This window comes from Gymnogyps californianus, chromosome 13, assembly GCF_018139145.2.
Source record: "Gymnogyps californianus isolate 813 chromosome 13, ASM1813914v2, whole genome shotgun sequence".
Classification (NCBI taxonomy): domain Eukaryota; kingdom Metazoa; phylum Chordata; class Aves; order Accipitriformes; family Cathartidae; genus Gymnogyps; species Gymnogyps californianus.
The window spans coordinates 7247200-7304888 of record NC_059483.1 but is presented as its reverse complement, the minus strand read 5'-3'; the positions used below and the strand labels follow the sequence as shown (position 1 = coordinate 7304888).

At 45.1% G+C, this 57689-nt stretch overlaps 1 protein-coding gene across 1 annotated transcript; it reads left to right on the top strand.

The window, feature by feature from the left end:
- Positions 1–21636: 21636 nt before the first annotated feature.
- On the top strand, positions 21637–47362 carry LOC127021605 (monocarboxylate transporter 2-like). Its single transcript, XM_050904760.1, has 4 exons — positions 21637–21853; positions 38301–38444; positions 43320–44195; positions 47070–47362. Exons 1-4 carry the CDS (start codon positions 21637–21639, stop codon positions 47360–47362), a joined length of 1530 nt encoding a protein of 509 aa, XP_050760717.1.
- Positions 47363–57689: the final 10327 nt, after the last annotated feature.

The following is a 57689-nucleotide window of genomic DNA, read 5'->3' as shown; positions in this document are numbered from 1 at the left end:
CTTGCTGTTTAACTTATTTTAGTGGGCTGAATAAATCAACAACACACGCTAAACTATACGCGTTCTCTACTTGCTTCCACATCCGAGGACTCAGCTGGAGCTACGAAATACTAATGGCTGCTGTTAGGCAGACAGGTCTAACCAGATTTGGCTGTACTTTCATGCTGTCTCTGGAGTTTGCTAATAAAACAGTGACTGAGAGTCCAAATTGTCCATCCCCAGTATGCAGTTTGCAGTTGTAGTTACCAAATACTTGAATGGTAAAAGCATCCTAACCTGAGTCTCCCTGTCTGCTGTCTCCTTTGTTTGCAGCACTTTTTGCTCTGTCCAAAACTCTAAGAACTTATAAGGGAAGATCCTCTAGTGCCATGTGGTGGTTTTGCAACATGCTAGTAGGTAATGAACTTTTGGGCCTTAAATCAAGAAAGAGCTGAAGCTGACAAGGACAAAAAAAGAGAGACCTCCCTCTGTGATCCCTAAGGGAAAAAGTTATATCAAAGCAAAATAACAGGAGACTGCAAGAAAAAGATAACCAAATTGCATCAGCTTCCTGAGGACAAATCAAATTAACTCAGGGTCCACAGTTTGGACAAAGGTAAAGCCTCAGAAGCTAACTGGAATTATCTCATAATGATTTTTTTTTTTTTTAACCAGAGAGGAAAAGAAACTGAACTGAGCACTTGTAGTAGAAGGCTCAGTGAGTACCTCACTCTTCAGATACATCCGAATGGTTCTTGTGCTTCGCTGCAGTGCTCATGGCTCCTTCAAAAAGATGTCAGTGTATCTATGAGTTAAGCGGTAGCTGTTATCTGGTTTATAAAAGACGTCTATGGAGATGCCTGCAAACTTTCAGCTAAGTCGTCAAAGTCGTATCTGGAAGGCACTCTGGGTTTATAATGGCCAGGGAGAGGGACCAGAGCCAAAACTGGGACAGGAGTAGTTTGACCGTGTTCTTTGATTCTCTAATTTCTCTTTTGCTCTCATGGCAAAAAATAGACAAATGAATTGGCCCCCAGTGCCCCAAATTTCGTAGTAGCTCTTGTGAAATCCTCTTCACGCTTGGCATGCATTGTAATGTGAAATCATGCACAGTAACGGATGAGATTACTTTGCATGGTCAAGTTAACCTATTCAGGTATGAGGAGGGCTAACAGCTAACTGAGGGAGCGGTTTTGCAAATGATTATACCCTCTAAGCATCAAAAAGGATTTTCCTTCTTTGGACACTAAAGTAAATTCTGATGTATTTTTTGAAGAGAGAAATAGATGGGCACTTGAGAGACTGTTTCTGTCCTGGGCGGGGATGGAATTCTTTTCTGGCCACGTTGTTTTTCCTTTCAGACATCATTTGGGAAGCAAGGCATGTTATTTTGGAAGCATTTGCTGGAGGAATGGAACACACACACATCCCCCCCAAAACAAAGTAGCATTACCTAAATAAAATAATCCACCGGGTTTGTTCCATGGCAGTCCAGTTTCATGAATCCATGCTCTGGTTCTTCATAGCTATGAAGAAGTACACTCGCGTATGCTGCGTGCAGGGGAATATCTCGCAGCTGGGCACTCACGTGCTATCAATAGGTGGAGAAATAACCACCCAGCAGTTGCTTTCTCCTTATCTCTTTGCAACATGTGCTGCCCTCTCTGCCTCTCGAAGGGGGAAGAGTTAGACCAACAAAGCTTGAACCTCTCCCCTTTCTTAACATCTAGTTAAGGTCCCACGTGCCTCACTGCTGATTTACGTGTTTCTGTACTTTACACAAATAATAATGCAAATATCTACTGTAAGAGGCAGCTATTTATTAACTTTAGCTAAGTTTACGTGATCAAGCTATGGTTTAACAAGTTATTTCAGGAGCAGCAAACCTAACTGATTTCTAAGGTATCTCTCCATAGTGGATTTTCTGAAACATAACAAAGGTTGTGTTTGTCAGCTTTCCCTTACGGGAGGTGGCAGTGGGATCTCCTTCCTTTTTAGCCAACTAATTGCACACAAAACCTATACAGAGTCTACATGTTTGAAAGCTTTGGCTCTCCACAAAATGTAGTTTAAACCAGACACTATCTCAGAAGTTGAGGTGTGTGTGGTAGCAGATAGTGAGAGTGATCGAGCACATGTACAAAACCCTAAATACTGCATTTCCTTATGGAAAAAATGCTACAAATCTCCACTTGGAGAACATTTGGCTGGGTTTGACTGTTTTTTGAAGGGCTAGGCAGCTTCCTGCAGTCATAAGCTTTGAGTAAAGAAGGCATAGATCTGCCTGAAGAGGAACAAAAGGGAAATAGATAAAGCATGATGTCCTACTCTTTATAGTACCTGAGTGATGGTGAGGCCTTCCCAGCGTGGAAGGACCATTGCTACATGCAATTCTATAAAAGTGGGTCACAGGTTTCTCCTACATCCTACCGCTTTCTGCGGCTGTGGACCGGGACATAGCCTGGCACCACAGCCACAACCGGTTAACGGGGCAGGAGGCTGCGTGCCCCGACAGCCTCAGTTACCGTCTTTAAAGTGTGGAGTCTGACCTGTTAAAAGACAGTATGTGCTTATTTAGATCTTTAAGTGTCACTGAGTACTAGCAATGATAACATACCTGTAAAACATCAACCAAAATAGTACCAAATAAACCCATTTAAAGGAATGCTCTCTGTGTTCCCATGTCTTCTTAGACCTGCACGTGACCTCTGTTCTGCAGCTCTTACAGTCACAGAAAGCTGGCAACGTCCAGTCCAAATGTAAGAAGTATGAACTCTATGCTTGGTTTGTGCCAACTTTTGATTATTTTTTTTAATGATACATATATAGTTTTTGATTATCTGTAAACTCAATCCTAAATTTCATTAATTAATTTGAAGTCAAGATGGTATGTGATACCTCAGCTGCAGAAAAATATTTGCAGATAAATTTTGAATTACTTTATGCTCTTCCAGTTTGATTCTGTTCGTATTCCTTCAGTAACAGATTTCTTTAAACATTCTGAAAAATTCAGGGGCAGGAATATTTGGTGAACATCAAATTAACCTTCTCCCGCAGTCAATAAATGAAGTGCTTAAATTGTATTTACTCTGCAAATTTGCATTTTGTTTTTCTTAAACAAAAGAAATAAAATGTACCACATTTTACATCAAAACTAGTATATGGAGAGCAAGTGTGAAGAAGAAAGAGCCATCTGATTAGTCATTCAAATTTCAGTTTTTCGTAGGCCAGTGAAATAGTAAAGGAGAGTTTCTGCTGCTTTTGTCCATCTCAACCACCGATGGAGGTGACCAAGGTTTTCCAAAGTGATTTTGAAAAGCAGGCTCAGTAGTTTGAATTGCTGTTGCGTCTGAAGCACATACAAGTGGTCACAACCCAATAACTATCAGCAGAAAACCTGTATAATTTAGGCAACTGCTATTAACACAGAGGTGGAAGGAGGAACAATATAATTTAACAAAGGCAAATTCATGTTTTGCTGTGGTAAAGCACCAGCCTAAAAGGCTCAGAGCTAAGGGAACTATCAAGTGTCTGCAAGCAAAGGAGAAAGCACATTTTTGGAAGAAAAAGACTGGCAGTGTAGAAGCTACTTCATTCTAAAAGTCTAAAGAAATTTCACCTTTTGCAATGCCATTAAGTTTTTACAATAACATTATTCCTAAAGGTGTAGTGTTGAAAGAAATTAATCCCGTGAACTCTAGGTCTGGTGTGGTTGCAGCCTCTTCACTAGGCAGCTTCTGATGACCTCCTGCGGGACAGAGCACAGAGCACCACACGCATCTTGAACAATCTGTAATGAATTCTCATAGCACCTATAACTGCATTTAAGGATTTATTCCTTTTAGAAGACAGAAAAACACCAGATATGCTTGTTATATTTCTGGTTGTAAAACATTTTTAGAAAGAATAACTGGTAGAAGCCATGACCAGTGAGGTAGAAAGAGCTGGACCATAAGATCGATCAGACCAAGGTATGTCCAATTGTTATTCTCTCCCTGACAATGAATTAATGGTGGATACCTGGGGAGACAAGAACGGAGCTAGCTGTCAATACTCCTCAGGCTCCAGCAATTTGCAATCTGCAGTGCCAGAGGTGGCATCTTTGTATTTAATAGCCCTCCATGGATTTCTCCCAAGAATTTATCTTGCTGTCTTGTGACCCTTGGAGACTTTTTGAGCATGCTGTTACTATTGGCTGGTAGAAAATCCTTTTAAATGGGAAGTGTGCGTTGGGTGTCCTGTATTTGTGAGAAGAACATCTAAGCTGGCTGCGATAGCACTGGTAGCAGCCTTTCTTATTAATGTAAACTGGGAGCTAGTCCATGGTTTTAAGCATTCGTTGTGTCCTTGCAAGGAAGGTATTTTTGCTGGGGCAATATGAAATAGCATGGATGACTGCATGTGGCTACAAGGCAGGAAATATGGGCTACAGTAGATGCTGACTTGCAAAGTTAGCTTGGATGAATCATTTTTCTCTTTGTCTCTGTTTACCTTCCGGCTGAGTTTTCTACTCAGATTGGATGAGAACATTACCCTGGCCCGCCTACAGTCAGCTTTTTTTCCTGTTTTTTCTTGTGCTTAAGTAGTGCGTTGCAGCGTCTGGATTATAAACACAGCAGGGGAATGTTTTAAATCCCCCAAATGGGGATTTGCAACGTAAGTCTTGTGGAAACATTCCTACTGAAATTGGGTTATATAAACCTCCGCAAAGCACAGACTCATGTTGTGGACATTGCTCGCTCACTAGTCCAAGGCAACTACTCGGCTACTGGCAAGAAATTCAGGAAGTTTCTGTACCCCCTCCCTTCACTCCAGGGTGAAATTTACCCCTTGACAAGTGTTGCCGTGGCCTGTGAATCCCTTCATTTGTTCTTGAGTGACCAAAATAAGTCTGATGCAGGATTTTAGGTGACCCAGAGGTCATGCAAGAGAATTTCAGCCATAAGGTTAAAATTGTTATAGCACGATGGGCTAAGATAGGGGCTCTCCGTATGCACATTCCCCCGGAGGAGAGTGGGAGCAGAGTCTGCAGAAATGTGTCGTGAAGAAAGAATAAGTTAATATGTACAAGGAAGAGAGGGAGGAAGGAAAAGGGATATCTGACAAATAATTTATTAACATCCACAGAGATCTGACAGAGGCCAGCACTCCGAGCACTGCAAATGGGGAGTTTGTCCTGAATTTGTCCCTGATGGGCGAAGGGCCATCCCTGTTCATGAAAGGTTAGTTAATGTGGGATGCTGTTGCCTTCGGATGTAATGTGAGGGGTCGGGTGGCAGAGGGTGTTGCAAGTTACGGAAAGGTCTCGCATCTGAGGATACAGCCTCTGATCTCAACCTTTGATCTCAGCTGCATCTGGGATGGGGGAAGAGTTCAGCAGATGGCTTTAAAAGCTGAGCAGGTCGCTGCCAGGGGAGCCAGCAACCGGAGTGCCACAGGGAGGGGAGTCCGAGTGGTATCCACCTCTGCTGAAGAGAGAGCAGTCCCGCTGGATGGAGGTTAGTGAGTTCGTATGTCTGGTGCATGATGGCTTGCTTGGGTTGAGGGAAACTTGGCACCAGGGAGTGCCTGGATCAACAGGTGAAGCTGCATGAGACTTGGGTTTGATTTGTCATGGTGCTCTCATTTAACAACAAAAAAAACCCCCAATCGAATAAAACAAATGTTGTAGAAAATAATTGTAATGCAAGAATAGTCCCCAGTTGATTTGGCTTACAGAATGGAGGACTGTGATTGTATATGCTGGTTCCAAAAGACAGAGGTTCAATAAATTAAGGAAGAAAGATGGTAATATCAAGTGGATTGAGACGTAAGGGCCTTGATTGTGCAAGAGACCTGGAATTTCTTTATTTTGAAGTTGCTGATAGTAGCCTCAGCCAGTTTCCTAAAGAGGAGGGAAGAATAGTGGATAAAGAAGATCCAGATGTGACCAATGAATAACTCTAAAAAAGTAACAGGAATAAAGCAGGAAGCCTATACGGAATGGTGCATGGAGAAATGGGAAGTCCAGACATGTATAACTTCACAAAAAGGGAATCAGGGTAAAATGAGAGAGCGTACAAGTGAATTTGAGTCAGACCATGGCTATACAAAGGCAACTCTCAGGATTTTCCTCTGCTACAATAAAAGGGGAATACAGAGGTGGGGGTTTCAACGCTCTCTGAGTAAAGCAAAGATAAAACCTGTCAAGGATGGTGTGAGATGGGATGATCTCAAAGAGCTGACAAACGAAATTTCATGCACAATGCGACTGGAGAACAACAAGTGAAACGTAATGTCTCCATTCACTTAAATGTGACCTGCACAACTGCAGGTCTGTAGGTCTACTTCACTGGTGTGGCGGGGCCTGAACAATATTGAGGGGAACAACTAAGCATAGTCCTGGAGGTAAATGGGCATTGACATAAGAAAACAAGGGCTTCCCAGAAGACATCAAACAGTTTAGAGAACAGTTATTAAAAAGGAAAATCAAAATGTAAAAGATTTCCTTGAAGTGGATATTGGAGAAGGAGCTGCTGTGGTGCCACATGGAAATTAAGAGCAAACCAGCAGAAGATGGGGTCTGGTGCAGAGAAACTTCAAGGTGACAAAGACATGGCTAAGAAGGTGGTAATGGAAGGGGTAATGCCCCATGAGAGAACGGTCCTGGGCCCTTCTTTGTGCTGATGTCCCCACAAACCATGGGGGTGCCACAGGAGAAATGAGGGGAGAATGTGAATGTATCGCATCACTGTCTGTTCATTGCTCAGGCTATTAAACTCTGTTAAAATAATCCCTGAAGTTCGGTTCCTCCAAGTCAGCCTCTGGAAGCCTTGTTTTACAGTCAGGGAAGTAAGAGTCAACTGATGTGACTTTTATTTTTTAGTGTATGCTACATTTTCATTTAACTTTAGTTCCTCTCTTTGATTTTCTGTGTTATGTAAGAATTAGCCTTGATATAGAAAAGCTGGACAACGAAGCTGATACCATAATCTGATTTTATGCTAATGTCTTCTCAATAAATCTCCCATTAAACAGAAAATGAAATTAAATGAACAAATATATTCATAATGTGAGACTTTTAAAAGTGGTGTACAATTAGTCACAGTTTTACAAGCAGAATAAATTGGTGGTAATAAAAAATATCCTTTCTTGTTAATCCCTGAAAATATATTTGAAGTTCAGGCTCAACCTTTTTAAAGGACTGCCAAAAAAGATTTTAATTTGAGGGGCCTGAGAATTTTTGCGTATCCTAAACTCTGGTAGATTATGAATACCAAATATAATGTGAAATAAGGGCATGTGTCCTCACTATGCTCACCCCTTAATCAATTTTATGTTGTCTAATTTCAGTACCTCTAGGATATGTCAATATTTTTGGGAGCTTGGTATTCTCCATAACATTTGAATGGCCTAAATTGGGTAGAATAACCATAAATGGAAACAGTGCAATGAAATGCATATTTGATAAGTAATAAAAGCTCTTAAACATCTTGTCAATGGACAGTCATTTCAACATCACCGCTATTACTCTTTAACTTGGGTTTTCATTTAAAATCCCACCCTACGGTAATGAAGTATAGTTAATATAATTCTAAAAGGCAATTATTTTTTTCTATGGAAAAACTTAGAGGATGGGGGATAATAGATTCTGCGTCAGAATAACCTGTTCCATATATTCTGGATGCCTGTAATGGAAAAATAATGTTTCACGAATTTCTATCAGACCATTTTATTACTTAATATCAGAACAGGAGAAACTTTGCAAGTGCAATCTTCCTTGCTGCTGAAATTACAACATAGCATCCCTCATAGTGTAACAGGACATTTTCATTAGTATTTATTATTTTGTTTTTGTAAAAGACTTCTTAGTTGGTCTTCTCTTGATATAGCAATGAAATCTCAGAGAACCCAACAACTTGCCACCCTAGATGTTATCCAGGTAGAAATTAGAGTTCTTCAAGACTGGATTTATTAAATATTAGCATTTTGCACTAACCTTTCCTCCAGTTATAACTGGGTTTTGCTTATCTGCTTTGGACAGAGGTCTAGGGCTGTAGGTGTTTTTGTTAAGAGTTGAGTAGTTCTTACACGTGCGTTTGCCAGGTGGCCCTCGGAGCAACTGAGTGAAGAGTGCAGCAGCTCTTGGCCCATTTAAAGAGTGCTTTCAAGTGAGGGTACAGACTGACAGAGGTTTCTCTACCTGCCCATTTCTGTGCACACCAGACAGGCATGCTACCCGGAGCACAGCCCGGCTCTCATGTGGCTGCACAGCTCTTGCCCCAGACTTGTAGGCACGTGGCCACCTCAAAACATAAGCAGTAGTCGTGCCTGCTTGGACTTGCCTGTGCAGACATACCTGTGATGATCCCAGACAAGCAGTGGAATAACCTGGCTTTAATTTGAAGGGCAATTAGGCAAAAGGACTTCTTCCACACCTTCCTCTCATCTTCCAGTGAGGATCCTGGGCCATAAATGGTAATGAGTCTTCACGTGGGTCTCAGTGGAGCAAAGCTTGCATCCACATGTGCAATGCAATTTCTACGTGCTGTTAAACTGGATCTGACCGCAAGTCCTTCTCGCCCACGGTGGCTGGTAGTGGATGCCAAGGGATGAAGGTGAGAACGAGACTGACGTGTGGTGATCCTTCTCCAGCGCAAACTCTCGCCCTTTGAGGGCCTCCAGAACCAGCAGTGATGCCTTTGCAACACTGAGCATGGGCTTACATAAACTCCCTTAAATAAAATGTAAACGGAGCTGAACAGTCTCAGTCTCAGATAAAAAAGACAGTGAAGAAAGGTTACGATAGGAAAAAAGCAACAATTATCTTTGGGGGGAACTGAAAACTTTCAACGGAGGTCTGATGAGTATTTTGCAGAGGGCTTCCTAAGCTCATCCCTATATTTCCTGATGTATCTGGAAATCTCGTCCAAAAGCAATGTGGTATTCTCTTTGGTTGGGGCTGTTTTCTCTTTCACCACCTTTAGTTGCCACCAAAATGATGGGCAGTGTGGACACGGGTAACCAGAAGAAGGTAGGTTATCTGTTCCCATGGTCCTTGTTGAGGAGAGGGGAAAAATACAGCTTCTTTACCTAGGTGAAGTAAAAGCTAAAAAGGATATGATTGCTGTCAGTAAAACCATCAAGGGATAACACCAGGGAAGGGGAGAAAGCCTTTGGGCTGTATAACACCATCAGCACAAAAGCATTATAAAATAGAAGTGGATAAGCTGGAGCTAGACGGTAAGTGATTAACGAGAAGTGGGAGGCTCTGGGACAATGTCTTCATGGGAAGAGCAGGGAATAAATGCTTAAGGCAGTTTGCGAGTTTACAAACCAGATCTCATTATATTTATACAGTGTTCTTGAACTGTCTTTCAGCTCCTTGTCTTAACACTGTACGTTCAATTCACAATCTGGGGGTACCTCAGCATGCTGCTGAGGTTGGAGAGGAGATAACCTGTCTCTGTCTACTGCGCGTGCAACAGTTGGCCAGACATAGGGGGAGCTTGAAGCCTGTAGTGTAAGGGCCCCGTATTAGTGTTATCACTTAACAGCTGTAAAAGTATGAATTCAGGAGTATATCTGTAGGCACATCACTAGCTTAAAATAATGGTTTTTCCTCTACTGTTCCCAGTAGCGTCCTCCTACTTAGAGTTTGAATCCAAACTGCATCTCTGAAGAGGCAATGGACTCTGAAATAGATGCAAATTACACTATGCTTTTCCTAAGGTGGTTTTTTTCTTTTTTTTGCAAGATAAGCAAAGGGCCCTCTCTCCCCAGTTAGCTGACTACTGCCTCTGACATTCAGCAAAATGTGTCCAGCTGATATCTGGGCCTGCTCCTTCCCATTAGCTCTGATGATGCCCTTTCCTATCAGCTTCACTTGCTTCTGAGTTTGGAATATATAAAGGCAATAAACCACCTTTTATCCACAAAGATGCAGGTGCACTTACCTGGCACCCTTTGCTGTGGGACGTACTCCTCTCCCCTCTGGTTTAATGTCTTGACCTTGAGAGGAGACTTGTGGATTAACTCCTGAGAAGCACGTAGGTGGTTTTTTTGGTTTTTTTTTTTCTTTTTACCCTTATTTTATTTCAATGGCCAGGGAAAATGGGAAGAATGCAAATGAGTGAATGCCCTCTTTGATCTGCGTTGCTCCTGAGCATAATCTGCTAACCTGGCAGGCGCCAGGCACAAGAGGAATTGCTGCCCCTAAGTAGGGAGAAACTTCAGCCACTTTGCAAACTGTTGCTTGCAGTTTGCTCGTTGGCTCGGGGGAAGCGAGCGGCCAAAAGAGCCTCGTCCCCCTGTGGAACGGGGGAGCTGGACACACTGTGGGGCTGTTCGCCTGCTGCTTACGTAATGGGAATTATTCTTTTAAGCAGGGATAACCTGAAATCGTAAGGTTTTCCACCCACATCTGAAAAAGACACAATGAAGTGTTTACCCTAAAAACGGTACAACTGCAGCATCTGGTTCTCTCCGGAGGGAATGTGACAGGAGCAACCTCGAGAAGCCATCTCCCGAGGTGAGACACCGAGCTACCGGCTGGATGCGGGAGAGAAGAGAAAACGGAGGCGTTAACTTCAGTTGTGAATGAGGTCCGTTCCTGAACACGGAAGCCATGGGAGTATTTTGAGGGTGTGTATTTAAAATACAGGTGGAAGGGCTGGACAGGGTTATTGGAGAGGGAAGGGTGATTTTGGTTGTGTTCGAATTGAACAATAGAACTGTTAATAGCCAGCAAAACATCAAGGCTTCAAGAGTGGGTGATCCTCTGTACCTCTAAATTATTTTACTACACTTTAAAATGATGCCTGATTACATGATATGCATATTCTGTAAAACACACATATCCTTTGCTCTGCAGGACACTGGGAAGTGGTTTTTGCTCTGAAATCTGGATTGACCATGGCTCCTCCAGTCCCTTCAGACCTGGGCTATGTACCCCCTGACGGTGGATGGGGGTGGGCAGTGGTGTTTGGAGCCTCCATCTCAGTTGGGTTTGCGTATACCTTTCCTAAAGCTTTCACAATCTACTTTAAAGAGCTCCAGGCTGTTTACAGCATCTCCTACAGCCAGATTGCCTGGATAACATCCATCATGTGTGCTACCACCTACGGAGGAGGTAAGTGAAGCAAGACCGTATCTTTCTTTGGAAAAGAGGAGGTCTGATCTCCACACCAAAAGGGGAGGGGAGAATACATTTCTTTGAGAAAGTTCTTGGAAAGCTCTAACTGCAAGTTTCGTGCTCTGTTTTCTGATGATGTACATTGGCAAAACGGAGAAAACCAGTACTGCTGAGTATTTTATTGACGACATAGATGATGTCACCAATCCTTGTTATTTCATCAGAAATCTTGCTGTGTGTGGGTGGAGGCTTGGCCATGGTGGAATTGTTTGAGTCTTGGACAGTTATTTCAGCATATTTAGTATTGCATCTTTTGTTCTGTTCATATTCTTGGCTTTCTTTGTGAAACAAAAAATGTATTTCTTGTACTCGTGATTGTAGAGAAGATGCTGGAAACTCAAAACCTGAAGTTTTGCTGATGAACAGGCATGGCATACATGCATGTAAATCTTGAGATGGTATGTAAATATGTTTTTAAACATTCCTTAATTCTGTTGCTAAAGTCTTGCTGCAAGTCATTTATTAAGGGATGACGTTTTAGATTTCTCTCTGCAGAATCTTTCTGAAAGGACAAATGTGTCCACTGGTTACTTCAAGTTAAAACGTTCCCTGAGTACTTGCACCTCAGCTGCAAAAGTTGCTGTTGTGCAAAGGTTGTGGGAAGGTATTCCTTGTCCTCATAATGAAATCACCAAGTGGATACTCTCAGAGGGATGTTTGCCTCAGATACTGATGCCAGGTATCAGTCTGCCACTTTGATCTGAGTAGCTGGCGTGTATCTTGCTGTTAATGGTTAGCAGAGGACCATCTTGCTTTTAGGTTGCTGATGCCTGTGAGGCGCGGCTGCTGGAGGTTATTGCTGGGCTCTTAGCAGACTCTTGGTTGTTCTTAGCTTGTTTTGCAAGGGTGAAACGTAAAAGGATTAACACTTGAGAACACAAGAATAGCCACACTGACTCACATCTACCTAAGCCTCTGTTCTTTCTCAAACAAAGTCAGTGATGCAGACTTTGGGAAAGACTATTACAAACAAGTGATGGAGGGATCTTCTCAGTACCCCCTCGCCTTCAGGACGGTGCGGTTTGGAGGCTTCCTGGGTCACACACTACAAATGTCAGAGTACACCCTGTGTACAGAAGTCATGCACACTCATCTCATGTACTTTAGGAACTGGTTTTACATGGCAATAAAAAAAGAGCTGTTTTGTCATCCGATATGGGATGGATTAAGCTAGGGCCCTCAACACCCAGGTGAAGATACAGAGGAGAGTACAGCAAGGGAACTGCTGTCAGTCATCTTCATGGGGGAAGAAGCCATTACAGTATAAAACTTGTGGTTTTCATCATCGATCTTCCCATCTTTAAATACAGACTTTTATGAAATCTTATTGCTGCAGAACTATCATTATAAACTACAGCCGCTTGTGCAAGCGCCTGACTTTCCCAGATGTCGCATGTAACAACAGGAAGGTGTCAGCCTAAGCAGGAAAATACGAGATGCTGGGAAGCAAGATAACTTTTCCTTTTCAGCATTGCATTTACCTTTACACAGACTTTGGGCTAAGAACTTGGTGCTGGCAGGGGGTTCCTGGCCCACCTTTCCTGGCATTTTCACAAACACATGTGTTCACCGCTGAAAGAGCACCTTTCCTCTCCGGGGGTCTGTCCCATGGTGTGGTAGCTGTTGCTCTTCACCTCACTCAGTCTTTAAATCATTGTAGCATCTGGGTTAAAAAAAAAAAAAACAAACACCTATGAAAGAAATAGATCTTGAAAAAAAAGTCTGAGGAAGAATCCCTGCGTAACGATTATCGACTCTTCTAGAATTAAGGAAGATCAATTATCATCTCCTCTGTTGCAAATGATTAATAATTCTAAACATTTCCCTGTCATGTTGTCATCTTTCAGTTGTTGTTTCCCATAAATGGTGTTGACATTTCCATAGATCTGAAAGCAGCAGCATGCTGATAGTAATAGAAGAGGGAATGGCAATAATAACAGATTTAAGAGTTTCATCTCGGGGAATAAATATCTTTGAGTGCATAAGTAATTGAATACTCAGTTTGATCTTCCTTTCAGCTACGCCAGCATAAATCTAGAACAATTGTGTAGCATCCAGTGAAGCTGCACACTGTGTTTGAGAGAGGAGGAAAGCACCAGCAAAGCCTGCCCAGAGTGGTTGAGGGCATGCAGGGGATCCCTTCAGGGAGAATTATGCCTTTAAAAACTAACTTCAGTTTTACAATATTTGGAAATGCGACAGCTAACTGTTTACAAAGCAGTCTTTTAGGACAGCATGTGTTTCTTTGCACTAGAGTAATTAAAAAAAAAAAAGCTTCCACAAACATTAACATTGAATATTGGGTGAAACTTTGCCTGCACCGAAGTCAGCAGGCACCTTGCCATCACCTTTAGTGGAGCCAGGATTTCATCTTTCAGCTGCAAAGTTTGATCTGCTTATCTATACTGCTAGAAGCCTGGAAAATTTCAGCCCCTAGCACGGTATTTAGGAAGGGGGGCTGAGAACTGAATTAAATTTTAGAAATTAATTCTGTGTCTGTAAACACTCGGTTTCACAAAGGTCTCCAGGAATGTTAAGTCACGGAGTGCCCTATAAACACGACCTAGATAATAGGTGCGTCTTTGAAGCCTGTCTTACGAGGAGTCATTTCTGTGGCACTTAGGGGGCTCTTGGGAAGGTCAGTCTGTAAACCTGGGATTACAGCAAGCTTGAGCAAATACTACACTTGGACCAAAAGTCTCCTCTTTTTGATCTTATGGGGTAACATGGATGTACAGTGTCAAAAGTTCAACAAGCTCCTAAAGAACAATCTGTGTAAGACCTTGAAAGTTAATACTAAAGCATCGTGCATGATCTGCTGGACAACAGTCAGCCAGAAGGGCAAAGCAACACAGAAAATGCAGACACAGGAGCCCGGCCAAGTTTACCTACAGTAATATTGTGTATTGCATCACCCTGTGTTAAGGGCACAGAGGGCTGATCAGCCTCGAGTGATGTTGTACACAGCTATCCACACCGCGTGATGCATGAACTAATCTCTTCCCATGTTTGATTCTGTTTCTTGTTTCCGTATCCCAGCATTTAACTGAATTTGAAAGGTAATGAAGAGGCTTGCGGGGTTTCCTCCACCCCATGAAGAGGAGCTGGTTATGTGCAGAATGGCTGCAGACTTGATCCTGCAGTCCTGCTTCCCACCCGCTCTCTTGCAGCGTCTAGCAGCCTCGCTGGTGACGAGAGCTGTGTGGTGTCAGCCGAGAATGGCTTCTGCTCGGTGCATCCTTGTCCTTGAAGCAAATCAAAGATGCCCTCCATATGTGCAGCAAACAGCAGTACCTGCTCCCAGAATGCTACAGTCCTAGAGGAAGATTTCTTGGGGGGACTCATGTCAAGAGCAGAAGCCCTCATGGAGTTACGATCACTTGTCACAACAGTTTTATTTGATGGGGAAAAAAAGTCCAACAAAGCCCCAGCTATCTCTTTATGATAGTTTTCTGTAGCTTTAATTGACTATCCCTCTACTACCTTAAAACTTGGGCGAGGTGGGGTTAACTTTTGGGGAAAATACCTGCATTATATAATGGCTCAGAGTACTATGATCTGCAAACAACAGTGTCCCAGACACTACTTGCAAACTAGTGTGATATCCCCAGTCCCCAAGCCGCTGACCCTCAATTCAGGCTCAGCCAACATTGTGCAGTTCCAGCTTTTTGCTGTTCTGGAGTGGGAATCGCTCTTCATGGTGGCCCTGTAACATCTCTCCTCTCTCAAGCATCAGGAGAGTTTAATGAGATCTAAAGCTCTCCACCTTGTTGAAGTGTTATTCACGCAGCCCTGAGGCAGGTGATCCTCTTTCTGTCCTGTTGACAACTACTTGAGAGTTTATTTCTGGCAGGACAGCCTTGGAGATGGGCTGGAGACAGCAGTGGTCTTCTGGACCCAGCTGTGCCGCAACTGCTTAGGGCCATGCCTTGGAGAAGGTGCTTGTGGACGGCCTGGATGTGTTTGGACCCTGCAGTCACAATTCACTGGATTAGTTGTGATAGTCTAAGCTGCAGATCTTTGCTAACCTGGTTCCTTTTCACTGAAATGAGTAAGGAAACTCTCACAAGAAGATTTCCATCAGAAGCCACAGGGGACCTGTGGGCTCAGTGGAGGTGAGCCCAAGCCCACGTGCTTGGGCTGCAGTACATGGGGGGTACATCCACCACCCAGAAACTCTCTCCGTGTTTGCAAGCTGTGACCTTGTGGAGATCAGCTAAATTCATTCAGGGTGAAAAAAGTAGTAAAGTAGCATCATAAGCAAACAGGTCTAAGATACCTAGCAGGCATCTTGTGGAATATGTGTTGGGGTAACTCAAGGCAGGGGCAAACACTGCCCTTGGAAACAACTCCAAGGATTTAGGTGGTTGCTGCCTTTCTAGTAAGTTACCATCATTTCACCTCTTCCTAAGTGAAGGGATGCACAGGATCACATGAAAATAATTATTTTAGGTAAAACTGGGATTATGCAGTGACTCTAAGTAAGTTGGCTGAAAGTGGCAGCAGATGCTCTGGGGTGGAGGAAGCCGCTGTCTCTGTCACTGGTGTATCCCGGTGTCCCTGGTGGGATCAGCTACTCTGTGACAGCATTGGGGATCTGCAGGATGATACCTGTGTGACACAGTTTGTGTTTACCAGGACTTCCCATCCTTGACAGGGCAGAAATGTAGGTCCTTTATTTTTTTGTGTGCTTTCACTTCAAAATAAGAACAAGGAAGCAAAGTAGGTAAGGCAAACTGGAATAAGATGGGATACAGTACTGATGTTACTTTGACAACACTAAAGTGCCTTTATTCACTACGTGTTTACCTTGAGCAAAAAGGTACGAACTTGTTATCCTGTGGTAAAACCTCACAGCAAGGAAAACAAGGCTTGAGTCTGGGACTGGAGAACCACGGGCTGGTAAGGCAGAGGTTTCCCTCTGCACGCAGTGTCCTCCGGTAAAGAATCCCCTTTACTTTCGGTACAAATGAAAGAGTGACCGGCTCTGCTCTGGCTAATGTGTAATTACACCTTCAACACAACCTTATGCCCCAGCTGTTTGTTTGCCCATGTTTGTGTGCACAATCTGAAATGCCACCAGGCTCTGCATTCAGCGATGTTTGGAAAAAACCACAGTATTTGTCCTAATTTTCAATCATTCAGGGCTTGGCATAGCCAGACTTCTGCCATAAAAGTTAATAGCTAAATTCTTGATGCATCCTCCAGTACTTCAACCATGTTGTTTTTCCCTTTATGCAGTCATTTTCCAAATATAACAGAGGAAGATCCTACTGGGATTAAAATGTAAATGAGACGAAGATGCAATAGCAAAAGAATAATTTGTTTTAATTCCCCAGTGAAAACATTTCAGTTATTAGATTTAGATTAATTGTAGCCATCTTTTTACCAACATAAATGTTTTGGTTTGGGCTGCTGATTAAACTCCTGCAACAGGGGAAAAACAGAAGTGATGTCACTGCTCAGTTTATTTTATCATCTCCAGGAAACCAGCACATCCAGCAGCGACGCTTCGTGCACCTGGCTGGTTTGACGGCACGGATGCAGGGCTGGAGCCATCTAAGAGGTTTGCTGCCTCTGGAGAGAGTTATTTCATGTCATATGAGTCCCTCTGCCTACCAGGTCTCTGCGCTATTAATACTGGGGTTCAGCAAAAAGCAAGTTTGACATTTCATAACTTTCTGTTTTGACCTCTCCTTGACCCCCTTGTAAAACATTACTCAGTGGAAAGCAGAGCCAAGAGGCTCTGCCAGTGTCCCGGCTGGTTCCGAGCAGTGCCAGCACCAACGTCCCTTGGCTCCACGCTGTGTCACCCCGCCGCCAGGCGCAGGCACGCGTGGGGCTGGTGGCTCTGCCCGCAGCAGAGCATCTCACACGGTGGCGAAGAGGCTGCGTGAAATTAAAGGTCTCCCCAAAATAGCCATAGGGATGTCAAGGGGTGAGGATTGACCATGCTTGACCCGCGTGCCCCATTTGGAGCATGTGTGGGTGCCGCGTTGGTGGGGTGCTGCCCGCATCCCTCCTGCTGCTCGGTGCAGAGCCGCTGGGCAGAGTTAGGTTCCCTTTAATTAAAACCTCGAGCATGAAAATATTAGCGGTAAATCCCTGAATGCTGGAGATCTTGTGGCTAAACACTGAGGAATGTGTTGTATCAGCCTGGTCACGCTCAGCGGTGAGGAGCGTGCGGGGGGATAAAGGTAATTCTGCACTCGCCGGGCAGGGAACTATCGATCTGTCCCCAGGCTTGCATTTTGTGATTGCATCTGGTTGGGGTCCAGAGCCAAGAATTTTGCTGAATTCAAACCTTTTCCCAAGTAATAATCTATATTAGTATGGATTGATCCCTTGGAAAAAGTTAAGAATATTATTAGGAACATAAATGTGTGTGCCTAGTTTTGGAGGACTCGGATAGCTTTCTCCTAAGATGGATTGCACGGAGAAAAGTAACAGTATTGCATCCTGGGCCACGGGGTCCAGCCCTTCGGTTTTGCGGACAAGTGCTGCTTATAATCTCATTCATTAATTCAGAAGCTCCATTTTAACCGCGGTTATGGATTGGGTTTCACTGCTGATGCTTTTTATGAGCAAATGGAAAATGACAACGGAATAATTTTGAGAAATGCGGGTATGCCATGGAAGTGAGAATCACAGACGCGTTAAACAAGTGCAGTTACCTCTTTAGGTGCTCACTTACCCGGTGCTGTTTTCATGCAGCAGAGCTAGGTATGGATTTTTTTTTTTTTTTTTTTAATGTGGAAGCAATTTCTAAAGCCTTTAATTGACTTTCAAAGACTCAATGAAGGAAAAACACTGTTGGGGTTATAGAGTTGTAGCTCCTACCTTTGGCTGCAATAAAATGCCTTGTGTAAAAGGCTTCGAACAAAATTCTTTCCAAATACCACAGTGGTCCACTGAGAATAAACAGAAATGCTTTCCATTCTCAGGGGAGGCCAGGTTTTTTTCCTTTTTTTTTTTTTTTTTTTTCAGGAAAAGAAAAAATGCTCAAGTTGTCAACCCTGGTCACTTTGTGACCTTATATTTTAAATATTGTTCATCAAACCTTGGGCTTCAGTAAGTGAAGGAAGTTAGTTCATTGATTTAAAAATCATGACTTAAAATATCTATGGGAACTGTCGCGGAAAGCTTTGCAAAGATTGGAAAATGGGCCCTTTTGGGGAGAGAGGAAGAGTTTCACATTCTGCTTTGCTCCCGGCCCCTTTTCCCCCCTTGCCCCTCTTCTTTCAACAGCTCTGGAGTGGAGCCTGGGAATACAATAGCAGTCGCTTATTTACATGGAGGACTGTGATAGGGAAATGAGTCATTTGAAAAGGTATTTAGCAATTTTAATAAATTTTGTTGCCGCTTGCCAGCAAATTAAAAAACCTGCCCTCCAGAAGTGTCTGCTGTCTGTGGATGAGTAAGCGGAGCCCGGCCCCGGGGGGAGCCTGTGCTCCCGAAATGGAGCGGGAGCACTCACGTAGGCAGCTACTGTGAGATGAGCCCAAGTCTCCTCAAACTGCTAGGAAGTCCTTTTTGACCTAGTGAGCCCAGGATTTCTACTGTCAGTCCCACCCTCTGCCCTCAGGCTGTCGTGCTTTGCTTGTGAGCACCTCTTCAGAGCAGCAACACGAGGGCAAAGACTAATCGTTTTCAGGCATCATTAGAAATCATTTGTTTGCCCCCAATCTCTCCTGCTGCAACTGGCTTCCTGCTCCAGTTTTGAGTTCGCCACCAGTTTGTGTGAATGTTTACCCAGAAGGTGTCATGCCAGGGTTTGCTGCAGAGGACATTCTTTAACACGACACCAAATTTAGTGTTTCTGCAGAAGGAAACTCCCATCTTCCAGCCGAGGTCATGGCTGGAGTTGTACCTGCTTCTTCATCCCTCTGCTCCGGGGGTTTCCATCTGCTCTCCCCACCTTCCACACTGCTGCTCAGGATGTGCCCAAGTTCAATCTCAGGTGTGTTTCTTTAGATTTGGTCCAATTTTTTATTTTTGGCAGAACACAGAAACCAGCTGCTGAAACAAACTTCATTCCCGTTTATTAGAAAAACTCCACTAATCCAAACCCTCATCCCTCTGCAGGAAAATAGAGGAAAACAGCCCTGTCCCCTTGGCCATCCCCTTGTTCAGCCGCAGACAGGGTTTTCATACTGGAGAGACTTTAATTGTCTCCTGTGACGGCAGACTGCCCGCCACTGCACCCTGCGCCTTCGTGCGTGCAGGACTGTACATTGTACAAGCGATGCAGCACAAGCAGGTATCCTTATGGCCCATAAAGTGGGTCTGGGCTGTACCAAAACAAAACTTTCCAGGTCATCACACTGTGACCCTGCACCTGAGAGTAAAGGTCTTCTGGTCGTTTTAAGTTTACTCAGTTTTATAGGAAGAAAGAAATAGTAGTAATAAAACATCTTACAGACCTGTTGTAAGGAGATCTTTAAAGCTCTAGATTAACTGTGCCAGGAAAATTACTCAGCAAGGCACTGATTTTCCCCCTCTCTCCATTATTGCTTAATTGCATATGTAGAAAAATGGGATTTACAGTAACACAGGGTCTGTTTTGGGAGCGTTGGAGGGAGGGTGGAAATAGGGAGGAGGGGAGCTCCTTCTCATTTCATCAGAGACTGACATATTTGTACCTGAACCGAATGTGGTACCACTGTTAAAATCGTGTTGTTAATTCAAAATTAGAGAAGAAACACCAGCCTGGAGCAGCAAGCTTCGTTTCCCCATTCCTTGGGGAGAGAAGAGCTGTGTACAGGCCCGGAAGGGTGTGAGACAGGACAGTAGCAAAGCCTTACAGAGCCCCTCGCGAGCGCAGGGATTTGCTCCTTCCCGGACTATCTGGGAAGGGCTCCCAGCATCCCCATGCGGAGGGTGCAGGCAGGCAGGGACCTCCAGTCTCAGGCAGAGCGGGAGGGGGAAGCCCCCTGCCCCCTGCGACATCGCCACATGGGTGGTGTTCAGCTCAAAAAGAAGAGGAGGAAAGAAAAATGTGAGCAGCAGCAGTGTTTAAATGCAGACTTTAAAACCAGCTGATTTCCACACACCTAACTAGTGTGACTTGTTTTCTGAGTGTTAGGTTGCCTTTTTTGAACACAGACTGAATACAGCTTTATAGGAGATTAGGGAGGAGTTGGTCTGAACCTTAACATACGGAGAAGCCAAGGGGGAATGGAAGCTCTGCTTAGGGGAACTGGGAAGAAAGGGCCGTATTTGCAATGCAGGTAGTGTAATTGATTTGCAGGCAAAATGTCTTTTGCCAAAACGATTCGTAAAATCTGCCCAAATCATACTCCAGTCTTCATGGTTACGCATGGAGGGAAGAAGGTCTCCCTATCCCGGGAGGCTGGAGGCAGAGCGGGAGGTGACAGGGGGCTGACACTCAACTACCACCTCCGTATGAATTTTCCCCAAAATCGGGGCCGGGAGGGCATGTGGCTGAATTCCTCCAAGACCAGCGGGGCTGTTACCTAAGCCAGGGGGAGGCAAGGTTGAGCAAGATGCACATCTGGTAGCGAAACTGCAACTTTCCAGCAAGAACAAACACTGCTAACGTTTCCCCGAACGGACTTCAACGTAAAAACTAGGATATACAGTGAATTGGTGAATGTACGCAGCGGGCGGACAACTGCACGAGTCTGCAATGACATAGTGGGATGGGGACAGGAGAGCAGCCTGCAACTTTGTAAGGAGGAGAAAGGAGCTGGGATGCTGGTGGAAACATGGGGAAAAAACCCCAAATTCCATTTAAATAACTGAGGATGGATTAATTAACGCCCGTGGGGTGGCTGGGTGCTGCTGCCACCTCCCGCGGTGCCTCAGCTTGGGGGGGGTGAGGAAAAACAAGGGGGAAACAGGGAAAAGCAGAAAAGCATGTAATACCCGGAGGCGGTTGGGTCGGTGTCCCCGTCTGCCGGGGCGGGGTGGGAGCCGGGCCGAGGCGGGCCGGTCCCGCGTGGGGCGGTGCGGGCGGCTCCCCCGCCCCGGCAGACGGGGCGTCCTCAGTGGCCGCGCCGGCGCCGCGCTCCCGCAGGTGGGTGCTGCCGCGTGGGGGGTGCGGGGTCCCACGCGTGTCCGGAGGCTGCAGCCCAGCTTGCCTTGCGGAGGGGGCCCCGGGGGGGGGGGGCGGAGCTGGGCACGCACGAGTGGGCCGGTGCACCGGGTCGGAGCCGCCGTTTCTAATCTTGTCCACCTCCACGGGGCATTTCTGACACCGTCCCGCTCTCCTCCCAGCCCCACCATGGATGCAGGAGGCACAGTACATATAGCTGATGTTCTTTGCATTAAATGGCAACACAAAAGGGCAGGGGTGGGGCGCGACGTTAGAAATAACTAGATTGAAGCTGCGTTGGGGCGATGCTGTCGCTGCAGACTGGGGGTCTGGGGGAGCAGCATCTCCGGGACTGACTCCGCGCCTTTGCACTTTGTGTTTCAGGGCTTCCCGAGGAGCGTTGGGCGGCCGCTCGCACAGCCCGGCCATGCCGCCCCCCGCTAATGTGGGGCGAGCCCCCGGCCCGCCGGACGGCGGCTGGGGCTGGGTGGTGGTCTTCGGCGCTTTCATTTCTATCGGCTTCGCGTACGCCTTCCCCAAAGGCGTCGCCATCTTCTTCAAAGAAATCCAGGATTTCTTTGGCACGTCCTATAGCGAGATCGCGTGGGTCTCCTCGATCATGTTGGCCACGACGTACGGTGCAGGTGAGTAAACCTGCACCAGCCCCTGCGGCGCGGTGTGTTGTAAAAGCAGAAATAAGCCAGAAACCTCTGCTCCGGGCCGCGTACAGGGAAAGCAGCAGTGTCCATCTGCACGGGCACTATCAACAGGTTTATTTTCTGATCGTGTTTCCAATGTCGTTTAGGGAAACAAGTCATATGTGGAGACTAAAGGGGCTAAGGGGCAGTTTTTCGGAGGTAAATTGGTGTTGGCTGGGATTTTCAAACAGGCCTGGTGCCTTCCGAATTTGTCACTGGGTTCAGCAGGTGCAGGCATCTTTTGACCCCTCTGGGTGCCTTTTGGGCCTGTGGGGGACTCCAAATGCCTTTGAAAATGTGGTCTGTGACCAGTTTGGTGCTGACATCCCCTTTATTTCCAGCTGGGTTTGCAGCACTTTTGCTGCTTTTCAAAATAGGGCTTATTTCACTAATATGGACACGGTGTTACGTGGAAGCCTTTATAAAGGGGTGCGGTATCCTCTGCGCACCAGAGGCTGAGCTGCATGGTGTGTCCCATTCCTGCATCCCCTTCCCCGGCCACGCTGCCAGCCGCGGGCTGTGTTGGGGGATTTCTCTGACACCACAAACAAAACGTGGCCTTGGCCCTGTCACACAGCACCTCCGTTCCCCCAAAGGCAGGCAGCACCAGCCCTGCTCCTTGTATCCGAGTGGCGAGGGGACGGGCGAGCCGTTTCGAAGAGACACTGGCATCCTCCTGCCTGCCTTTAACACAAGTCGGTAACTTTGCACCCAAGAGGCTGTGAAGTACTAGCATGGCCCGGACCTGGCATGTTGCTGAGGGTAGCAGTGGTGGTCGGCTACCCCGAAATCAGAAGATTACCTATGAAGGCTTGCCGTGGGCACCAGTGAAAAAGCCCTGAGAATAGGGTGGTGTGAAACAGCTAGGTCTGGGTTTCAGCCAAAGGTGAGCGTGAAGTAGAGCAATAAACGAAGTAGCTGCTTGTTTATTGTGGCAGCTTATAATTACAGCGATGAAATCGCCAGAGTCAATCATTCTTATCAGTTGCAAAGCAGTGCATATAACTTTGCTCTTTTTTTATGATTTTGATATCACTTTCATGACTCAATGAAAAACTTGGGCTACCTTTGATTAAATCTGCAATGGGAGGTAGACAGGAACCATGCTCTGTAATTGCAGGAAACTTCATCAATATTTATCCTGGCTATTAAAGCACTTCTGAAAATATTCTTTGTTTTTGAAAAGGGATTTTTTTCCCCCTTAATAATGCATTGTAGTGCTTTTTGGAGAGCACAGTTGGTAATGAAAGTAAAGATGCTTTGTAAAGGTTTGTAAGGAGGAAGCGATGCTTGAATCAGAGCCTATCGTAATCCACTCCATTGTAACCCACTGCAAAGGCTTGGTCCCATGGAGGGTAGCTCTGCAAGGGCTGAGTTCCTATTTGAGAACCCACAAATGGAGCACTTGGAGGGCAAAACCCAAGCAGCGATTTAGAAAGAGAAATCCTCTGCTTAAGCCAGTGCCGTTGTCCCAGGCCACCCCCTTGGCCTCCCTGATGGGATGCTGAGCCCAAGCCCTGGGGAGCACTGTGGCTTTGGGATGGATTTCCACTGGGGCTTGTTATTAAATGCAGAGAAAAGCACTTTTGCCTCAGCCCCAGCAATCTAAATAAGCAATCTGCAGTGAAAAGGAAACAGTCGGGCTCTGTATAGGCTGAACAGGGGCAAGTGGGTTGCGGTGGGAGAGGGAAACACTGCCGTGGGGAGGCAGGCAAAAGGACCGCTTGTCATTTAGACACTGCTTAAATGCTGTTTTAAAGGGCTGGGGTAAATTATGTGGAACGTCTCTGAAGCAGTCAAGTGGGAAAAAAAAGGAAAAGCAGGCAGCCCGTGCCTTTGGTGTGTTCAGTTGCCTACAGATGAGTGTCTAGAAAGCTGCATGGTTTGGAAGTCAAAGAGAGATGGATAATATTTCATACCGAAAGTATGCGAGTGAGTGAAGGCTACTGTAAATTTCATGGTCTGGTACTAAAATTAGGACATCACTTGTTGGGAAGGCTGTGGTTGGGGTTTTAATATAGGTGCAAAATATGTGCCGTGGAGAGCAGGGACTGCTGCTCTCCCTGATGTCTGGGTCCCTAACATGTTTCTCTCTGTTTTCCCAGTAGCTCAGGGCATTGTACAGTGCAAGCCTTCTTCCTGGGGAAATGCTGTTTCTTCCGTTGCACTCGGTCTTGGGTAGATATTAGCTGGGGCTCAAGGTATCATGATGATGATCTTATGATTTCAGCCACCATCATCCACAGTGAAGCAGTGGGAAACCCTGCTCTGCCATGGGGTGGGGGGATACCTTGATGGAACGGTCCCAAAATTCATGTTCTTTCCGCAGACTGCCATGTGCTGAAGCGATATCCCATCACCTGTCCTGTAACGCTGCAATAAATGTGCCAAAGTAGTTACCTGTAGGCTGGGGGCTCCCTGGCTGCCTCTGTGGGTTGTTGCCAGCTCTGCTTTGTCTTCCAATAAAAATGTGTCCCCCCACCCTCCGGTATGGAAGAGATGCTTTGTGCCTGACCGTGACCGAGCGAGGAACATGCTCTGCAGATTAACCCTGCACCTGGCAGCGCCTGAAGTTGCTCACAGGGGCATAGATGGGGGGCTTGAGCCTCTTGGGGTGCAGGTCACGGCCGATGAGCTGGCCAGGTGAAACGCTGCTCTGATCGCCTCTGCCTTCTCCTGTCTGCAGACTTTCCAACCCACTTTCTTCTCTTTCTCTCCAAGTGTTCAGGCCAGTGCCATGTGCTCTGTACCTGGGATACTGTAGTGGACTTTTATCCCAATTAACTGAGCGTCTCCTGCCTTTTTGCAAGGAGCTTTAACTTTATCCTCCCTTATACTATTATACGGTAACATTGGGATGATACAACTGTTAGACTTAATTGCAGGTGATTGTACCTTTGTACCTTCCCACTTGCCTTGCAGTTACTCAGAGTTATGTCCATTTAATAGTCCTCCCCTCCTCTGCTCTGCTTTTGAATAAGATTTATGCTTGTTTGATCATCCCTCTCTCTGCAGCGATCCAGGCTGAGACGCCGAGTTGCTCAGTGGCTGCAGACAGGGCCGCGGTGGGAGTTTGCAGAACATGGAGCAAAAGAAACACACGTGCCCAAGAGCGTATTCAATACATCTGATTTGATTGACTGGGCATTTAATGCCAGAGCGGGTTTGACTTATGAATGACATCAGTGATTCGGAAATTCTCATTAAAGGAAGCGGGCACCAGTTCCTGTAAGCTGCCAAAGTCTTGCTCTGCTGCGGTGCCTGTTAGAGCTGTTAGGATGCCCATGTAGCAAAGCTTGATTTACTTTGCTGAAAAACTAGAAAATAGTTTAACACTGGATTTTTGCTAATCTTCTGAAAAAAAGAAATTCTAAAAATGCCAAAGTAAGCTTTCAACATCGTCCTGAGTAACTAGTAGAGTTACTAAACCAGGTAATTATTGTCATGGCTTGTCCATTCCTTCCCTTCCTTTCCCAAATCAGTGGTGAGGCAGAACTGTCACAGCCTGCGTGGAGGTGCACGGGGGGTGCAGCCTACAGCCGCGTGGGAACCCCGTTGGGGGTGCCGAGCATCTCCCACGTGAGGCATCAGGCCCCTGTCCTGGGGGGCTGGAGGGGCCAAATGGTGCATTTGCTGGTGTCAGGTGCGCGCATCGCAGCCACGAAAGGACAGCCCCAAACTTGCCTCACCTCCCCCCCTTCCCCCTGCTCCAGCAGCAGTAACTGGCAGTGATTTGGAAGGTGGCCACGTAGATCAAAAGCTTTCCTCAAGAGTGCACAGGCTCCGCTGTTTGCTCACTTGGCTTCAGGGAAAGGCTATAGTGTTGCTGTCCCCTCCCCGGTGTTCGGCCACGTCTCCGGGCTGTGCCGTGGCTCTCGAAGCCAGGACTCAGGGTGGTGAGGCTGGCATCTGAGCACGGGAATGTTCCCCATGAGGACTGACCTGGCTGCCATGCTTTCCGTCCCTGGGCGCACGGGGCAGCCGTGCTGCCCAGAGCCTTGGCAGGGTGCGGAGGGTCTGATGCTCTCACTGACAACAGCTTTTGTTTGCAAACACCCTCAGGAGACAGCCCCTCATTTTCTTGGCATGCTCATTGGTGTGGGGACTTGTTTTTAGGCTGTGCTGCTTACTGTGTAACAGAGCTTATGTTTGCATTCTGTAAATAATGCAAATGAAGCATATTTTCTGAAAACGCTTGCATGAACTAACCCAAATCTCCACTGGAGTGGCTCTGTTGACTTTGACAGCATGGATGCAGATTTACAGTGACCACCTGAGGCTTTGGCTGGTAGCACAAGAGCAATTCCAGTTTTTCAGACTAAACTGAAAATCAGCAGCCGACACTGTTTCTGCCCTTCACTTTTTGCTTAATCCCCCTAGGAAGCCGTTTTACACCAGCCGAGGCTCTGGCAATATATATTGCAGAAGTTTTAATGTGTCTTATCCCCCAGTTTCTTAATCTGAACTAGGTTGCAGAAAACAATTCTGTCACTATAATACAAGTAGTAAAACAGATTAGTGTGCAGTAAAGTGGATAGCCTGGACTTTATGATAGGGTACTTGTAGTTCTAGCCAGTGTTCATGTTCAGCAATTCCACGTTTCCAGTTGCGGAGGGCAAACTGGGAGGTTTGTGAGTGAGGAGCACAAGGGAACATTGCTTTTGTCTGACCAAATCCTGCAGGGTGACACCCTATCAATCTGATAAAGAAGGATTTCTGTTTTGCAATGTTTCTACTTTTTTTTTTGTCATGGGCAAAGAGCTCATTCCTTACCCCAAATGAGAAAAGTATTACGGAGCAGAGTCTTTGAAGGATGGAAAGAAAAGGAACCAGGGTCTGTCCATAAGGGACCAGGGGAGATGCCATCATCCTTCCCTAAAGGTGCTTTCAGCTGCACCTCAGCTCCCAGGCATCAGGCTCTGGGGGTGACGAGGACACGCCAACGTTGTCAAAATGTGGAGCATCACAGGGCACCCGTCGTGCTGCTGCGTGCCCTTGGCAGGGTTTCCTTTTGCAAACTGCCTCCTTGGACTTTGCTATGCAAACACAAGACCAAGACTCCCAAGGTCTTGCCTCACGTACAGGATTGTTCAGGAAGACAGTCTTTAATATAACTGCAAAAACAAAAGCCTTTGGCCTTCACACATCCTGACTTGGGCTGTGTGCCCATGTTGTGTTCACAATGCCAAACTGAGCTGCCCTTCCATTTTTAAGGGTGACACATTTCAAGCTTGGCCACAGATGAGTCCCTGGAGATAACCATTACCCAGGGAAAACAGGAGGCAGTTGAGCTCCCAGGAAAGAAAAGCAATATTAATTGGCTAGTAATTTAGTTGCCCTATTCAGCATTGAGGGAAGCAGCCAAACATTCTAAAAATAAGAAATACTGGTGCCACTAATTTAATAGCAGCAATGTTCTTGTAGCTGTTACAGTCTCCTCTAAGGCTATAAGAGAGGTAAGGATTGTGGGAAGAAGTAATGTCTTTTATTATGGCCAACTGTTAGAGCTTGAACAATGAGCCGGCTTTCTGGCACGTGTGCCAGCATAGAGAGAATAATTTAATACCTAGTACAGTATCTGCATTCTCAAGGTTTTTTTGTGGTGACTGTGTGGCCAAAACGCTCCCTTCATCATTGTAATGAAACAATAGAAGTCATCTAAGTGAAACTCAGAGACCAGATCCTGACACAGAGTCATTTCAGCTGATGAGCTTGAATAGCTGGGGCTAGAGCAGGAGATATCTGACCTTTTTTCTTCCTCATTTTGAAGACTCTCACTCTTTCTTTTGCAATTGCTGTGCAGCTAAGCCTTGTGCGTGTTTGTATACAGTTTGTAAATGTAAATATGTGCTGCTTCTGTTGCCTCTTAATACATAAAAAGCTAAGTTGCATCAGGACCATACATTGTTTTTATTCAGTATGTAGTGCAGTGGAGTCTTGGTCTCAGTCTCACTATACGCTGTTGTAATACTCCCCCCAAAATCTTCAGGGTTCTGGAGATTCTTACACAGGTTCTTACACATCCAAATTTCTATTAAAATTAGGGAATCACCTTCTGTCTATTTTGCAAAGACAGGAGCAGAGAGCCACTTTTTGCAAACACAAGAAAAATGAGAGCATTTCTGAAGTAAAAGCCTTATCCCGAAGCTAGCCAGTGTTTATTACTCTTGTTATTTATTATTTATTGTTTCGTAATTGGATGAAATGTCTGAAGATTTAATTCTGGAGATGCTCCACAACTGAGTCTTTTCTCCAACGAAACTTTCTCCCAGAGCTTGTAACTGCTTAATAGAGCATCTGCTAAAGCAGCAAGGAAGAGATTGGGAAGTTGAAAGTCGGCCATTGACCTTGAACATTTAATCCAAAATTTTATAGCTGTATTTTATTAGACTGCTAGCATGATAAATTGCAGTGACAGGTTTAGAAAGCACCTTACAACATGCAGTGGTGTAAAGCTATATTAATAACGAGTTTGATTCTGCACTTTTTAACTTAATCAAAACTGCCAATGTTCTCTTCTGGACTGGTCTAAACTTCATCAAAACCTTCTCTGCCTCCAGAAGACCTCACCCAGGGCTCTCCACCCATCCCGAGTGCTTGCAAATAGTTGTGAAGTACCGCAGCACTAAAAGGGGAAACTGAGGCACGGGAAGGGAGGTGTGGGTTTTTTTCAAGGACAAGCAGCAAGTGGGTGACAGAGCCCAGGCCAGGCCTCAGGAGGTGCAAGCTCTCTGCAAGCCAGTTTTGGCTCAGACCTTGCCTGATGGACCACAAGCGCCAGGGCAGGACGTGCCCTGACGGGTGGAGGCTTTACCTGCTAAAAGCTCGGTGATGGGGTTGCCTGGAAAAATTGTGTGTTGTGCATTGCCCAGCATTTTGCAGTGGATTTTCTGTGTGTGGAGTCCCCAATGGCTGGGCATCCCCCTCGCTGCGGGGAAGAGAGCTGTTTGCATGAGAGCAGGTTGCCTGTGTGGAGCATCCTACGGGGCTGTTGTCCGGTTTAAGAAATAATCTCTCCAAGGCACGAGTCCTTTTGCAGATACTGTGCTCACATGCTGTTGCTACTGTTTTCATCCCCTGCTGCGAAGAAATGAGCTGCCGCAGCATGTGCTGGGGCTTTTTCTTGTTTTTTGAGAAACCCAGAGCCCCAAGCCTGTGAATTCCCACACAAGTGGCTTTGCTCCTAAAAAGCAAAGAGGCTATCCTTGTGCATTATGCATAGGTGGCTGCACTATGGGCTTCCCATCATTTTCTGTAATGTAGGCTTAGCAGAGAAATAAAAGGGTCAGTACCTGGGCATGGTTTGCATTCGGAGATGCTCAGCCCATACGGCTGCAGTGCGGATCTGTGGTGCACAGCCAGCTGCTTGCTGGTCTTTCCAGGAAATCCAGCACCCGTGTCCTCTGGGTCCTGTGTTGTGTCTGACCACCCCGTGGGATGCCTCAGTTACGTGAGGGTGTCTGAAACGACATGAGCACCTCCTCATCAGCCCTTAGTGCTAAGCGAGGGTTACAAGAGAGGAGAGGGAGAGGAGGGGAGGACAGGCGATATTTGCAGTAATGTGTCATGTCAGCTCTCTCTACTTATGTGCTTACAGCATTGGTTCAACAAGAATTCTCAAGTAGGACTTTCGCTAGGATTTCCCTAGGCATGTGCTTTTCCACCTGGATATTTTGTGTAGGCTGAAACAAAAGGAATATCTCTATCCACAGTGGATATCCGGCATCCTGCCATCGTGGCCCAAGCCCAGGCAGGCGCTCCCTGCATACCTGCTGCTCAGCTGCCCGGTGCTGGACTTCATCCTTTTGCTTATCGTCACCACCTCTTGGAGTCCCACCAAGAGTCAATCAGCCTCCCTGTGTCATTGAAACAAGACGTCTTCCCACGCTGGGGCAATCCCTGGGGTAGAGGCACCATTATGATCGCGGATTTTATTAAGAAAGCCGGATGAGGAATGATTTGATTTCTGTAATGGATGGTGCTGCAGATTCATATACTTCTCCTGACTCTCAGAGAGCACTCAAGCCCTGCAAGGTCACCATGTATGTGCTTATATTTTTTATTTTTTTAAATAGCCCTCTTCTACTTAAGAGCGATAATAGCACTATAGGTTCAGGTGAAATATTTCTGTGTTCGTGGACTTGGTCACAAAGCTTTATCATTTCGCCCTTCATTGGAGCTAGCAAGGTCACCAGGCAGCAGTAATAGAGATGTGATAGAGTTAATAAAAACTGAGATTAATAAGAACTAGGAAGAAGAAAGCGACGGGTTTTGGTTGGGGGGTTGTTAATGCTTTGCAGGCAGGTGTTAAGCCCAGGAGTAAGTTATAATCCACTCCCCCAAGTGAAGTTCAAACATGTGAAAGCTTCTTCCCCCGGTCAGTACAGCATGAGTTTTGTGTGCTGCCGTAGGAAGGAGTGCGAGAGCTTTGACGCCAACCTGTCCCGCAGCCTTGCAGCTTTTCTGCCCCTGGATGGCTCTCCAGCGTAACTGGTCTCTTGGTCAAATTATGTAGGGCTTCCAGGAGGTGGACAAAGCCCTTTGGAGAGCATGCCCAGGTAGATGCTTATAGAGCAGTCTGTTAAGACTGCTAACGAAGGGCTGCTGATCTCAGGGAATAGGTGTTTCAGTCATGTAGGGAACTCATGTTCTGCAGCTGGGCTTCAAATGACGGAAGGGATAAAAGTCTGCGGTCCTGCCAAAGCAAAAGGTTAGCTAAAAAAATCATGGGAAAGAAATTAAAAAAACATGAAGTCGTGACCTTCTGAAGGTCAGCGGCTGTGATCTGCTGTGTGGGTGAGATCCAAACCAGCGGCCCCGGGGAAACCACTGAGCGCAGGCAGCTGCGTGCTCGGCACCTGCGACGCCATCCCCTTGCAGGAGCGGTTATTTAATTGCCTAAATACAAAGTGACACGAAGGACCTTGGCTCCAGCCCCAATTTTGGAGCTGTTGGCCTGTGGCTCCTCCGTGCGCCGCAGGAGCAGCGCGTGTCAGCTGTGTAATCTGGAAATTGAAATGCCGAAGCACTGATCAGATAAGATTGCTGGATAAGGAAGAGGACACTTTGTCTTTCTGAAGCTTGGGCCTCGTCTGCTTTGTTTTTCTTCTTTTTTTAACATCAGGATGCTGCTGTGGCAAATGCATGTGTTTCTGATGGGAGGTCAGGGCCCCTGGCTTCCCAAGGACGTGCCTGGGGGGTGCAGGGGAGGGAGGGCTGCCGCAGCTTGGTTTCTGCAGCAGATCATTACACCCACTGTGTTCTCAGCTGGATACGGTGCCAATCCTGCCCGGGAGACCCAGCACCACAGAGCCTGGACCGACCAGTTTGATGACCGAGTAACGTGTGTCCAGGCAGTCTCTCCCATGCTTGGCTTATGCATCTCACAGGCGTTGTGCTGAAACTGCAGCCATTGCCCCCTTTAATGTACAGACCATTTTCCTCACCTATGAGGAAGAAAGAGAGGCAGCTTCTGGTGACTGATTAGCTGTTGGAGCTACTATTGCATATGCTGGACTTCAGCCTCCTTATTTAAAAATAATTATTTGCAGTGCAAAGTAAAACTAACAGAAGGCATCAGGGCGGTTTAGGGGTGGACAGGTCTTTGGAAGCTGCCCTTTGGGGTCTGGCAGAGCGGTATTTGATACCATGGCTGTCACCTGGGGCGTTTGCTCGCTGCTGCTTGTCCTCCAGCACCGGCGTGCATGACCATCCTGTCTCCAGCAGCACTGACTGAGGAAGTGCCAGTTGTGTGTGGGCTCCTCAGCCATTGCAGGTGCAAAACAAACCATCTGCACCAAGCAGTTGAGACTAATAATACACTGTATTATTACCAGGTACCACGAATTCTTCTCCGGTGATCTGGAGCAGGCACGTGCAGGGCTCAGTTACCGTGGCTCAGCTGGTGAGCAGCAGTTCTCCAAGCCCTGGTGACAAACACTTAAGAGCATGAGCCATCCAGGTCCTGGACCTTGGACTTCTCTTCTAGCAAGGCAAAAGACTGAAAGGCTGCAGGCTTTAACCCCCCCCCATCCCTTTCCCCCTGCCTTGGCGACTGTGCCCAGTGTTTTCTCAAGCCACCTCCCTTTCAGGCTGTGCACCGTTACCGGGTGCTGATTGCTGACGCTGATCCCCTCTGCCTCGGGAGGCTGGTGGATTCTGGCAGCGTGTTAATAATGGGGGGCATTTGCTTTCATTTGCGGGGTAATGAGGAGGTTGCTCTGTTACAATGGGCTGGTACCCTGGTGGATAAATTACGAAGCCAAAGGCAGTGTTGTTATTCCACCGAGGGAATGAGATTATTACTGAGGAAATTGCAGGCCTGCTCCTGTCGTTGTTTTACTACTAGTGTAATAATAGACTTTGTTTTATTAGTATAAATGATTTCCCCCCCTTTCCTCCCAGCTGAGTACGCTCCGCTCCTTCTTAACATCCCCAGTGACTCCACATAGTCAACGCCAGTCATGTCGTGCTGAGTTCCTTAGTATTATCTGTGTTTTCACAGCAGTTTGGAAAATATTAACTATCCGGGCAGTTCTTTTGGTGCCGGCCAATGTCCCTGTACAGTAACGGCTCTTTAGAGCCGCTTGTCACTGTGGAAAAGTGGGGAAAGCTGAGCTGCACGTTGCAGCCCCAGCAATGGGGGCACTGGTGGTCCCAAATCTGCCAGCACTGGCGTCCATGCAGTGGACTATTTTAAAGTGTTGCTATTTTATCATCTGCATGGTCATCAAATGGTCTTACCAGCAGCCATATGATGTTTGCAATGGCTCTGGGCCACTTTACACTGTCAGAAGGTCAGTCTTGTGAAACCTGGAAAAAACTCACGTTGCATGGAGGCCTCTGGGTTACGGGGTCAGTCTTTCAGAGTCTCAGCTCTTAGCTGCTTCTGTGAGAGCCCTGCACAGAAATATTTCAGCAGAAATTCACCCAAGCCGGGTTCCACCGAAAAGGGGGAAAACTGTGTCTGTTAGTATTAGCTTAAATTAAAAAAAAAACCAAAACCAAACTTTACAAATAAGGGATATATATGTGGTCAGAGGTATGGGAGCGAAGAACGTTTTAGTCCTTGTTAAAAATACATTGGTGTTTTGCACCAACACTGGAAGTTTTGCAGCTCATAAAAAATTCATGAGGCTTATTGAGGAAAACAAAAAGGCAATTCAGGTGTCTATTTTTTGAGCACTGTCATACTTGCAAGAGTTTAAGCCAGTCTGGATTGATATTTCTTGTTAAATGCCAACTCTGTGTTATGATCCTCTCTGGATCATAGTTCAGCGGCTCAAAAAGAATAAACGACAAGATGGCCTGGCTTTCTGGAGGAGAAGAGAGGAAAGTCCAGGGTATTTTGCATTTTCTTTATGGTTTTACAATCTTCTCTTCAGGGTCCTTTTCACTTCTGCAAACACAAAACTCAAGGTGAAAAGTAATTGGACAAGCTAACAAATGAGTTAGGGTTTGCTGTATTTCCCACCGGCGGGTTCCTGCGTTTTGCTTGCCACCAAGATCAGCTTCTTTGACATGGCCTTTCATGTACCAGCTAACAACAAATGGAAATCTGCCACAGGTATGAGGAAAGAGCGGCTTTATACAGGACAGGCACTAAACCAGCATGATTTATATAGGCTGAGGATAGTGCTTTGCATTACATCAGTCTTCCAGGAGTGCCATGATCCCAGCAGCATCTTTTGGGGATATTCGGTGCAAACTGTTGCTCTCCAGTTCACAGGGTTTTATTGCGGGCAGAACCCCCTTTGTGTGCACCCTGCTCTGCAAGGGCTTGGGGTGTAAAGCGAGGTGTTTCTGAGTGGGCTTTCCTTGCTCTTACCCAGGGGATGATGGTAGCTCCCCTGGAGAGCGTGTCCCCCAGCAGTGCCCTGCAAGCCAGGGCAGGTGCAGAGCCACAGGCACGGCTCTGAGCAAAGCCAGCAGCAGGAGGAGGCTCAGCATCCCCCCTGTGTCCTCTGCTGTCTCATGGCATCCCTTGCGATGGATGATAAATGATGGCCATGGCTGGAAGTTCGTCGGGAGGGAGGAAGCCACTTGCTGGGTTGTGGAAGGGGCTGCCTTGTTTCCTAAGGCTGGGTGGGTGGAAATGCCATCCCTCCTGCAGTGAAGCACCTGCTGCTACCACCCCCATGTCAGCAGCCTTGTCCTTGTAATGTATTGGGGTGCAAGGGGGTGATTAAATTTTACTTCTAATTCCCTCATTAGAAGTTGCAGAGCTGCCATGGTGGTGGGGTTGTGGGTGACACTAGCCCTGCCTGCTCCAGTCCTGAGAAGCCATGCGCGAGGGACGTGCTCAGCAGCTGAGATGGCTTTTGCTCCTTGCCGTGACTTGTAGGGACTTAGACAACATTTGCGTGGCTGCTTCTGCAAGGTCAAGCCAGGTAAATGGTGGCTTTCTGAGAGCTTTGCTAGCTGTTCCTCTTGCCCTGTCTTCACCTGACTCTGTAAATTAAGAGGCGAAAATCACCCCGACTCCTGTTAGCTTCTCCCACTGTCGGCTTGCAGGAAGGAAGAATGATTTAGTTTGGATGCCAGGACAGGGAGCTTGTGGTTCCTGCACGTTTGACCAGGCAGGTATTAGCAAGTAAAGGTGCCTTGGGATCTACGCTGCACACGTTGTTACCGTAAATGGTTTCTGTGTGGTAATATACAGCATCTTTATTCTTTTCATGCTGGCTGAATAACTGGTAAATGACAGGTCACACTTTTCAATTCCACCGTGTTTCCAGGGGCTGTCACACTTTTAATTTTTGCCATAGCTGCAAGCAAAGCATGAATCGTGTTTCCTATTTCCCACAGCTGTGGTGCTGGCTTTGTTGTTCCCTCTTCTTAATTCCTCTGGCCTGACTTAAGCTATTTGATGTTTTCCGAAGCTCCCTACAACATTGCTGTTAAAGTTATCTAATGTTTGACGGCTAATCAGCCCCCTGTGAGACATACACTACGGGTGGCATGTGGCAGAGCAGGGCAGGAGAGGTGCACTTAGATCTGTTGGGTGTGATGCTGATGACTGAAGACATCTGGGCAGGGGGAAGGTGTACGTGTCTGTGCTTCATGCGCCTGCCCAAATCGGCAGGGTTTGCGTGCTGAAGTGTGCACAGCTATGTGACATATTGCGTGCGCCGGTTTCTGCTGAGAGATGGGACAGCTTTTGAAAGGCGGCTCCATTAAAGCCTATGGACATTTCTGTAGGTCCAAATGACTTAAGTGGAAGTAATTTTGGGGATGTGATTTTGCATTTGCTTCAGTGCATTTGAAAGGTCTGCTCGGGACTATTACAAAACCTTTGGCCTATGAGCAGCAGCTCAGCGAAATTTGGTTTCCCAACTGTTTGAGGCCTTGGGTTGGATTCTCTGGTGTCTCATGAAGTGTAGGTCTAGCTGATGCTTTCCCTGCAGGTTGAGTGCTCATCGTGGCCTTCGCTGTGGATTCTCCAGTGGCTGGAAAGGTTTAGTCCAGATGCTCTGCTCCTGTTTTCTCCTCTAACTGGCTGCACTTAGTACCTTAGAGGTCTCCGGCCCTCAGTCCTGTGTGGGTGAGGCTGGGCAGGGAGCTCAAATGCTGTCACTCACAAGTGTGTGCTGCGATCCTGTACGCCGTGCTTCTTTAGCAAAGCAGGCTCACAGGGCCTGGACTTAAGGTTTCAGGCTGCGAAGGAGAAAGGCTTATGTTGCTTCTGAAGTTTGTCACAGTTCCCTGTGACCTCGGCCCAGCCCAGGCAGATAACACCTTTGAGACCACGGCTCTCCCACCCGGACTGGCAAAGAAGTGGGACTGATTATCCCCCTGTAAAACTGATAACGCTGGTTACAGCAGATGAAGGCTGTTTGCTGAAGGTCACGCAGACCTGCTGTAAAGCATTGCTGAGAGATCACACAAGACAAGAACAGGGAGCAATTGCGGTCTCGTGGCTTAATAAGTGATAGCTGGGAAGTTGGGATGCGGTTGAGGACACTGCACGTTCATGGAGGGTGCCCCAGGGGCACAGGAAGGGTGCTGTCATTTGTAAAGCCAGTGGTTGGGATACAAACTTTTGCTTGCATCTACTCCAGCCTCTACCCCGGCTTGTTCCTGTAGCTGGAAAGCAGAGCAGAGTGTGTCCCACCCTCAACCCCTTCCAGTTCATCATCTGCTGTAATGGTCCAAAGCCATCCTTACTGATGGGTGAAACCAATACAACAGCTTATGGACTGGAGTGAGAGGGACGTGGATCCATATTTTCCTTCTCCCAAGGTGGATGCTGCAAGAGTGGGACATATGTGAGCATTTTGTTTTACTTCTCATAGCAGGGGCTTCTCTCCTTGGGAGCTGCCCCAAGTCAGAGCACGAGAGGGCCTTAGCAGGAATCTTGTGGGCTTTAAATGCTCTGCTCCATAGTACGACATCCTGTAGTTTTAAGGCTAATGTGAAAGCCCTCTTCCAGCAGGAGAAGGTAATTGAAACCACATTTTCTTAGTTGAGTAATTAGATTGATTCTGGAGAAACGCGGACATGTGGAAAATTGAAAAATGGAAGAGTTGCATGCCCTTAGGCTGCAGATGGATATGTTGGTGCCTTTCCGAGGAACACTGGCTCGATCTATTGAATTACAGGACATGCTGAGACCAGCTCAAGCATGGTGCAAGTCCAAGCCCTGACCAGGGGAATCTCAGTGAGAAAGGGTTCCCTTTCCTGCTGTGCTGATCTGACATACGTATCTCTTTCCCCAGAACTTCTCATTGAATTCTGTAGTGCTCTGTGCAGCAAAAGGATGCATGCATGTGAATCCACTTACAGGATTAGGAGAAAAACCTCTCCACGTAATTATACACTCACAGAAATTTTAATTGAATGGTGCATCCAATGGGACCAGCTCACAGATCACGCAGTTACAGGGATGATGTTAAGACTGTGCTTGTGTGTATTTCATTTATGAGTGTTTTGACCTTAGACATCTAGTGGAAAGTATTTTACGTGTTACAGATGCAGCGGGCTTCATTCCCTAGATTAAACCAGTCATACCTACTGGTTTTTATTCTTGTACATTATAACAGCTGAGAACTTGTTCGGATGCTGTCAGCCATGCTGAGGGGATATTGGGGTTTTTGGGTGCGGCTCCCATGCTCAAGTGTGCTGTGGTTTGCAGGGTCTGGAAAGAGCTCTGGCACTATTTCTGGCTGAGATTATTTAAGCGAAGGTAAATATCCCACCAAATGGCTCTGCGGTGAGGTAGATCCCACAGTCAAACTCTTCAGAGACGCCTGTAAGCTTAAAATACCCGTTTCCAGTAATCCGTATGTGGACGGTATGGGCTGTTCGTAACAGCAGGAACGAAGGCAAACAGGCACGCTGGGCTCCAAAACACCATTGCTGTGTGCTGAGTAGCACCAGAAATAGTCAGGGAAGATGATAAGATACTAAATGCTGCCTGTAACCCCCTGCCTCATTTCCAGCATTATTTTTGCAGCATTTTGGTTCAGGGGTTTTGAGTAATACAGAACCTTTTTCTTACATCTCATAGCTTGACTTCTGGACCACTCTTTCCTGCTCAGTTTGCTTTCTCTCGTTCTGACTCCTCAGCCTGATCTAACTTCAGAGTTGGCTCTGCTTTGAGCTGGAGGTTGGTCCTCAGACCTTCAAAGACCCTCTGACATATATTATTCTGTGATTCTGATTTTTACTGGTCTTCCAGCTGGTTGAGACTACTATACACAAGACCTCCCGTCTTTCCTCCTCCACCCAAAGCTGCTGGCATGTTCCACTTCCTCAGATTTAAATGCTTCCTTTCAGTGTGCACAGTCTTTGTTAAGCCGTTTCCCTCTTTCATAATTTTGCACTTTCCTGAACCACCTCTTTATATAAATGCAAGACCAAACTGGTTCTTTTGAGCTCTGGCTAATCCATCATCACAAACTGTTGCTATCTGCATAGGCTGCTGTTAAGTAACAACTGTTCTGCTGAAGCGTCAGTCCAGGTCAGCAGTATTGGAATTGCATTAAATAGAGGCATTAAAAATGCAACAGTATTCATGATATCAGCCTCGTAATATGAACCACTGCTTTGTGTGTATGGTTTAGCATCATAATAAATCAAGAATCTCCTGTGCTGGGATCATGTGTTCACCGGATTTGTTATTGCCGTTTGCCTTCTCTGATGAGACTTAAAGTCCTGGGGGCAGGAGCTGTCACCAACTACACAGCCACTGTGTGGCATGGGAAATGCTGCCATCTCTACACAGTGTGGATCATCTTTCCCTCTTTTTCCATTTTCTTCCTGAAGTCACCCTAGAAGCTGTCAGCAGCACCTCAGGGGCACTGATATTGCAGAGTTTTACCTGCTTTGTGTCAAACATGCCCTTCTGTCAGAAGATACCTACCTCAAGGACCATTTTGCACTCTTTCCCCAGGTCCCATAAGCAGCATTTTAGTAAACCGCTATGGCAGCCGACCCGTGGTTATATTCGGAGGCCTGCTGTGTGGCATTGGGATGGTCTCAGCCGCCTTCTGCACCAGCATCCTGCAGCTCTACATCTGTGTGGGCTTCATTACAGGTAAGAAGAAAGCATCTCCTTTCCACCCGCGCTTGAGGTTCACTTCTGATGGCTTGGTGCATCCCCACTTGGGCACTTCAGCCAAACGCAATGGGAAGCTGTTGAGATAAAAAGCTGGTGGGACAAGGGCCCTCGCTTATTAACTGCTCCAGATGAACTTTAGCAAAGAGCATATCCCCCGCTAAGCGCTGTGTTCCTGGCTGAACATCGCATGCGGGATCTCAGCAGGGGATGTGCTCTTCGCAGATGAGTGCTCTCGGCCAGAGGCGACGGTGAGGATGGCCATCAGTGCCCTCAGCTCCCGCTGAAGCGAATGCAGATTGACTGCGCTCTGCCCTGGGCAAGGCAAGCCCTTTGAGATACAAGTGTGGCTATGAAGAAAGCACCTGTGTTCCTATATTACTGTGTGTTATCTTCCCTCTATGAGATACATGAAATGAGATTTCAAGGGTTTGCTTTAGTTTACTTGCCCTTTGCCTGCTTGTGAGGTTAGGAGGTCCTTTATCTGAAAACAATAACTACAGGAGTTGATTGAAAATATGCAATATTCTCCCTATTGAGAAAAAAAATAAAACTATATTTCCTTATTGAAGTTACAATTTCAATTGTCTGTATTGAAATATGGATTTCCATATTGGAAACTCAAACGGGAGAAGGCATAGGCTCAGTGCAGCATCTTCAAAGCCTGCAGTTGCTGGATTATTTCTTTTAAAAGTAGATGGATTGAAGTTCTCCACCTGTGTGAGTATAGATGCTTAATTGTAAGCATTTTTGTTTGATTATTTTGGCTAAGGTACAGCCAATGTCTCTTCCAGTGCAGCTAGGACATCTGCCGGAAAACATGACACAATGAGTTCAAAATTGGCTTTTGAGTTTGCAAGGTGTATGTTTTAATGACTTTTCCCTATCTCTCTGCAGCTGCATTAAGTGTTGCTGCTTTCTGAACCTGAAAAGTGCGAGCTCAACATTTAAAATCAATAAAACCAGCCACTAGCAAAGTAAATTGGGACAGAAAGTTTGTCACCCTGTTCTCCTACACCAATATTGCTTTATTAAATCTGTACAGTAGTGAATAAACCCCCACGTAGGATTCCCTCTCTTAAACCTGACTCTTTCTAAGGAGAGTCACTGTAGTTAGATGAAACTGTGTTATTACTGAATGAATAACTCTTGTAGATTCCTTGAAAGAGATTCCAGAAACAAAGTGAAGAGAAATAAAAATAACCAATGTCTCCCATGGACGAATTCAATATTTATTGATGCATGAGCTTGCATCATTCCCTGCTAAACAAATGTCCTCTAGCAAGTTGACTAACGCTGGATTAGCACATGGAAACCATAAATCCTTTGCTAAAAATTTGCTAAAAATCACCCTTTTGGTGAGCAGAAGGGCTCAGGCAAGGAACAGTGTTGTAGGAAGGTACCAACTCCTATTTTCAAAGGTACTTGTCTAAAAATGTGCCAGGAGGGAATTTTGTGCCTAACCCCAGTGGGCCTAGGATTTATGAAGACTGTGCTCTTTTTTGATCCCTTAATATCTTTGCAAATCTGGTCCGTTGCCCACCCCAGAGAGCTGATAGTACAAGCTGTGTGCAATGCACACATGTAACCCTCATGCCAGCAACAGGGGAGGGGGACTAACTGCCCCCGTATCTCCTCGTCTTTAATGCTGTGATGTTTCCTCAGAGCAAAGCACATTTTTTGTTGCGTACGTCTTTTCCTCCTGCTTGGAGGGCAGCTGTATGGATGAGGTCTTAGCTAATAACCCATCATTTCCAGGCACGATGTGTGTGCTGGGGAAGGGATATTAATTTGACAGAGAAGGGGGGATGCTTGTAATCCTGCTAACATGCTTGATGCCTCTAATTACGCTTGAAGTGCTTTCGCTGGTCAGGCCTAACATGGAAGCATTCAAGGGCAATTATGAAGCTGCCTGCTCATCACGCAGCTGAGACAGCATTACTGTACGAGGAGAGAGACTTCGGTAAAGGCGATTTGCAATGACTGTAAGGCAACCTGTAAACATCGCACTCTTTCTAGCCTCCTTCCTACTAGCCTGAAAAGGCAACAGACTGACGTAAAAGACCATGTTCATGTAATTCACAGGGATGGAGATAAAAACAAGGTAGTTGGTACGAGGAGGTCCCTGCTACAGTCCTGTGCCTTTGGCATATTAATAGAAATCTCTTCAGAGGAGCAGAGCGGGAAGTATCCGTTTATGGTGGAGGGATTAGACATGGCCATCTCAATTGCTTTCTTGATTATGTGTTTTTCCATTTGCATGCAGAGCAGGGACCGGGCTCCGCTGTCGGAGGCAGATCTGAAGCAGCTCTGTCCTTGATGGCACTGAGCTGTGAGCTGCACGAGGCACTTTGCATACGCTGTAAAACCCATGTTCTCTTCCTCACTTGTTTCCCTATAGCGCTTTGAAAAAGAAATGGGGTTTGCAAGCTGTCGACCTGGATAGATGCCAGCCTGGATGCATTAAATAGGTGTTTAGGCAGGCAACCTCTTCTTCAAGTCTGAGGTAGAAGCAGCAAATTTCAAAGCTAAATACAAGGCAATAACAACTGGTCAGAGTTTAGTTCAATCTGTACAAATTAGTCTGCCACAAAATAAAATGGGATCTAGGGTGAAGCATATTGACTAATGAGACTAGAATCTTTGCCTCAGCTGTAAATGTTGAGCATTGAAATACCTGGTAGGATCTTCCCTTGCTAACAGAGTAAGAACAAGATCAATAGCTACACAGCTCACTCCTGTAGCACCACTTATTTCCTTCTAATATGAGGGAGATGTATTTAATCTAGGGAAGGATGCTCCTTCTGGCACGGGCTTGCTTCTGTTCATGCAACACCACTGACAGGCCTCTCTGTCATATCCCTGGGGAGAAAATGTGGTTATTTGAGTAACAATTTCAGCCATGGAAAAGCTGCTGTAGTTTCTGAAAACTGGAATAAAATGGATATAAATATTTCCAACTAAAGTCAGCCAAAAGCTTAAAGTAAATTGAAATTCCAGTCAGTCAATTTGAAACTCTCCAAATTTAATTAATGGGAAGAGCATGAGGTAATATTGAATTAGATTTGTCTGACTGGCAAATTAATGTTCACATAATAAAAAATTTGAGTTGATTATTGTTTAAGTGGGTAGCTGGCATCCAGTCTGATTTTCCTTCTCTGCACGACATGTGGTAGGTCCCTACCGAAAATGATTCTGTGGAAATGATGGTTCAATTTCTGCCCTTACCTACCAGCCTGGGAAATACGGAGTTAAAGCAAACTCTAATCCACTATGTTGCATCTTCTCAGGTGAAAGAAGATGCATTCCTATTTCTGAGCACCGTCAAGGGTGTTCTCTAACCAAGGCTGTGCTTTGCCTCCACAGTTCTCAGGTCAGCCCTCTCATGGGGATGAATTTGGCCCCTTATGCGTTATGAGCAGGCTGTACTTCCCAAAGACATGCCCTACCAAATATATGAACTGTCTAGAAAAGTTCATGCTGAGAATGTGTTTCATATGAAGATTAATTTTAATATGTTGCCATTTCAATTTATTTTGAATGTTGTAAATGTCGAAGTAATTTAAAAAAAAATGAATCTTAGACTTGGCAAAAATCATAATTTTGTAAAACCGTTCAAACTGAAGCTATCCAACATCAGTTGAATTCTGCTGCATCAGTTGGATTCTACTCTATCAGCAACTAATGATAGTGTTCCTTAATTAATTTTGAGGACCTTGACCTTTCTAAATTCTCTTCTGTAAAGCAATATGCCTAATTACGTACTGCACAGTTAAACAAACTAATTATATAGACTAATGAACAAGAAAAAATCTGCATGACCCTATTTTCAGGATTCATGTTCTCTGATATAATCACTTCAAGGATTACATTTCTGCTTTGTTCTAATGTGGCTCATTCTTTCCTGGATGATAGGGTGGAAAATATGTGGCATGATTTTTAAATCTCGTTTTGATGGAGTTCTGAAAATTTAACTTTTTAAGGAAATACTGCATATCATAGAAATGTTTGAAAAGAAGAGATTATTACATGCTAGTGCTCTCAGAACCACAGAAAGTTGAGATTATCACAGCGTTTGGTATCTCTGCCTTCAGATTTCACCTGTGCAAGAGAAGCTGGCTAACTGAATTAGCAATGCAGATTTATAATACCATTTATATATCTAAATGCAATAAAAATAAATTCTAATTAAAAGAAACACTCTAGGGTCCTGTTTAATTAGCATCCTCAGTAGCTGTTTTGCTGTGTACTTGCAGACCTCTTAATCTTTTGCATCAGACCTGAATTGCTCACACCACCAAATTAGTAGCGGCTGAGAAGGGTGATGTTATTTTCTGTGCAGGTCGGTCGGCCCGGCAGCAGTGTTGGGTGCCCACTGCCCATGGAAGGGGGTGCCAGCCCCAGCTGCACATGAAAAGGATGCGCTTTGGTGGTTAGCACTGTCCAAGCCAGAACAACCTGCCTCAAACTGAGAGTTGTCATTTTTTTTAATAGATCCATCCTCTCCTCCAACAAGGCTGCTGTGTCTGGACAAAACCATCCAGCATTCATTGAGGGTATAGTTTCAATTTATTCTGAAGCAAACTCTTTGTGCTAGGTTTGCCACCCAAGAGATTTGCAGTGCAAAAGGAAGGGACATTCTCTGACTGAAAGTGCCTTTCCGGGGCCTGGTTACCCAAATGCAGCAGCCAGAAGCTTAGGGATATCTTGAGCAAAGGTTGCATCCAGACCATCATGTTGAAGAGCCACCAGTGGACCAGTTATCCATGAATTTGCCTTAAACAACGAGCTGAGGATAAATGGATCTCAAATCTTCCTTTGTGTATCTATCACAACTATTTTTCTCTGTTCCAGGATTCGGCCTTGCTCTCAACCTCCAGCCATCAGTGATAATCATAGGGAAATACTTTTTGAAGAGAAGACCCATCGCGAATGGCCTTGCTATGGCAGGGAGCCCCGTGATGCTTTGCACCCTGGCTCCTCTGAACCAGTTCCTTTTTGACAATTTTGGCTGGAGGGGCAGCTTTTTAATTCTTGGGGCAATTTTATTAAACTGCTGTGTGGCAGGAGCTCTCTTCAGACCCATCGGGGCAGCCACACCATCAGTCAAAACCCAGGTGACTGAGGAAGGGAGGGATACTCTGAAAGAAAAGGTCACTGAAGATGCCATTGAAATGAGTAGTCCCACGAATGTCCCCATGGAGAGCAAAACAGAAGAGGAAGGAGGAAAGGACTGTTGTGACAAAATCAATCGGTACCTCGATTTTTCCCTCTTTAAGCACAGAGGGTTCTTGATTTACCTGATTGGAAACGTGCTCATGTTCCTGGGTTTTTTTGCCCCCATTGTTTTTCTGGCACCCTATGCAAAGCACATCGGCATTGATGAATATTCAGCTGCTTTCCTCCTTTCGATCCTTGCTATCGTGGATATGATTGCCCGACCTACCACTGGCATCATTGCAAACAGCAAGTGGGTGAGGCCGCGGATTCAATACTTTTTCAGCTTCTCCATTGCTTTCAATGGCACCTGCCACCTTCTGTGCCCGCTGGCTTCCGGCTACACGGGGCTCGTCGTCTACTCCATCTTTTTCGGCTTGGCCTTCGGCATGGTTTGTGCCATGCTCTTTGAAACTCTCATGGACCTCGTGGGAGCTGCCCGGTTCACAAGCGCTGTTGGCCTGGTCACCATTGCGGAGTGCTGCACGATATTGCTGGGACCACCTATTGGAGGTGAGTGTATTTTCTTCCTCTGCTTCCACTGGGTTGTTGCTTGTCTTTAGACTCTTGCGAGCGCAGTTTGTAAGAAGTGATTCTAAATGTGTTTTCTCTGCTTCCCACCCACCGTTTTTCCAATAGTAATTGGACAGGGAAGGCAGGTCCTACATATCTCCTCCAGCATTTCCCCTTTACTCCTTTCTGTGTAGTCCTCCAGTTGAAGTCAACAGTTTGGAGAGTGATCTTTTAGTCTCTGATCCCTTCAAACACTTGAACTGAACTTGTAGAGTGGGACTTCCTGCAATGCCAAGAACCTTGCACTTCAGACTGCTCCTCCGGGAGACTCCTCCTGTTGCAAAAGGCTGGAGTCCACCACAATTTAAGCACAGTAAAACACAACAGTTCTATGAAATCCTCTTGTTCACTCAAACCTAAGCCTTGCTATTTGTCTCTAAGGCTCTGAGTACTTCCACTTATGCATTTCAGTCATCTTAGTGCATCTGATAGATTTAAGGCTGTTCTGAAAATAAAAAAAGGTTTATTTTGGATGGCATGGTTTGAACTATCGAAAGGCAGAGACCCTCAAAGGTCCGTGCTGACAATATTGAACCTCCAGCAGGGCTTACAGTCATCTGAAGATAAGTGGGAGCAGTGATCTCCTGTGATTTTAACAGCCTCCGCTTTTTTCCCCCTATAGCATGTGCTCACTTCTTTTTCTACACGGAACACACCATGTCTGGAAGACACCATATTTGAATGTGGCATTTGGCTCAAGCACAGTCCTTATCAAATCTGAGTTGGCTATGAATTAAATGACTTTATAGGTGACATCCTCTCAGTGTATAGGTACCATCCTATCTATGTGCCCTGTCCTGCAATTTGCATTTCACCTGTATGCAAGCTTGAGTAACTGGTTTGGAAACTGGTCACCTTTAAGTGTGCTAAAATGTTTAATTAGGTTGTGTGCTGTCTGTATTTGGATGTATAAAAGTTAAACTCTGCTAATTCTTTTGATATGACACTATCATAGTAAATTTAAAGAATGCACAGAAAGAAGGCAGTTTAAACCCGTTTCCCGGATTCAAAACTGAGATCTGGCTAATACTCTGTATGATGCATCTTGCAGAGCCATTTAATTCTTCATATTACCATGTAGCTCATACAGTGTGAGAGAAGCAGCTGTATCCTCTTGCTGTCTTAGAGATTCATTATTTAGTTAATGATGAACAAAAGAAAATACAACTTTAAAATGACTGTTTTCTGAATTATATAATTTTCTGTGTGGAAGATTAAGTTAATGACCAGAGACTGCTAATGAGGCTAAAACAGTTCTATGTAATAATCAGTAATATTAGTTTTGTAGGGTTTTCCCCACCATTTTAATAAGCAGCAAATTTATTGGTTCTCTGGCATTTTAATAACCTACTGCAGGGTTCTGCTTTAATGAACTAAGTAAATTGTTCCCACTGTGTTTTATGACTTTATCTTATTCTCAAAGGAAAAGAGGCAAGACTATCCTACTGTTGAATTTTCCAATAGTCTACTCATTAAAACTCTCATTGAAACCTATTTAGGAGACCTCTAGGTCATCCTGATTAGCAGAAAAGGAAAAATTGTTGCAATTAGCATTTGGTTGATGTTTCACCAGTAACATGAAAAACACAGTGCATTGAAAATGGTGTACTGAGACATCTAGGAATGATTCAGGAAGAACCGTTGACCAAAACCAGTTAAAAATTATTATTTTTGTGATCAAGAAATCTATTTGGTGGCCATAAAATCCCTTGTTAGTGTAATGCAGTGGGATAATTACTCATCAGCTTTTCAACATTAGGGGTCAGTCAGGAAGTAATAAAAGGTCCCTCTTTTTAAAGAGGAGAACATAAAAGAACATAAAGAACATAAAAACTTTTTTCCAAAAAGTCAGAGAGCTAATGGATGATGGGCCAGTTTCAAGGAGGCCTATCTGTACTGTGAAGGCCAGGTTAGGAGTGGGTCTTAGTTTAATTAGGATTTGGGATGTTAAGAATGGTCTGTGTTGCGCCAGTAAATGGGAATTAATGCTCAGGATCATAATCCCAATAAGATTTGCATTACATTTTGACATAATGGAGAACACTGACATTTCAATTAAGCCGTCTCCCTTCAATTACTCTGTAACTCCGTAGCAGAGGCATTAACCTTTGAGAGGAACCTGTCACATCTGTCTTGGGATTGAAATTATCTGACATTGACAGCATCATCTTTGCTTTCCCTGGAACTAATGTTTTCCAGTTCCATGCAGTGCCCTTTCATCTTTAGATCACGAGTATAAATGCAGAAAGGGCAGCTGTGACCAAAAGCTGAGTCCCCTCTAATGCTGGTGAATGACCCGTGGTGGAATAAATTGGAGGGTCTTTGTCAAGAGTCTGAGACGAGACCCAGTGGCCAGGTGCCATCTCACAAAGGTCTTCCCGAAAGCTGCTGCTTTTGTTGGCAGCCTGAGGACTACCAAGTCAAACGGACATCCTTGTACGTGATCATTGGACTCAATAGAAAGACTGTCTGCAGACTCTGTGACCAGAGGACTTAGTTTCTGTATGGGAAAAATAGGTGTGCCTGAAAAGTCCAGACTTTGCAATGTAGGTTCTCTGTCCCCTTCTACTTAACTGCACAAATTATTGGTAGTATTACCTATATCAATGTTAACTACCCACAGGCTATATAGTGGAACACATGTGAAGTATTTGCAGGATCAGAGTATTTGTGGAAGACATCAGAAGTCCAGAGAATGTCTTATTTTATCCTAAAGCCAGAAGGGTGTCCCTTTATATTTAGGATCTGAAAACACAATATTCTTGCCTTCATCTCTAAGTTTCTTTTCTTTTTTTTTAAATATATGTTTTACAGGCACTCTTATTGATACCTTTGGGGACTATAAATATATGTTCATTAAATGTGGAGCTGTGATGGTCCTGGCAGGAACCTTCCTGTTCATCATGAATTATTATAATTATCGTATGCTTGCCAAGGAGGAGAAGGAAAGAAAGGCAAAGGAAGAGGATCCTAAATCTGTAAGGACAGAAAATGAAGGCAGAAATAACTGGAACAAAGAAACCACACAGGATGGGCCGGAGCTGGAACCTTTGAGAGAGGAACGAGAAGGACTAAAGAAGGAAGTGAATGGCACAAATGAAGTTTAAACCTGTTCTCATGGGCTGAACGGGAAATTACTTCAGGGTTGCTTAAGTGGACACCAGCTGTGAAATCACACTAGGTTTTTAAATTTTGCTCTATGCTCTGCCATGTGCATCCTCTTCTTTGTTGTAGGAGAAGACTAGAACAGAAACAAGTCTAGTTTCTTATAAAGCGCTGGGACACGGTGCAGTATCCATTTGCATACCAAAGGTCCTGCAACATTTTTCTTTAGATATTTCCCATTTCCCAGAGGGGCTGAGTAAGGGTGTAACTGACACCCCACTTTTATTCCCTGTACTACAGCTCTACTCAGTGAAAAGGCCAATGGCTATCAGAGTCAATGGAGAGCCCTTCCAGCAGCCTGAGCAGGCTTTGCATTGAGTACTGTGGTGGCTGGATCTTCCCACCATGCAGTCAAAATTCTTCGACTGTCTTTGACTGCAGTGTCAGAATTATCCCAGGGATTTGGTGCTGCCTTCCACTGGCAGCTACACTGTGACTTGCACCTCTCTCTCATGGAAATGTAAAATAGACCTTACACTCATCTTAAATACAGCATGAGAGAGCTGCTTGAACAGAACAAGGGCAGTACATGCCTGCGCGTGAAGTGGCAGCAAGGCAGTCTGTCCTTGTGGCCAGAGCATGCTAGGAAGGAACTAACTTGGGGTGGCTCATCATGGCTTGACCAGGGACTTTGTCAGGGACCTCTGCATTTAGCAAAATGCCTTGAGAAAGGTGACGTTATGCAGGGGGCCAGCACAAGGCCAACATGCTACACGAGTCCTTCTTCCAGGTCGTTTGTCTGTGTGGGGCAGAAATTTAGTCTTAAAGGGCTTAAACTTTGGTCTACATTTGAACAGTGCAAATTCCTTAAAATTTTCCCTAGGACGTTACAAAGTCCTTATTATCCAATATCTGAGTGCCTTACCGTTTTTAGCATGCTTTTTCTTTACAACACCCTGGTGAGGCAATAAGTGTTGTTACTATTAATTAATTGTACAAATGAAGAACTGAAGCACAGAGGAGCTATGGGTATCATTGCATCAGTGAATAAAGCTTAGGCATGCCAGAGCTGAAATGGGATCCACTGTCCTGAGTTAGGTGCCTGAAAGCCCTGCTGAGCGCAGGTGTCCCCCTGCTAGAAAATAGGAAATACCATGGATAGTCGTGCATTAAACCACAGCCCTCTCTGCAGTGCAGCCTGCTTACTTTTCTGCTTCATACTACTCAGGATTAATGATCTTAAACACCGTCTTAGAGCTGCGACCTTGTGCCATATTTTTTTAACCTGGTTAAGTTGCATCCATCCTGGAGGGAATCCAAACATAGCTGCCTCCCCCTTGTTTGGGCCGGGTTAGGCACCTCCCTGTTGCTAGCACTGTAATACCTGGTGGCCTCATGCCATCCTGTTGCATGAAATAAAGTTTCCCCAGGTCAGTGATGCAGGGCTGGAGCTGAGGCCATGTAGGAGGCTCTCATCCAGTGGTGATAATTTTGAGCTGGGAAGATCTGGACTCTGACAGCAAGCACTGACGTATTTTATAATAAGCAGCTGTTGCCCAAGAGCCGTGGATGCTGAGCACGGCATCATGTAATTGAATCATCAGCCTTTTGTGGATTTAGCTCCAAGTGACTGGATAAAACCAAGGACTTTTCAGGCAGATCACACAAATCCGAAGCTAACACCAGTCCAAAGGCTAGGTGTCCTTTTTCTTTGCTTCAATGGTACCCTTATGTGATCAGATAGTATTTTTTCATGACTTTGTCACTGAAGAACTGTATTTAATTATCACTTGTGTACACACTATGAAGAATGGCTTGTAAAAATACTTTCATAAATATACTATACTCTTAAACTTAGATCACTCATACCTTCTTGTACAAAATCTTTTCTGTGAAATCTTCTGTTCCACTAAAGAATAGCGGTCTTTGGCCATTGACTTCAGTAGGACCTAAATTTTATCTTTATGCAGTGTCTTGTATTTTCTCTAAAAAACAAAATCTATACAATATACTTAGGCTTTTGTTGCTGTGGTTTTAATACTCTTTATTTCTGTCAAATATATCTGTGGTATTTCAGTAAAAAAGGCATTGATAGAAGGTCCTGAACATTTTCCAATATGCCTTCTGGAAGCTTTCATATACTTAATAAAACTTTTAAAAAAATGAAATGAGTTTACATTTGCCTGTTGTGATCTGTAGGGTAACACTGCCTTTCTATTCAGTAAGGAATTTATCCTCATAGGGTTTCTAGTCCTGGCTCCATGTACATGGTAATACAACTCTTGGTCGTAGCCTCTTATTCCAGGACCACCACCAAGACCTCCTTGCCACACAGTTTCTTTGACATTTCCAGTGATCTGGGCCAGCCTGACTCACACCTCCAGTTGTGTGGGCCCATGAGAACGAAAGCAGCTGAGAATGACCTGGCAAGGATCTGACAAGATGAGTTTCATACCTTCCCACCAGGTCGTATCAATTAATTCTAGGAACAATGACACAGATCCCCAGCTGTCCTTACTTCAGGAGCTGATGCTAAGGCTCTTTGTCTAGCAGAAACCCAAAGCAAGCTTTTTAGATGATAAAACTTTGTTAATACAGATAACATTTTCAATAAAAAGGCTTTTGTTCAGCTATCTATGAAAATCCTCTGGAAAAGAGACACCTTTGTTAACCTGTCCCTGAGGGCAAAAAAATGCTACATTGGATAAGTAGTTCTTTACGGCTTCAGAAGTCTTCTAACATTAAGCAGCTACTTCATTTAACCTACTCAACCTCCTGTCATAGAAACATATACTGTCGTTAAGATTATGGCACTATTTCTATCATCACGTAGGGAGCCAGACTATTTTAATACAATTTTGGCGATTATGGCTGGTTTTCAGTGGGGGGTGGCCTCCCTCTTCCCTGTTACCCTGGCTCCTGCCCCCACCGTAGGTTCAAACCTCTGAACACAACATCTCACTAATCAATGCAGCAAAGCAATGCCAAATAACTGTACTTTTTTAAGCACGTGAGTAGCCCTAGAAATGCTTCACTGAATCAAATCCTGTGAATTCAACACCTTGCAGGCTCAAGCTGTAATCCAGGCTTGGAAAACTCTCAAACTTCCCTAAGAACATTTTCAGTTATAAAAAAATGAGTGGTGCAGTAAGAAATTTCCATTAGAAAAAGCTCTTGTGAAGGAGTAGAAGCTGCCTGTGCATCTAATTCAGTGATTTGTGTGGCAAATTGAACACAATATTCATATTTACGTGCATGCTTAAGTCTGGAAAGCACCTGTGTAGGAAAGTCAAGAGGTGTGAGTGTTGTACCATAAACGTATGTCCTGGGCACATGGGGCATATTTGGGATATCAGACGTGCCAGGATGATTGCTAACACTTTCATTGGAGGGCAATTATTAGACATCTTTTATATTTCATTAGCTTGTGACCTTATTAGAAGCAATTGCCCATTGATTCCCGGGTTGCTGGAACTCTTCCAAGAGGCTGATTTTGATGCTGAACCATCATTCCCAACAACCACAAAAGAAGTCAACAGACCAGGCAGCAACACAGCACTCCCTGCAGCGGCATTCTGCTGGTGAGGCACGAGTGGTGTTTGATGGGGAGGTGTGACAAGTACCATGGATTGGATTTAGATTTATCCCACATACTCATTTCTTATTTATAGTTCCCCTCACTTTGTCCCTCCCTATACTTAGCTTTCCAAATTTAAAGGCATGGAGGAGGAATTCAAATATTTCAACACTTACTCTGAAGTGGCAAAATTTGTACACGTTACTACCTCCCTTTTTAACAGAATGATAAAGCAGTGGCTGTGCCACGTGGTGGAGTGTCACGCTGCTAGAAGGGGACATTTTCTGCCATCGCACATTGTGCCAGGTGCTGCTTTACCACACATAGCGTTGTCCTGGCCTGGGAAAGGAGTAACACGGACTGCCCGAGAGCAGGGCTGATGAGCGAGGCTGCGGGACACAGCTCTGCAAGGTCAGCTGTAGGTTTGACCTCATCACAAAGAAGAGCTTTAGTGCTTTTTATTTTATACTGTTAATGAAAACCTTCAGTGGGGTGATAGCCAAGAGGACGCCAGTACCCAGCACTTAAGGAACAGAGCGTAAAACCAGGCTGTCTTGTTAAGTGAGCACAGGAGGCTGCAGGTTTCAGTCTTGTAACCATCACTGGTGTGTATTTATGCTGCTCTGGGCAGTCCTCCACGTTTGGCACACAGAGGAGCTCACGGCTGCGAAGGGGAAGGATGTTCACTGGCAATATGTGCAGCAATAGAGAAAAATATAATTGTCCTCCTTTTAATAAAAAGATTAAACCATGTCCACAAAGTGCAAAACACATGAGGAGACCAGAGAAGTCTGGAGTAGAGGTAACTTGGTAGTAACTGTGTTAAAAACAAGCAAGCAAGGAAACAAACAAACAAATGAAGCGCCAACCTATATGTTTGAAATATGCAGTCATTTTAGACAACACAAGAGATTATTCAGAAGGACAGTTCCTGTGGCAGCTGATGCCAAATTTATTTGGCTGCGTTCAGAAAACACCTAGTAGACAATACAGGTGCATTCAGATTACATTGAGGAATGAATTTAAAAGACGACTTCCGTGCCCTCTGCGGCAACAGTGACATTGACTATAAAATAGTATTATTTAGACTTATCAGAACTGTGTGAGTGTGTTTTGATGAGTGACATTCATAACTGACAGCAAAGCTTCCCATAATGGCAGTGCAGCTCAGAAATGAAGACTTGATTTGCCGTCTGCTTTGGCACTCGCTGAAGTATTGCTATGCTTTTGTTTGTATTTGGAGAGAGGCTCATTTACATTCTGACACCAAAAATGAACATATATAGGTAAATGGGATCTTCTATGTCACCCCAGTCAAGACCCTGCTATCAGAGGTAATGGCATCATATAATTCCCTTTTAAAAAATGTACAACCCGCTGTCCTGCAGAGCCAAGCACCTGTCAAGGTGTGACCCTGCTATGACATTTGTGCCTGCAACTTCGGTGTGTCTGCAGAGGGTGAATCTCCACGTGTTCGACAGCACAGGAGTCTAGAGGCTTAAACACAATCCTCCATGGCTTGAGATACCCAAGTCCTTAGCCCATCAACCAAAGAGTTAGAGAGGATATTTATGCAAGGGAAAAGTTGTATGTCCCCTCCCTCCAAAAAGACATAAATTTGGACGATATTTAAAAATAATCTTTCTTTTTTTGGTATTTATTTATTTGTTTGTTTATATGTTACTACTTTCTGAAACATACTCTACATCTCTTCAACTTTAGTATTACTGATGAATTTGGACTGAAAATGCTTCCTCTAATGACTTCCCTTTCTTTTCTTTTTTTAAACCACCTTATTCGGACACACTAACTTTACACTGAACCTGGCTATCATAGCGTGCTGTTTCTTTAAAAGCATGTTTTCCCCTATTCCAATATTTTTAAAACACTACAAAGTCATTTAAGAGTTGTAGATCATATTTTAGTCAGAAATTCAAGATGCAATTTTGCTGGACAGCCTAAGAAACCTGTTACAGTGCAAGCCAGACAGGGAAAGCTTCAGAGGAGCAACACCATGCCTCTTGCAGCAGGGACTGGGCAATTCATGGAGAGTCTAGCGCAGACACCGAGGTTTGTACTCTCCAAATATAACAGTCCCTCCCAGTGTTCAAAAGATGCATTTACATTTTGATTTCTCTGAACTCAGAGGTAACTCAGTGACAGATATTTTGCCATAAGTGTCCAGGGCTGTCCCAGTCAGCTACCTTTTGTAAACTGAGCACTGCAAAGGATCCTTTCTTCAAAGACTGTATGTCCAGCACTGCAGAAACTGCTTCTCTGCAAAGACTTATTAAAATCACACCAGCAGTGTGCATTTAGCTGAATTAGTGTTTCCCAGCCAATGCTGTGGGAAAGGCTAGAGGCAGTCCTAGCAGGCCAGCATATAGCCTTTTGGTGAATGCAGCTCTGTTCTGTGTCTTACCTATTAAGACATACATGTCCAGCAGATCTTAGGAAGGATAAGAAGGAAATATGTCTATTGCTATAAAGGCAGCTAAGAAGTATCTTATGCTGGAAAGGATGGGGGTGTCCCTCAATGCACACACAGGACAGAGTCCTGCATTTTGCCTGTAGGAGCCAAAGTCTGCTTCAAACTAACTATCTGATAGTCCTAATGGTGCAAACACCTCAGCCGGTACTGCCCATGATCATTTTTCACTACCAACTCCCCAGCCCATGAATTTGTCATTTTTCACACCAGACTAAATCCATGGGAAGAGAAACACAGAGAAACATGGGCTTCTGTCTGCTCAGTGCAAAGGTGTCCCACCAAAAAGTGTCGCGTGAAGAAATTCCCACCTTCTGTGGGAACACTGCTGTTTCGGGTAGGCAACAAACAAGAATGTGCTTCTATGCTTTCCTGGTCAAATCCATCAGCTTCTGAGGAGGGGAAGATATCCATTCACCAAAGACGTCAGCTTCAAGGTCTAATTCTGACTAAACTCAGACACATCAGATTCCTTATGTATCCTGGATTCACGTTGATGTGCAGAGTCATTCAGTGCCTGCTGCTAGCGACAGATGAACTGGTACAACTGAAATGAAATAGGGACAAGCACTTCCCTTGTACTGAAGGCTTGGCATTCCCTTCCTGGACAGATGAGATTCTTAAATAGTTTTTAATCAGTATGTAAACCGTCCATTAGTTATGCTATCTGATCACAAAACACAACTCCAGAGAGAGATCCTTAGGATACCTAAGAGGATCCATGCATTATTAAGTGAAAAAACCACAGACTCTATGTATCACCCACTAATACTATGTGTAATAAGTGCTTGTTGAGCAAACTTGCCAAGTCTAATTATTCTCCCAGGAGACTATGGGGGCTTTTTGGCACTTCTACAAGTCTAATGGAAACCACAGCAGGCCTGCTCCTGCAGAGGCAGGGTGGGGAAGGAAATCTCTCTGATGTGCTTCAGACTTCCGAGATAGTCCCTACCTTGCGTGCACACACATGCACCCACATCCCAGCCTCGCTCCAACAGATCAGAGGGAAAATCCACAAGCTAAAGCCTTGCAAGCAGGGGCTGCATTCCCTGGTGATGTCAGGATTGATGTGTTAAAAGACTGCGAGCCACTCTAAATCTGGTGGCAAGAGGGATCCTCAAAGCATCTTTGATGGTGCCAGGTGGGTTCTAGCCAGGTGCCAGTCGCAATGTGAAGTGAGAAGGGAGCTCCTTTCAGCGCTGACTCCCAACCCCAGACCACAGCCGGGGGCGGAGGAGGCAGCACAACTTGCTCTCCATGGCTGGGCTCTCCTTTCCACTCTTCCAGGCAGGACAACCCACATTAAAAAGTTTGTCCGCAGCTCATGACCTGCGACATGATGTATGATGATTCATATTTCTTATTTCTTTGGACTTTTTTTTTTTTTTTTTGAGATTTCTTAGTGTTACTCCCAAAAGTCAACTTAACCCTGAGATTGTAAGTATTTACATGGAAAGATTTTTTGAGCACATGTGCTCCTTCATGAGATGTTGTGTTCTCCAGAAAGTCTGTCAAAAGTCTGTCGGACAACAGTGCTAGTAGGTTGATATGGGGAAGATGAATGAGTCCTCATATCTCATCCAAGAAGTTAATAAAGACGACTGTAGTGATTAATTAAGACCAGAAGCAAAACCTCCCTGCTGCTCAAAGGGTGGGCTACAGCCATCTGAGGCTTCTCCTGCATGGGGTGCAAACATGTCATCTGTATGATGATATTTAAACAGAGGTCTACAAGGAGGAACCATCACCTCTCTAAAGATAAGCCTCCATTTGGAGACCTCCGTCAATGGATTGGCTTAGAAAATCCCAAATATCCAGAAGGATGGTGTCCTTCTCACTAAGCTCAATGTTTTGGAAAACAGCCTCACTGTTTGGCTTTATCTTTTTCTCTTTTCCTTTTTGTTAGCAAACCATTGCCAAACTCTTTTTTTTTTTTAAGCAAAAAAGATTTTGAGTGCAGTGGCTAGAAATATATTGAATTCATTTACCCACTAGGTATTTGTCCTCTGACTTACCTGTTACAGATATCCTTCAAAATACAGTATTGTGTAGTACATTCCAGTATGAAACATGAGGGACAATAATATAATGATTTTGGCTTTCAGCCAGAGAAGATAGTAATTATACACTATATAAACAGAAGTGCAATGAAGCAGCTTTGTAATTACAGTGTAACTAAGCTGTAGCTAATTTACTTGTATTCTGAAGTGCATCTGAAGTTAGCAATTAGGGCCAGTACATGATGAAACACTAGCAATATACTTACCTTCACACTGTGTATTATTTTTCACTCGTATCTATCATGAATCTAGATATTTTCCAGGGATTAATGATAGGCTGTGAAAAGTTGATAGCCTGAAGTTCAGCAGAGAGCCATTAAACTGGCCTGGTCATTAATCCCTAGAAAATACCCTGCGCCAAGGTTGTTATAAGGTGAATATGGAAAATAACTTTCCACTCCTGTTGACTTTTGTCTTGGTTGTTATGTCGTTGACAGTGTGTAGAAACAACACCCCAAATGCAAGTGACTCCCTCTCCCTTGTACTTCCATGTGCTTGATGTTAAGAGGATGAATCCTCCCTAAGTTCACCTTCGTACATCACTGAGGGCTGCCAGTAGAAGACCCTGAATAGACAGCTTGTATTCCAGCAAGTCTGTCTTAGCCACAGTTGTCTGGCAATGTTTGGAGGTTAATTTTAGACTGAACCTCCATTTTCTGAAATGTGTAATTCCAGCTTCTCTGAGCTGAGAAACAACACTGGCAGCCAAGTAAAAATATCCATTACTGGGGGAATATGTAAAAACACTGTTTCATCAGTCATCCTGCTCACATGACTCCCTCCCAGAACTGAGGGTGGTAATGAAAGTAATTTAACATACATCTATAATTAATTTACTACATTCTTCCTGCTGATGGCAATCATCTTACCTAGGAAAGTTCATGAAATAGATCTTAATGCATAAAAATAGAGATGGAAAAGCGTTAAAGGCAGCTAAATGTGGCTTACTTCTAAGCATGTAAGCAGTTAAGCACTGTTTGGAGAAATGTTTTGGGGCTGATTTAGCAGGAGCCATTACCTGTGAGAAATGATGGTGAGCACACAAGCTGAGCAGGGCTTTCCCCTTGACACACGCAGTTTGTGAGCACTGATGAGAGCAGTAGGCCTTTGCTCCTGGAGGTGCTCCTATTTTGCATCATGTGAACAGAAATGTGAGTGTAGCTTCAAAGAGTCTTTGCAGAAGGGGACAAAGCCGCTGGACAGCTAGAGGTAGCACCAGGGACATGAACTGCACCATCTGTTACTCCAGTGCCATTTTAAGCCATGAGCCCAGGCTCCCAGCATCCAGTCGGAAGGACAGCTCTAGCCAATGTGCAGAACATCCTGATGTGCAGATGTGTTCGGACACTCTGTGCACTGCACACGCACTTACCTGTGCATACATTGCATGCAGAGAGCAGATACCATATGCATGTGACAGAGAGTCCTATGTATACGCGTGCGGGCTATTTCTAGGGCTTCCTAGTGACTTAAAAGCATCCTGGGGTTGCTCAGATATCACCGGGTCCTTGTCTATTGGCCATTATCATTTCACCACATTTTCTGCACATCCACGAGCCTCACACTCAGCTGGGCTGGTGGCTCCTACCCTCCCAGTGTCTGTACGCTCCTAGAGCAGCAGAGCACCACTTGGGACCGTCAGGCTGATAGAACTCATACACTTATCTACAGACCATGATCTGCACTTCCCAGAGACCCTACTTTAAAATGCAGGTCATGACATTGTGACTTTAATATGAGCTGGAAAACCTAGAAAAGCAGAAGCCCATAACAAAGAATACTTCAATGCTCTTGTAGCAGCTATATAAATATGTATATAAACAAGTAAGAAGGCTTTTAAGTGTGTCTTCCATCACTGTGACCTCCAAATGAGGCAGTACAGTAGCCTTACATGGATGAAGGTCAGAGAAGGAAGAGCCACCACTCCCTTTGGTGCCCCCTTCGAGGTGGAGCACAGCCTGTCCTGCCTGCACTGCAAGGAGGGAAGGAAACCCTGCACAGGAAACATCACCTCTCCTATGGAAGAGCCCCAAACATGGAAGTAGGGCAATTCTTTCATTCCCCTAAGCCTGCCTGTGCAGGACAGCCCACCGAATGGACACTTGGCGTCTGTACCCGGGGCTGCTCGTTGCAAGTGTGGCCAAACGAGGAGGATTCCTCGGCAAGGCTCAGCGAGAGGCATTTTCTACAGGCTGCTTCCTCCA

Bases quoted from the DNA above. Each gene is read 5' to 3' on its own strand.
- LOC127021605 (XM_050904760.1), top strand. From the start codon at position 21,637: ATGCCGCCCCCCGCTAATGTGGGGCGAGCCCCCGGCCCGCCGGACGGC. The intron at 38,445-43,319 runs GTAAGAAGAAAG...TCTCTGTTCCAG, and splicing joins CTGTGTGGGCTTCATTACAG to GATTCGGCCTTGCTCTCAAC. The intron at 44,196-47,069 runs GTGAGTGTATTT...TATGTTTTACAG, and splicing joins GCTGGGACCACCTATTGGAG to GCACTCTTATTGATACCTTT.